The 72,089-nt window shown below is 50.0% G+C and overlaps 1 protein-coding gene across 1 annotated transcript; it reads left to right on the forward strand.

The window, feature by feature from the left end:
• The first annotated feature begins 27,864 nt into the window (after nucleotides 1-27,864).
• On the forward strand, nucleotides 27,865-51,422 carry LOC131402977 (forkhead box protein O6-like). The gene is given in 5 exon segments (XM_058537421.1): nucleotides 27,865-27,914; nucleotides 28,033-28,537; nucleotides 31,642-31,791; nucleotides 49,876-50,109; nucleotides 50,111-51,422. Coding segments are annotated over 5 exon segments (1,983 nt in total). The 3' UTR covers nucleotides 51,155-51,422.
• The last annotated feature ends 20,667 nt before the right edge of the window (nucleotides 51,423-72,089 follow it).

Raw genomic sequence — 72,089 nt, forward strand, 5'->3', positions numbered from 1 at the left:
ATCAACTTAATATAGATTGCTATATATGTAGGTTATTATATATGACCCTCATGGTAATCACAAACTAGAAACCTATAATAAATACACAAAAAACTAAGAGAAAGGAACCCAAACATAATACTAAAGAAAGTCATCAAATCACAAGGGAAGAGAGAAAGAGAAGAAGAAAGGAACAGAGAAGAACTACTAAAACACCAAAAAATGGCAGTAAGTACATACTTATCAATAGCTACTTTAAATGTCACTGGACTAAACGCTCCAATTAAAAGGCATAGGGTGGCTGATTGGATAAAAAAAAACAAGACCCATATATATGCTGCATCCAAGAGACACACTTCAGACCTAAAGACACTCACAAACTGAAAGTGAAAGGATGGAAAAAGATTCTCCATGCAAACGGCAATAAAAAGAAAGCTGGGGTAGCAATACTCATATCAGACAAAATAGACTTTAAAACAAAAACTGTAACAGGAGACAAAGAAGGGCACTACATAATGATCAAGGGAACAATCCAACAAGAGGATATACACTCATAAATATCTATACACCCGACATACGAGCACCTAATATACAAAGCAATTATTAACAGACATAAAAGAGAAATACACAGTAACACAATAATAGTAGGAGACTTTAACACTCCACTTACACCAATGGATAGATCATCCAAACAGAAGATCCATAAGGAAACACTGGCCTTAAACGACACACTAGACCAGATGGACTTAGTAGATATATACAGAATGCTCCATCCAAAAACCGAAGAATACACATTCTTTTCAAATGCACGTGGAACATTCTCCAGGATTGATCACATATTAGGCCACAAAACAAGTCTCCATAAATTTAAGAAGACTGAAATAATACCAAGCATCTTTTCTGACCACAACATTATGAAACTAGAAATCAACTATAGGAAGAAAATCAGAAAAGCTACAAATACGTGGCGATTAAACAAAATGCTACTGAACAATGATTGGGTCAATGAAGAAATCAAAGAAGAAATCAAAAAACACCTGGAAACAAATGAAAATGAAAATATGACATGCCAGAATTTAGGGGATACAGCAAAAGCAGTTCTAAGAGGGAGGTTTGTAGCAATACAGGCCTATCTCAACAAAAAGAAAAATCTCAAATAAACAATCTAACAGTGCACCTAAAGGAACTGGAAAAAGTGGAAAAGAAGAACAAACAAAGCCCCAAATAAGCAGAAGGAGGGAAATAATAAAAATCAGAGCAGAAATAAATGAAATAGAGACTAAAAAACAATAGAAAAAAATCAATGAAACCAAGAGCTGGTTCTTTGAAAAGATAAACAAAATTAACAAACCTTTAGCTAGACTCACCAAGAAAAAAAGAGAGAAGGCTCAAATAAGTAAAATCAGAAATGAAAGAGGAGACATTACAATGGACACCTTAGAAATACAAAAGGTTATAAGAGAATACTATGAAAAGCTATATGCCAACAAACTGGATAATCTAGAAGAAATGGATAAATTCTTGGAGTCATACAACCTTCCAAAACTGAATCAAGAAGAAATAGAGAATTTGAATAGACCAATCACCAGTAAGGAGATCAAAACACTAATCAAAAACCTCCCAAAAAATAAAAGTCCAGGACCAGATGGCTTCCCTGGTGAATTCTACCAAACATTCAACGAAGACTTACTACCTATGCTTCTCAGACTCTTTCAAAAAATTGGGGAGGAGAGGAAGCTTCCTAACTCATTCTACACAGCGAAAATTACCCTGATACCAAAACCAGACAAGGACAGCACAATAAAAGAAAATTACAGGCCAATATCACTGATGAACACTGATGCAAAAATCCTCAACAAAATACTAGCAAATTTCATACAACAATGCATTAAAAAGATCATACACCATGACCAAGTGGGATTTATTCCAGGGACACAGGGATGGTTCAGCATCTGCAAATTAATCAATGTGATACACCACATTAACAAAATGAGGAATAAAAACCACATGATCATCTCAACAGATGCAGAGAAAGCATTTGACAAGATCCAACATCCATTTATGATAAAAACTCTGAATAAAATGAGTATAGAAGGAAAGCACCTCAACATAATAAATGCCATATATGAAAAACCCACAGCCAACATCATACTCAATGGGGAAAAACTGAAAGCCAACCCTCTGAGAACAGGAACAAGACAAAGGTGCCCAATCTCACCTCTCTTATTCAACACAGTACTGGAGGTTTTGCCCAGAGCAATTAGGCAAGAAAAATGAATCCAAATAGGCAATGAAGAAGTGAAACTCTCGCTGTTTGCAGACAACATGATTTTATATATAGAAAACCCGAAAGAATCCATTGGAAAACTATAGAAATAATCAATAACTACAGCAAAGTTGCAGGGTACAAAATCAACTTACAAAAAAGAGTTGCATTTCTATACTCTAATAACAAACTAACAGAAAGAGAACTCAAGAAGACAATCTCATCTACAATTGCAATGAAAAGAATAAAATATCTAGGAATAAATTTAACCAAGGTGGTGAAAGACCTACACAATGAAACTATAAGACATTATTGAAAGAAATTGATGATGACATAAAGAAATGGAAAGATATTCCATGCACATGGATTGGAAGAATAAACATAGTCCAAATGCCCACACTACCTAAAGCAACCTACAGATTCAATGCAATCCCAATCAGAATCCCAATGACATTCTTCACGGAATAGAACAAAGAATCCTAAAACTCATATGGGGCAACAAAAGACCCCAAAGAGCTAAAGCAATCCTGAGAAAAAGAACAAAGCTGGAGGCATCACAATCCCTGACTTCAAAATATACTACAAAGCTATAGTAATCAAACACCATGGTAGTGATACATAAACAGACACACAGATCAATGGAATAGAACTGAAAGCCCAGAAATAAAACCACACATCTATGGACAGCTAGTCTTTGACAAAGGAGCTAAGAACATACAATGGAGAAAGGAAAGTCTCTTCAATAAATGGTGTTGGGAAAACTGGACAGCCACATGCAGAAGAATGAAAGTAGACCATTATCTTTTGCCATACACAAAACTTAACTCAAAATGGATCAAAGACTTGAAGATAAGACCCGAAATCATAAAACTCCTAGAAGAAAATATAGGCAGTACACTCTTTGACATGGGTCTTAGAAGGATCTTTTCGAATACTGTGTCTACTCAGACAATGGAAACAAAAAAATAAACAAGTGGGACTTCATCAGACTAAAGAGCTTCTGCAAGGCAAAGGAAAATAGGAACAAAACAAAAAGACAACCCACGAACTTGGAGAAAATAATTACAAATCATATATCTGACAAGGGGTTATTCTCCAAAATATATAAAGAACTCACACAACTGAATAACAAAAGCAAACAACCCGATCAAAAAATGGGCAGGGGATATGAACAGACAGTTTTGCAAAGAAGATATACAGACAGCGAATAGGCACATAAGAAGATGTTTAACATCACTAATCATCAGGAAAATGCACATCAAAACTATACTAAGATATCACTTCACACCCGTTAGAATGGCTATAATCACCAAGACAAAAAATAACAAACGTTGGAAAGGATGTGGAGAAAACGGACCCTCATACACTGCTGGCAGGAATGCAAACTGGTACAGCCACTATGGAAAACAGTATGGAGATTTCTCAAAAAATTAAAAATAGAAATACCATATGACCCAGCTATCCCACTACTGGATATTTATCCAAAGAACTTAACATCAACAATTCAAAGAGACTTTATGCACACCTATGTTCATTGCAGCGTTCTTCACTATAGCCAAGAAGTGGAAGCAACCCAAGTGCCCATCAACTGATGATTGGATAAAGAAGATGTGGTATACATACATACAATGGAATACTACTCAGCCATAAAAAAAGACAAAACCATCCGATTCGCAACAATATGGATGGACCTTGAGGGTATTATGTGAAGCGAAATAAGCCAGACAGAGAAAGACAAGCACCATATGATTTCACTCACATGTGGAAGATAAACTAACACACGACACACAGACAAAGACAACAGTTTAGTGGTTACCAGAAGGTAAGGGGGTTGGGGGGTGGCACAAGGGATGAAGGGGAGCATTTGTATGGGGACTGACAAATAATAATGTACAACTGAAATTTCACAGTGTTATAAACTATTATGACCTCAATAAAATAAAAAAAATAAAGTAAAAACTGCACTACTTTCCCAAATGTCCAAGCATGGATGAACAAAATACGGTATATACAAGCAACGGAATAATATTCAGTTTTAAAAAGGAAGGAAATTCTGACACATGCCACAACAAGGCGAACTTTGAGGACGTTATGCTAAGTGAAATAAGCCAGTGACAAAAGGACAAATATTGTAGGATTCCACTTACATGAGGTCTCTAGAGTAGTCAAATTTATAGAGGCAGAAAGTAGAATGGTGGGTGCCAGAGGCTGGAGGGAGGAATGGGGAGTTAGTGTTTAATGGATGCAGAGTTTCAGTTTGGGAAGACAAAAAGGTCTGGAGACAGATGGTGGTGATGGTTGCACAGCAATGAGAATGTGCTTAATGCCTCTGAGCTGTACACTTACAAATGGTAAAAGAAAAGAAACACTTCGAATTGTTTTGTGTTATAACACATGATCACAGTTTTTCTTTTAAATTATGTTTGCAGCAGTTGTGCCTGTTCTAAAAGTTCTCAAAGTAGTCGATTTCAAAGTTTCATTTTACCTTTTAGAACAACAACAACAACAAGGTAATTTCTAGAATCAAGGGGTGGCTAACCTCTGCCCTTGGCCATGAACCCAGCCCTCTTCACTACCCATGGGGTCTGCCCGAAAGCTCTGCCGTGTGTCACCCCACTCTCCAGCCGCCTCCCTCCCTCCCCTGTCAGCCCTTCACCCTCCATAGGGCAGTCTTCCTCATGCTCAGTGACTCACTTGCACTGTTGATGGATCCACGGAAGCCTTACCTTAGCATTTCTTTTCTCCACCATCACGATGGCCTTCTTCAGTCCCACTTCATGTGCTACTCAAACCAGATGATCAGACCTGTCTACACCTCGCCTGTCTCTTCCCTGCTCTGCCTTTGCCTACAGGATCCCCAACTCTGGAAGGTGCCGCCTCTGTCTCCCATCACCCAAACCCCACTCTTTTAGAGCCTAGATCAGTCGCCACTTCCTCCAAGAAGCTTTCCCTGTTCCTCTTTCTCCATTGCAGGGATGGACAAGCTACAGCCCGTGGCCAAATCCAGCCTGCCGCCTGTTTTGATAAAATAGTTTTATTGGGACACAGCCTGCCTGTTTATTTATCCGCTGTCTGTGGCCACATGTCCTACAAAGTCTGCAAGATAATAGATAGTTCTGCAATTGAAAGTAAAATTCAAACACCCTCTTGACTGCACGCAAGTGCATTAAGTGTTCAGCACGTTTAAGGATAATCTCTAAGCCTGCACGAACACCATTAGCTTGTACACGTGGTTGAGTAAACAAAACAGGCACAAAGGCACAATCTGCCAAAAAAAACAAAGTTTACATGCGGCAGAGTCTACAGTGGCCCCCAAACGCTAGCAGGATCTCCAGTCCCTCTGCCCGCGCTCCAGGACCAGCACCTGCCAGGTGTCTCGACACAGATACCCTGTACTTGTACCTTGTCAGCATCAGCTGCTCAAGAGGGACTCCTGATCAGCCCTGGGTGCTGGAGGCCCAGCCCAGGATGGCCCACCTCCAGTCAAGGTCTCTTAGGAGAATCTGTGACATCAAATTCCAGTCACAGCACAAGACAGTGAGCCAGGCTCTGTCTTCAGAGTTCATGCTGTACTAGACCTGCTGTCATCAGAAGTGCAGGCTACTGTGATATCACAGAATTATAGCTCAAGGAAGCAGAACACGTACATTTATATCACAGTCACTAGAGAGGAAACCTCAGTGAGGCTAGACTTATCAAGGACTGGATAAACTGCATCTTTTGAGATTATCCATCTCACTTTGTTCTGATTCCAAACCTGCTGTTGAATAATTCAACTCCCCAGATATCCTGATATTAAAGGGGGTGACGTAGTCTTTCATGCATTTGGTTAGCAAGTGCATTGATAAACCCAGAGCTGAGGGCCAGGTCCCAGGGCCCCTGGTCGACCCAGGTACTGCCACTCCCTGGGTGCTGGTACGACCTCCATATGAGAGGGCATCTTCACCACATCTCCCACCACAATGCACTAACTGGCCAACACTATGCACTAAATGGTCAACAGCATGTTAAATTAGTTCGTTCTAAATAAGAACAAATGGGTTCTGATTACCACTGAAATAAGGCACAATCACTCTCCTGAGCCCACAGAACCCATTTGTTATATACTTGTTGATCGATTAAAATGATAAAAAGTTATGAAATAAACAGCTAAAGGTGCCTGGCAGTTTTCATTTTGTTTGTTTGCTTAATGCTGGTTAATTGCTAACACCTGCTGGCATCAGTGTTTGCTATCTCTTAAACGCTTCCATTTCTATGGAATTCACATTTCTAGGTACTGGAGTCTCTATGTGTATGTACTATCAGAAGACAAACATTCCAGAAGGTAAATGTGCATTGACTTATATCATACTGATTTTCAAAGAAATATCTCCGCACTATCTTTTCAGTTTCCATAACAAACAACAAGATTTCACAGCTTAGATCTATCAGCCAATGATTATAAATTCCAAAAAACTCCAGATTAGCCTTTGAACTTGACAACAAAGGAAAAAAAGCTATTACCATTTGTTTCATACTTTTCTGTTTATAATTTACTAAAGATAGTACAATAGAACTAGGTTTCAGAAGCAGCATCTGGGTAAGAACTGCAGTTAGCACACTAACAAAAAGTGAAAGTTAGAATAAAAACATCAAAGATGTTAATGTTAAAACTAAGTCTAGTGCTTAGAAAAACAGTTGTATAAACTAAAGTAAAAAATGATAATGTTTTTGGGAAAAAATAAAGCTCTAATCCATAACATAATTTAACAAAAAACTTAAAGTATGGGTGGATCTGATGGCAAAAGCAAGAACTTCTTTACGTGCAAACAAAATCCTAGTAATTAGTGAACAATACAAAAAGAAAAATCAGGAGTATAATCACTTACTGAGTAGGAAGTAGAGAGATTTGGGTTTTATAAATCTACAATATAAAAATATGTTTTGTAAGACCAACTCTTAACTGAAATAAGGAGAAAATCATATAGAACACTACAAGGGGGTATGGCATAGGAGAATCTGAAATGTACTAAAAGCATTTTACTTTATATTTTTATTACTTGGCATAAGGCACAATAAACCTTTTGTCTTCCAAGTGCACACCTTCAGTCTTTGCCTCGTTTGAGGGTGGGCTGCATTCTGTACGCTCCCACAATCACTTCTAGCACACATCTCCTTGACTCTCTATACGGAGATTTCTTCATCATCAACTGCATCAAAGTGATCCAGGGCACTTTCATAAATATATGGGTGACTATTTCTGAGATATGAAACATATATGTATTGATCCTCAGACATTATTCTCATATAAAATAACATTTGTTTTAATATCCCTATATATGAGATCTTTCCTCAAGCAGAATGTTCAGTTTCAGAGAGCAATCTAGAATGGAGATTCATACAGGTTCATGATGAAAACCAGCATGCAGGACCATTTCAAAGATAGATCAGAATGCTGCAGCCAGCTGAGTTTCAGAAATACCAAAAAAGCTTGAAAAAGATACTTTAAAAAAAATTTTGCCTATAAAATTAAATACCTGTGTTTTATGGACTCAAAGTGGTTAAAAAAATTTGTTTATGTGTGTGTGAGTCCAAAGAGAATTCTAAAATGTGTCAGTACATCTCTGTCAATATATACTATGCTACATAAGGCAAGCTGGATGGGCCAAATTCACCCCAACAAAGAACGGAAGGACAGGTCACAGCCTGATGCCCCAGCCCACAGGTTACTGGCCCATCAAGTCTTCACCCTGCTCACGCGGCCTCTTGGGAAAGCTCAATGCTTGGTGTCTAATTCCTACTGCTGGCATTCCTCCAGGAAAGGGCTCTGATGTGGGTCAACAGCAAGACAAAGGACCACAGGAAGAGAACGTCTGAATAGAAGGAGCAAGAAGGTATTTAGAAATGGACAACTGCTAAGCCTTTGGGTTCAGGCCAAGCCCCAGCTAGTAATAGAGAGTGTGCCTCCTTAAAGTATTCCAGCAGATAGTACAAGGAGATGAACCAAGTGCCAGCACGGGCCGTCCTGAGCCGCAATACCAGCAGCCTTGCAGCACCACCCAGGCAGCCAGCATCTGCATCTCTAGGGGCACGCATGTCCACCTCTCCTTAACAATCCACCAGACAGGATTTTAAAATAATGTTTGCACAACATCACCTATACAATATTCTTGCCAAAAAGGTTTGACCTAAATCTAATATTGAGGAAACTCAGAAAAATCCAAGTTGTGGCAACTCTAAGAGTGAATGCCCTGGGCTCTTCAGAAATGTCAGTGTCGTGAGAGAGAAGGAAAACACAAACACTGTTCTAGGTGAAAGTAGACTAGGTAGACATGGCAGCTAAAGACATCACATGGCCCTCCTCTGAATCCTGGCTTGGAAACAACCCGGCTACAGAGGATATTCTGATACAGGTGGGAAGTTTTGAATATTATTGCATCAAAGTTAATGGGTGTGATATAACATTATGGTTATGCAGGTAAACTTCCTTATTGGGAGATATGTGATAAAGTACTCATGAAAGAACCAGCATGATCTAAAACTTGAACATGATTTGGAAAACACGTGCTATGACAGATAGATAGACAGATGGATAGTTGATTGATAGACAGATGAGACATAGACAGATGACTGATAGATAGAAAGATGGTAGAGAGCTAGATTTGAGTAGATAAAGACAGACAGACAGACATAGATAACACATGAATGTGGCAAATGTGAGTCTAGGTGAAGCGTCTATTAGTATTCATTGCACTATTCTTTCTACATTTTCTATAAGTTTGAAATTTTTCAAAATAACTTGGGGAAAATGCTTGTAGTGCTCTAGCATCTGAAACGAAACAGCTATAGAACGTTTGGCTATACAATAATACAACATCAATTTAAAGTTGAAATAAAAATTTTAAAAGTGCTTTCTACAAAATCTCTGTATACATATAGCTAGATATATGAAAATAAATCAAATTGTTTCACACAAGTCTATAATATTTTAGCTGCATTCCATAAAGAGATCATCACAAACATGAATTATATATCACACTCCTGGCCAATGTAAGCACCTAATGAGTATCCCACACATTTTGGCACTTTGCTGAAAGCAGTTTCACACTTTATTATGCAATGTCCTGTACTGTTTCTAATATTTTCTAAATTACGTTCCAAGAAGACTCAAGGGCAGAAACTCTGGATTGTTATTTCTTTTGTATCTGCTACAATGTAGATCACTAAAGAAGGTTAACAAAATATTTGTTAAGGTGAAAACTGCAGCTTCCTAAATGCTTCCATAGATAATGATCAATTTACAAAAATTAAAGAAAATTCACATTTTCCATGGCCAGTGGGTTTGAGACTCACACTGAATTCAGTTTCAGTTGTTAAAAACATGGACGTGAGAAGGGAGCTGAGCACCCCTTGGTCTGTGTGTAGGTCTCAGTGCCTCCCAGGGCAGAGGTGGAGTGTGCCTTTCCACCCAGACAGCCCCACCTCTGCTCACAAGAGCCCCCTGTCCTTCCCCTTCCTCCAGGGGACCCTTCCTTTGGGATTCTACATGTGCTGCCAAAACCACATCTGCTACTTTGAGGTAAAGCTGTGTTGTAAATGCTCCCTCCCTCACTAGTCAATTCTATACCATCAATGGTGCTAGCTGATTGAATATTAAAACTGTGAAAGTCTTCAGCTTTATGTACATATGTATTCAGTGCATATTTTTCTATTATGCCATAAAAGTATATAGCACGCCCATTAAGATGGTTACTATTATTAAAAAAAAAAAAAAAGAAAAGGAAGTGTTGGCGAGGATGTGGAGAAATTGGAACCGCTGTGACTGTTGGTGGGAATGTAAAATAGTTACAGCCACTATGGAAGATAGTATGGTGGTTACTCACAAAATTAAACAAAGAATTACCATATGATCCAATAATTCTACTTCTGCATATATACCCAAAAGAACTGAAAGCAGGATCTAGAAGAGATATGTGTACACCCATGTTCAAAGCAGCAATATTAACAACAGCTAAAATGTGGAAGCAACCCAAGTGTCCACTGAGAGATAAACGGATTACCAAAATGTGATATATACATACGATGGGATATTATTCAGCCTTAAAAAGGAAGGAGATTCTCACACCTGCTGCAACATGAATGAACCTTGAGGACACTGTGCTGAGTGAAATTAGCCAGTCACAAAAGGACAAATACTGTATGATTCCACTTATAGGAAGTCTCTGGAGAATGGTGGGTGCCAGAGGCTGGGGAAGGTGGAATGAGGAGTTAGTGTTTAATGAGGACAGAGTTTCAGTTTGGGGAAGATGAAAAAGTCCTGGAGATGGATGGTGGTGATGGTTTCATAACAATGTGGATGTACTTAATACCACTGAACTGTATGCTAAAAAATGGTTAAGAGAATAAATTTTATGTTATGTATTTTTATCACAGTTAAAAAAAAACTTATGTATACAAGAACACAGTAAGTGACTTGTGGTTTCTAGGTACTTTCTTGTATTCAGAAATGTAGAATCATTGTTCTTTGCTACTCATCACCTAAAACATGCCTAAAGAACAAAAGAAAGTTACATTAGCAAGGAAATAATTTGGAAAATTTACTCCTTTTTTAAAAAGCAGACAAGGAAAGGGGGAAGAGAGAGGAGAAAAATCTATCACAAAGAGGCCACAATCATACAAAAAGCATAAAAAAGCAGATGTATCAGAAAAGCAAATAATAATGAAAAACATTCAAGCTGAATAGTTAATAGATGTAAGCCAATGAACCAGAGACAAAAACTTCTTCATTTCATCAACAGCAGGAAAAAATAACATAATTCATGCATTAAAACTTTGATTCTTCATAAAGTCATCTCAATATGTATCTTTTAATTACAAAGGACAGACTCTTGGAAAATATCTGATTCTGCCAGAGAACACCAAATCCCCACGTCCAAGTGTGGAAAATCAGGGACAAAGCTACATTTTAGAACCACTGAAAAGTACCTGAAATGGTTGCTGCTGGGGTGAAAAAGAGGCAGAAACCAGGAGGAAGCTGGGTTGCTATAACAAAAGGAGTACCAGTCTGCCCATCCTTTCCTGTCACAACCTTTACCTGAAAGGAGATACTGAAGGGAAGGGAGGGAAAAAGCAGAATCATTTGTAAGCTTTTTCAAAGTTGATCAGTATTTGTATTTCACACTCTGATGGTGAGACCTCACTGAGAGGGGACATGACTGAGTGGCCCCCGTGTGATTTCAGATGAACACAGTTGAACACATGGTTATTTGTCACCGTTAGTGACTCACAAGCGGGCTGGAATGAATAAAACTAGGACCTCAGCACTGAAAAGCTTTGTTTTAAGTCTGGTTTGACTCTTCACTTCAACAAGGCATATTTAATTGCTGGCAGGTAACAAGTTTAGGCACGACAGGCGTCTGCATTGGACAGTTACAGGCATGAGCCCAGCAGAGAGGGGATGCTGGCACTGCAGGCGACTTGGGAGGACATAAGCGGGGGAGGAGGGAATGAGAATCACACACACACACACTGAAAATGTATAATCTCTTAAAAACACATTTTGATCTGATAAAGCAGAACAGAAGGACAAGTTAACCTGCATATCCATGATAATGCACTTAGAGCTAAGCAAATGAGAGTCTTTCAAGAAGAATTATCTGCTTTTGGTCCAGGATATTTGAATGGAACATACCCTTATATTAAATTAACTCAAAGTGAAACAGCATTTCACATCTTAAAAGCTCACAAGGGGAAATACAAGAAAACAAAAACTGGTTCATCTGGATAAATACATTTAGAAGGCTAATTAGAAACAAACCTATATCATCATAAATAATAAAAACTAAACCTTAATATTTATCAGTACTCTGGAAAAAAGGTATACTTTTAGAAAAATAAGCAAAATGGTAAATTTTATGTTCTGTATATTTTACCACAATTAATGTTTTTTTTAAAAATCAAGTACATTAACTCTGTAATCAAATGAGCTTGAATAAAATGTACAAACATTTCTCATTCTTTCAGGAACCTTCAATGTAATTTCTAGTCAAAATGCCTAAAATGGCTGACATTGGCTAAATGTCTTGGCCTTAGGGAATCCAGTTCTGTTAGGAGGTACTGAAGCCTTTAACTTTGACCCAGAAGGAGGGAACCATACTGTGACAGTGGGAATTTCGGCATTCAGCGGGCTGAAGAGTAATCAGCAATGCTTGGGGAAGAAGGAGACTTTGAACTCTGAGGTCCTCTGAGTGATGTCCATGCTGAGGGCATGTGCAGAGGCCTCTGCCTGAAGTTTATTTGGGGGCCAAGTCATCAAAAGTTGACAGAGATAGGACATCAGCATCATGGCAGAGTGAGCTTCCCCCATTGAAGCTCTCCCCACTAAGACACAACAAAAAAGACATTCATATTCCAACAGAAGCTATTCACACAACACGGGACATCTGAGGCACCCAGGCAGCCGTACACTCGAAGATTGAGGTGCTGGAATCCCCAGAGTAAGTGGAAGAAGGTAAGAGGAGCTCCCTTCCTTTCCCAAGGACTGCGACCCAGAGACTGAGACCCCGTGGCTCTCAGAGGAGAGGGAGGGACGGCTCGCCATGTGAAAAATGGCACTCTCCAAGACCCCTCACAGCCTGAGGGGATCCCCCTATGGAGGGAGAGGAACTGTTGTGAGGGTAGTTTCAACAACCTACCCCCTCAGGAGAGCAGAGAGCGACAGCCAGGCAAGAAACCTCGGAGATCCGGGAGGCGAAAGTAAGAGCCCCTCTCCCACCTGGCCCACCCAACTGGCACTTCAGCACAGTGGCGGTTCAGCTCAGCCCTGTCCCCAGAGGCAGTGGCCCCCAGGTGCCTGGGCCCCACCAGCAGGGGCAGCGTGACCGCGTCCCACCCCCACAGACAGCAGCCCCCAGGTGCCCGGGCCTGACCAGCAGTGGGGTGAGCCTGCGCCCCCACACCAGAGGAAGCGGCAGCTCAGGCCCCACCATGCCACAGCCCCAGCTGCTCCAGCTGGACCAGGCCACGGCCCCAGCTTCCCCAGCTCCACCGTGCCACGGCCCCAGCTCCTTTGGCTTGACCGCCCTCCCTCCCCCTGGCTCCAGCTGCTGCAGCTTGGCCTGTGCTCAGGCTCCAGTTGACTTGGCGCTCGTAACTTCAGCCCACCGCACTCCAGTTCCAGCTTCTTTGGCCCAGCACACTCTGGTTCCAGCTTCTTTTGCCTAGCGCACTCCAGTTCCAGCTTCTTCGGCCCAGTGGTGCTCCAGTTCCTGCTTCTTTGGCCCAGCAGCACTTCAGCTGTAGCTGCTTCAACTCACCCGCACCCAAACCCCAGCTGCTTCAGCCCAGCTGCACTCTAGTCACAGCTGTTCCCACGCTTCCCCCCTAGCAGCCTCCACTCAGCCACGCCTCAGATCAGCCAGAGGCCGAAAAGAATGCCTGCGGATTGAGGCTGGCCACAATACACAGCCCTTGACCCCCACCCAGCAGCAGCAAGAGGAAACTGAGACCATATATTTTCACTGTGAGGAAAAGTAAGCCAACACTGACAGGCACCATGCAAGAATATATTAAATCTCCAGACCAAAAGGAAAATGACAAGCACCCAGAAGTCAACCCGGAAAGCACAGAAATGTATAACCTTAATGAGAATTCAAAATAGCCATCATAAAAAAGCTTAATGAAATACAAGAAAACACAGACAATTCAATGAAATCAGGAGTTTCTTCACAAAAGAGATTGAAACTATAAAAAAAAAATCAGAAATCTTAGAGATGAAAAACACAATAGAGGAGATAAAGACAAATCTGGAAGCCTTAAGCATCAGAGCTGACAATATGGAGGAAAGAATTAGCAATATTGAGGACAGCAATGCAGAAATGCTCCAGAGGGAGGAAGGAAGAGAACTAAGACTAAAAAGAAGTGAAGAACCTCTCCGAGAAATATCCGACTCAATTAGGAAATCCAACATAAGGATTATAGGTATTCCAGAAGGAGAAGAGAGGGAAAAAGAAGCAGAGAACTTATTCAAAGAAATAATATCCGAGAACTTCCCAAACCTGGGGAAGGAGCTGGAAATACTAGTGAATGAAATAAATAGATCTCCTAAATATATCAACACGAAAAGACCCTCTCCAAGGCATATAGTAGTAAAGCTGACAAAAGTCAACGACAAAGAAAAAATATTAAAGGCAGCTAGACAAAAAAAAAAATAACATACAAAGGATTTCCTATCAGGATCTCAGCTGATTTCTCAACAGAAACTTTACAGGCTAGGAGAGAGTGGAATGATATATTCAAAATTCTGAAGGACAAAAACTTTCAGCCAAGAATACTCTATCCAGCAAAAATATCCTTCAGATGTGATGGAGAAATAGTAACTATCCCAGATAAACAAAAGCTAAGGGAGTTCATTGCCACAAGACCCCCACTACAAGATGTGCTCAAGAAGGCCCTCGTCCCTGAGGAAAAAAAGAGAAAGGGGATTCAAAGTTTTGAACAAGGAGGAAAATAGGTCGACAAAACCAGAAAAATTGCAGTCCTCTATCAAAATAGATTAGCAAACACTTAATTATAAAACCAAAGATCAAGGGAAGGGAAGCACCAAGCATAAATATAACCTCATCATGTTAAACACGAACTCACAACACAAGAAGGAATAAGATGTGACAACAACAACGTAGAAGGGGAAGAAGAAAGGGATCGAATCAACTTAGTCTAAGGGAATAAGAGGCCATCAAAAAATGGACTCTCACATCCACGAGATTTTTTACACAAACCTCATGGTAACCACTAACCAAATAATCAGAACAGAATCACACACGATAAAGAAAGAGAAAACTAAGAGAACCCCCATACAGAACTACCAAACTAAATTGGTAGTCCGAAACACATGGGACGAGAAACAAAAGAAATGCAAAAGAACTGGAAAAAGAGCAATAAAATAACAACAACAAGCCCTCATATATCAATAATTACCCTAAATGTAAATGGACTGAACTCTCCAATCAAAAGACACAGAGTGGTGGGATGGATTAAAAAACAAGACCCAACAATACGCTGCCTCCAGGAAACACATCTCAGCTCTAAAGACAAACACAGGCTCAGAGTGAAAGGATGGAAGACAATACTCCAAGCTAATGGCAAACAAAAGAAAGCAGGTGTTGCCATACTTATATCAGACAAAGCTGACTTCAAGATAAAACAGGTAATGAGAGACAAAGAGGGGCAATGTATAATGATAAAAGGGACACTCCACCAAAAAGACTTATCACTTTTAAATATATATGCACCCAATACAGGAGCACCAAGGTACATAAAGCAACTATTAACAAACCTAAAAGGAGATATTAACAACAATACAATAATAGTGGGGGATCTTACCACCCCACTCTCATCAATGGACAGATCATCCAGACAGAAAATAAATAAGGAAATAATGGACCTAAATGAAAAACTAGATGAGATGGACTTAATAGACATATACAGAGCACTCCATCCAAACACAGAATATTACACATTCTTCTCAAGTGCACATGGAACATTCTCAAGAATACATCATATGTTGGGAAACAAGGCATGCTGATATAAATTTAAGAAGATTGAAATCATAACAAGCATTTTTTCAGACCATAATGCCATGAAGTTAAAAATCAACTACAAGGAGAAAACCGGGAAAGTGACAAAGCTGTGGAGACTCAACAACATGCTACTAAACAACCAATGGATCATTAATGAAATTAAAGGAGAAGTCAAAGCATATCTGCAGACTAATGAAAATGAAAATACACTGTACCAACTCATATGGGATGCAGCAAAAGCGGTCCTGAGAGGGAAACTCATAGCAGTACAGGCCCACCTTAACAAACAAGAAAAAGTCCAAATAAGCAACCTCAAAGTATGCCTAACAGAATTAGAAAAAGAAGAACAAACTAAGCCTAAAGTCAGAGGAAGGAGGGAAATAATAAAAATCAGAGCAGAAATAAATGAAATTGAAATTAAAAAAACAGTAGAAAGGATCAATGAAACAAAGAGCTGGTTCTTTGAGAAGATAAACAAAATTGACAAACCCTTAGCCAGACTCACCAAGAAAAAAGAGAGAAGGCTCAAATAAATAAAATTAGAAATGAAAAAGGAAAAATTACAACAGATACCACAGAAATACAAAAGATTATAAGAGAATACTATGAAAAACTATATGCCAACAAATTGGACAATCTAGAAGAAATGGATAAATTCCTGGACTCATACAACCTCCCAAAACTGAATCAAGAAGAAATAGAGAACCTGAATAGACCAATCACAAGTAAAGAGATTGAAACAATAATCAAAAACCTCCCAAAAAATAAAAGTCCAGGACCAGATGGCTTCTCTGGAGAATTTTACCAAACATTCAAAGAAGACTTAATACCCATCCTTCTCAAACTATTCCAAAAAATAGAGGAAGATGCAACACTTCCCAACACATTCTACAAGGCCAACATCACCCTGATACCAAAGCCAGGCAAAGACAATACTAAGACGGAAAACTAAAGACCAGCATCCTTGATGAACATAGATGCAAAAATCCTCAACAAAATATTGGCAGACCAAATACAGCAATACATGAGAAAGATCATACACCACGATTAAGTGAGATTTATACCAGGGACACAGGGATGGTTCAACATCCGCAAATCAATCAATGTGATACACCACATTAACAAAATGAGGAATAAAAACCATATGATCATCTCAATAGATGCAGAGAAGGCTTTTGACAAGATCCAACAAAGATGGACGAGATCCATTTTGTTGAGAGTTTTTATCATAACTCTCAACAAAATGAGTATAGAAGGAAAGTACCTTATCATAATAAAGGCTATATATGACAAACCCACAGCCAACATCATACTCAATGGGGAAAAACTGAAAGCCATCCCTCTGAAAACAGGGACAAGACAAGGGTGCCCACTCTCACCACTTGGAAAAAGAGCCACAGCCAAGTGGCAGGGTACAAAATCATCTTACAGAAATCAGCTGCATTTCTATATACCAACAACGAACTAACAGAAAGAGAAGTCAAGAAGACAATCCTGTTTACAATTGCAACAAAAAAGAATAAAATTTTAATCTAGGAGTAAATTTAACCGAGGAGGTGAAAGACCTATACAGTGAAAACTATAAGACATTATTGAGTGAAATCAATGATGATATAAAGAAATGGAAAAATATTCTATGCACTTGGATTGGAAGAATAAACATAGTTAAAATATCCATACTACCTAAAGCAATCTACAGATTCAATGCAATCCCAATCAGAATCCCAAGGACATTCTTCACAGAAATAGAACAAAGAATACTAACATTCATATGGGGCAACAAAAGACCCCGTATAGCTAAAGCAATCCTGAAACAGAAGAACGAGGCTGGAGGCATCACAATCCCTGACTTCAAAACATACTACAAAGCAATAGTAATTAAAACAGCATGGTACTGGTACAAAAACAGATACACAGATCAATGGAACAGAATTGAAAGTCCAGAAATAAAACCTCATATCTATGAGCAGCTAATCTTTGACAAAGGAGCTAAGGACATACAGTGGAAAAAGGAAAGTCTCTTCAAGAAATGGTGCTGGGAAAACTGGACAGCCACTTGCAAAAGAATGAAAGTAGACCATCTTCTTTCGCCATATGCAAAAATTAACTCAAAATGGATCAAAGATCTGAAGGTGAGACCTGAAACTAGAAAACTCTTGGAGGAAAATATAGGTAGTACACTACTTGCCATCAGCCATAAAGGGATCTTTTTGAATTCCATGTCTACTCAGACAAAGGAAACAAACCAAAAAATAAACAAGTGGGACTTCATCAGATTAAAGAGCTTCTACAAGGCAAATGAAACCAGGATCAAAATGAATAGGGAACCCACCAGCTTGGAAAAAATATTTGCAAACCATATATCTGACAAGGGATTAATCTCCATAATATATAAAGAACTCACGCAACTCAATAACAAAAAAAAACACAACCCAATCAAAAAATGGGCAGAGGAAATGAACAGACACTTCTCCAAAGAAGATATACAGATGGCCAATAGGCACATGAAAAGATGCTCAACATCACTAATCATCAGGGAAATGCAAATCAAAACCACATTAACATATCACCTTACACCTGTTAGAATGGTTATAATCACCAAGACAAAAAGCAACAAATGCTGGAGAGGCTGTGGAGAAATGGGAACCCTAATGCACTGCCGGTGGGAATGCAAACTTGTGCAGCCTTGTGGAAAACACTATGGAGATTCCTCAAAAAATTAAAAATAGAAATACATTATGATCCAGCTATCCCACTACTGGGTATCTACCCAACGAACCTGAAATCAACAATCCAAAGAGGCTTATGCACCCCTACGTTCATCGCAGCATTATTCACTATAGCCAAGACATGGAAGTAACCCTTGACTGATGATTGGATAAAGAAGATGTGGTATATATATACAATGGAATACTACTCAGCCATAAAAAAAGACAAAATCGTCCCATTTGCAACAACATGGACGGACCTGGAGGGTATTATGTTAAGTGAAATAAGCCAGAAAGAGAAAAACAAACAGTGCATGATTTCACTCGTATGTGGAAGATAAACCAACACATGGACAGAGAAAACTGTTTGGTGGTTACCAGGGGCTAGGGGGTCGGGGGGTGGGCACAAGGGGTGGAGGGATGCACTTATATCGTGACTGATAAACAATAATGTACAATAAAAATTTCACAATAAAAAATTTTTTAAAAATGAAGGAAAAAAAAGTTGAAGGAGATAAACTGTTAGTAAAGTTCGCTCCTTCTTGGAAGGTAAGAAGCCTTTCAAAAACAAGTCTTCTCATACAAGTTTTAAACACTGAAATTGAATGTTATGGAGTAGTTGACCCCTTTATTGAAAAGGTTAAAAGGGATAGAGATGGAACACTCTCTTGATACTTACAGTTTTTGATACATTGACTACACATATATCACTCAACGGTGTCAAGGGGAAATCCTACTATACTGAGAAGCAAAATTAGAAAAACATACTGAAGATATAAGAATACGGCATTAACAATTCAATATAGGATTATATACTGACTTCTAGAGTACCTCTGAAAATCTCCTGACAACTTGATTTAATGATTTTTTTAAGTTTTAAAAAATATATAAACATAATTTGCTCAAAGGTTTAAAAAAGTGTGTTTTCACTTGTACCAACTCTCCAAGTAAATGACCTACAGGCAAATTTACTTAATTTCACTTAAGTAATTTGGTTGAAATCAATACTTAGTCCCCAAATATTTTAGGGCTCTAATAAAGTTTGATAATCAAGCTGATATTAGTAGGGTAGACTTAAAATACACAAAAGCACTTGGAATGAGAACTATATGACATAGAGGAAAATATTCACTTAAAAGTCTGAATGTTAGTAAATGTCAGTAGAATCCAACATTCTCTTGTGAAATGATGGTCAAACATGAACTCCTGAGACGCTAGTCAGATTCTATTAAGAACTTGTTTCTATTATTCACAAGTAAACACTAATAAAAGAATTAACTTACTATTAGTCTACTATCAAAGCTTTCAGAATGTTGGTCTTCAATTTTTCTTGTTTCTCACATAATTAACTTTTTTTTTTTTTTTTTTGTGAGGAAGATCAGCCCTGAGCTAACATCTGCCAATCCTCCTCTTTTTTTGTTGTTGTTGAGGAAGACTGGCCCTGGGCTAACATCCATGCCCATCTTCCTCTGCTCTATATGGGACGCCGCCACAGCATGGCCTGACAAGTGGTGCGTCAGCGTGCGCCCGGGATCCGAACTGGCGAACCCCGGGCTGCCGCAGTGGAGCGTGCGCACCCCACCGCTTGTGCCACCGGGCCGGACCCTCACATAATTAACTTTATAAGTAGACCTTCAGCTTCTCCCACAAGGCCTGAAGGACACAGCACTCCTGCTGTCATTTAGTTCAAAATACTCCATGAGGATATTCTCTTCCACCCATGAATTCCTTAGAAGTAAGTCTCTTAGTTTCCAAACATAATTTTTTTAAATAATTGATTTCTAATTTTATTCACTGTATGCACAGAATGGTCCATATGGAGTTGATGTTTAAAATCATATTGAAGTTTCCTTTGGAGTCGATTTACAAAAAATTTCCATGTATCCTTGAAAAGAATTATTTCACTTTGTTGAATGAAAGTTTTTACACACACACATATACATATGTACATAGATTTAAATATGTACACATATGTATAGTCAAACAGGATAATTTATGTTGTTAATTCATGTTGTTCACATGTTCTACATCCTTATAATTATTTTATTTCCTTGATTTATTATTTTCTGAGAGAAATGTTAGAATCCGCTCATATAATGGCGGATTTCAGAATGTCCCCCTTGAAATTCTGTCAGTTGTGCCTTACATATTTCGAGTCTAAGTTAGACCTATAACATCCACAGAGACTCTAACACGGAGAGGGGCATGGTCAGGATTCTCAGCTTCGGATAGTGTCCAGCCCCCCCGGCAAGGCACCGCAGAGAGGGCTGCGGGTGCTGCCACTCCGAGCAGCACAGCCTGGAACAGTGATGGGGAGAAGTGGAGAGACAGTTAGACGGAGGGGCGAGCGGCTGGCATGCAGGTGCTAGCGGACTCAGCCATGCACAGGGTCCCCAAACCATCCTCCATAAATGGGGAGGGCCTCAGCACATCTCTAAGACAGCTATCAAGTAACTATAACAGTGTCTTGGTGTGAGAGTAAAATGTCTAGAACATGTGCTTTAGGATGATGCAGCTCTGAATTTCACTCGTGATGATATAAGCCATGATATCCATTTCCATGACAAGTAATTAAACATGAGAATTTTCACCTCCATCATTAGTAACTTCAGACTGCTCCTCCTCCTCCTCTTCCTCAAGGTCCAAATCACTCTGCCTGAGATGAGCTTGCGATAGGGCATAATGTTTCTTCTTAAAAGCTAGGAAATCCATCATGTTCCTTTGAAGGTGCTGCGAAAAAAACAGTTCAATCAAATACTCCTTAAAGGCCGCCTTCAGCGCCTCCATCTCTCTGTAGTGGTGGTCCAGGCACTGCTTCCTCATCTCAGCCAGCTCCTGGGAGGCCAGAGGATCTCCTCCTACTTCTTGGGATCCTCTCACATCCCAGCACTCCCCAGAGATGTGAAAGGAAGGCTGGAGAGGCCAGCGGGCACCATGGTCCTGGAAGGGCTGGTGGGGCGCAGGGATGTCCTCCCAAATGCTGAAGTTCCCCCAACCCTGACCCTGACCCCACGGAGCAGAGGTCTGGTCAGTGGTGGTCCCTCCAGCACCTGCTTCTGCTGGATCAGTGGCCCCTGGATGTTGCTACTGATCTAGGGTGGCAAGCTCGCTGTGGTAATGTGATGGGGCTGGCCACAGGCTGCAGGCTGCCCCTGCCTGTGTCCACAGGGCTCTGGGGTCTCAAGTGCTGGACAGCCCCCCCTGGATTGGGTGTGGGGCTGTGAGAGTCTCCATTTTCTGACAGTGATGGGAGTCCCTGCATGCTGCAGGTGAACCTGGGTCCCCTGAGCCACCTGGCCAAGGCCCTAGCCCTCCTGAAACACAGAGCGCCCACCGCTGGATGGGTTCCAGCTGATCTGCCTCACCAGGTAGGACCGCTGCTGCAAAGGCCCAAGCCAGCATGAGGGGAGCCAATTTGCATGCTCTGCAGGCCCGGTCCTGCCCCAGGGCTGGGCTGGGTGGGGCTCTGGGTCTGCAGCTGTTGGGACAGTGGTGAGGCAACCTGGATGTATGACGGAGATCCATGCTCAAACTGCCTCTGCTGGGCACTGAACTGAAAACCCAGAGAAGTGGGGCTGGGGAGCAGCACAGGGGCAAGCGGGATCCTTGGGCTTCCTCCCTCCTCCAATCCAACATTCTGACAAGTGATGCTCACATTCTGCACAGCCACGGGACTCCTATTCACCTGCTGCTGAACTTGGTAACTGGGTGACTGGGGTGGGTTGGGCTCACCGATGGCGTGAAGGACATGGCAGGGGCCTGGAGTGGATTTCCATGGGCCTGCTGCTCCTCTCCTTCGCTGCCTGTGAAGGCCCCAGACCTCTGCAGCTGGTGCTGGACATGCTGAGGGCCGCTGCCATGGTGCATTATCACTTCTTTATGAAATAATTCCTAAACAAATACAGAAAAGATGAGATTCAGTGAGGCAAATTTTATTTCTAGTAGTCTTTCTGAGTACTGTACAAAGGCATTTAGAAACTCCGACTACTGCATCAAAAAGCGTACCCTTATTACTTGCTTTAGGAATAGGGGAGCCGGCTGCTGTGGTTGATAACAATTAGGCACAAACTGATTACTTTAGGTGGAAAAAAGCCCTTACAGTGGAGTAATTTCAGATTAAAAGAGCTGCTCGGCAGGAGATGTTCAGTAACACTTTCTTGTATCAAATTTTCCATGAGCTAAAGCATCTGCTTAATTCAATTCTACTGGCTAGTGGCTTCCGAGCTGACGGTAATGAGGACAGCAACAAGGAGCCAGAGGAGACCAGGGGCAGCGGCTCACGTTTACCGGGGCCGGTCCTCTGTGCTCCAGGCATGGTGCTAGAGGCTTTCCATTCCTCACCTCACTGACTGCTCAGGAGAATGCCACGAGGCCAATTCCACCATCATCCCGTTCTACACGGAGGGAACTGAGGCCACGAGAGGGGAACACGCCGTCTGAGCTAAGAGGCAGTAGCCTTCTTCAGCCCCAGGCTCTCCAGCTCCAAGGCCACGTGCCGGCCACTGAGCCAAGCACTGGGATAGGTCCTACACAGACTCAGCCTTGCCCTGAATCTGGATTTGGATATTGTTGACCAAACTCAGCGCTGGAGCACCAGGTCTTTGGATTTGAGCCTGTGTGAAGACTGAACACTCTGTTTAGCACCTACCCTACGGGAACTAAGTGCTAGAGGGACTCAGTGATTACTGCTTAGTGACTAGCTCTCTGGTGGAAAATAGTGAATGGAAGTAGACAGACAGTTTCTGAAGTAGTCATTCCAGAGACAGGCCAGACATGCGGTGCAGAGTGGGCTTGAAGTTCCTGGTGGGCCGACCTCCAGGTCCAGCACTATCATAACTTGGGACTAAAGCCCAGGACACAGGAGACTCCCTACTGCCAAATATTTTTGAATAAAGTATATGTATTATAGAAAAATATATTTTATAAGACAGCTCAGATATCATTTTTTTCCATCATAATACATCATATAATTTCAGGGGAAACATTTAAAAGTTGCAATAACCCCACCAACTATGGCAGCCGCCTTTCCAAAGGCTTGATGCTCAGAGATGTTTATGACAGCACGTCATATAAAAAATGGATGTAAACGAAACACCAAATAGAAGAGAACAGCAGGTCAGTCATGGGATGACATAGTATGTAGTCACTGAAATTACTATAAAGAGTGTTGAAGAAATAAAATGTTTACGTTAGATTTCAAATGGAAAAATTCAAGATAAAAAAATTTTGTAATTTTTAAAGATTTAATAGAAAGACTCAAATGTGAACCAGCTGGGGTTGAGAACCACTGTGATAGATCAAGAGTCCCTTTGTGTTCACCCCTGTTACACCTTCTAAACCATTTCTACTGCAGGACTCGCCCCTCCTGCCCCAGCTGTTACCAGCACACATGAACACACGTGAGATCATGGAAAAACCCTCACAACAGTGATTAGACCTGTGGTTCTTAACCCTGTTGATGCTTCTGAGAATCCAGTGAAAGCTACAGACTTTTCTTACCAGATCTAAGATGAAAATCTGGTTCTACACAGAAAACGAGGACTAGAAGAAAACTTCCTTAACCTGATAAAGGGCATCCTACAGGTAACTTGAAGCTAACTCATACTAGATGGTAAAAGACTGAACACTTTTCCTCTAAAATCAGAAAGAAGGCAAAGATATCCACTCTCAGTACTTCTATTCAACAATGTAATGGAGATTCTAGCCAGTGCAATCAGTCAAGAAAAATAAATAAAAGGCATACAGATTGTAAAGGAAGAATTAAAATCCTTCGTTCCCAGGCAAAATAATCATCTATACAGAAAATCCCATGGAATCCACAAAAAGACTCCTAGAACTAATAAGTGAGTTTAGCAAGATATAAGCTCAATATACAAAAGTTATATTTCTACAAGCTGACAACAATCAGAAATTAAAAATTTTAAAATTATGATAGCATCAAAAAATATCAGCAATAAATCTATAACAGATGTGTAAGACCTATACACTAAAGTGACAAAACATTGCTAAGAGAAATTTTTAAAGATGTAAATAAGTGTTCATGGATCAGAAGACTCAATATTGTTAATATGTCAATTCTCTCAAAACTGATCTAAAAATTTAAAGCAATCTCAATCAAAATCCCAGTAGGCTCTTTATAGAAAGTGAGAAGCTCGTTCTAAAATTCATAAGGAAATGCAAAGGACCTAGAAGAGCCAAAATTTTGGAAAAGACACTGGAAAATGTAGATGGCTCGACTTTAACACTTATTATAAAGCCAGCAATCAAGACGGTGTGGAAATAGATCAATGGTACAGAATAGAGAGACTAGAAATAGATTCACACATATATGGTTAATCAATTTTTAACAAAGGTGCAAAGACAATGATGCTGAAACAACTGGGTATCCACATGCAAAAAGATGAACTTTGATTCATTCGTTGTACAATAGACATGCACAAAAATTTTCAATGGATCAGCGATGTAAATATAAAACTTAAAACTAAAAACTCCCTAGAAGAATGCATAGAAGAAAATCTTTGTGATCCTTATGACTTTGGGTAGGCAAAGACAGCTTGGATACAACAATAGATTCATAAGAGAAAATTGATAAATTGGACTTCATCAAAATTAAGACTTATGCTCTTGAAAAGACATTATTAAGATAATGAAAATATAAGCCACAGACTAGGAGAGAATATTGTCAAATCCCATTATCTGATATAGAACTTCCAACAAGAAGAATTCTCAAATTCAATTTGAAGAAAAAATTTTAAGTGGACAAAATAGTTGAGCAGGCACTTCATTGAAGAAAAATGTATGGATGAGAAATAAGCACATGAAAAGATGCTCAACATTATTAGTCATCAGGAAAATGCAAGACAAAACCACAACCGGATATTACTACACACCTTAGAATGCTAAAATTGCAAAGACTGATCATACAAAGTGTTGGTGAGAATGTGGAGAAACTGGAACCGTCAAACACTGCTGGTGGGAATGTAAAATGCTGCACCCACTTTGAGAAACAGCTTGGTAGTTTCTTTAGAAGTTAAAGACACACTGAGCACATGATCCTGCCATTTCACTCCTAGGTATTCACCAAGGAAAAAAGAGAGCATATGTCCATACAAAGAGTTCTTTACAAAAGTTCATAGTGATAAACTTACAAAAATTTTGCATATGTATGGATATTAAAATTATTTAAGAAATTAGTAAATAGAGCCCAGCATATACTAACAGAGATAATAGACTGTCCTCAAAGGGGAGGTAGGCCAAAAATGTAAGAGAGTGGACTATCAGGAAACTCACTAACTTTATCATCAATTTTAAAGCCAAAAAGTACTAGATGACAAAATAATAGTTTATAAAATTAGCAGCCATTCCTAATAAAAATTCAAAATACAACGCCTATCAAAGGAAACTACTTAAATGTGATGTTTTAAAAAACTAGGGCCCAAAACTCAACAGCAAATATGTTAACGTTGACGTACAGAAGCTAATTCCAATAAATTAGAAACACAAGAGAGTCAAATATCACCACTTCACCACTTCAACGGAGGTTTTAACAATTAAAAAAACAAAGAAAAATGAGCTAAATAATGAGGGGAATGAAATTATCTTTGTTTGCAAATCATATGACTGTATGCCTAGAAAACCTAAGAGACCAAAAATTATAAGAATAACAGAATTTGGTAAAGTGCCTGGAATCAAAATAAACATACAAAAATCAATAGCTTTGTTTCTATGTCAGCAATAGACAATTGAAACAGAAATGGAAAAAATATCCCATTTCATTAACAGCCACAAAAACTATAAAATACCAGTGAATATACACTTAACAAGAAAAGTGGAGCACAATCTGAAAAAAACCATACAATCTTATTTTAGGATATAAAATGACACGAATAAATGAAATAAGATACTATGTTCTTGAATAAGAAGATTTAATATCATAAAATGCCACACTTCCAAAAAAGTAAATATACATGTAATGCAATTCTGAGGAGAATTCCAATGAGTTTGGCTTTTGTTTTGCTTTAGAAATAGAAAACATGACTTTAAAGCTTATATGAAAAAGCTCATGTCTGAAAAGAGGCAACAGTATTTTGAAAAGAAGAATAAAGAATACCGAGGGGGTTCTTGACTTACAAAATATTCATACTTATTCTAGAGCTTCTGTACTCAAAAATCAGTGTTGTCCTGGCACAGAAATAGACCAAAAAAAAAAAAAAAAGAGGAAAGGAAAAGAATACAGAGTCCTGACCAAAATATATAGACAGTGGTGTTTACTTTGAATGAAAAAAGAATGCTTTAGCTAAAAAATGGTAGTGGCACCTAGGGAAAAAAAAAAAAAAGCTAGTTCCCTACCCCACACCATGTCAGACAGAATAAAGAGTTAAATGCTATCTTCCTCAAAAGAAAGAAAGAAAGAGAATAAGGGGAGGGAGAGAGGAAGTTTATTAGAGTCAAATTTAGGAGAATATTTCTACAATCCTGAGATGGTGAAAACTTTCTTAATAAACATGGCAGGAAACCCAGATGCCATAAAGTAAAAAATAACTACATAAAGATGTTCTAACAAAAAGACAAAAAATAATCAGGGGGGAAATACATGCAACATTTTATTTATGGCTGCAAAGGGTAAATATCCTTAATATACAAACAGCTCCTAGAAATTAGTGAAAAAACAATTCACCAAGGAGATGGAGAAGAATATAAGAGGCATTTACTGAAGAGGCTGTCCCAACTGGCGACAGCCAACCAAGGAAAAGCAACATAAAGCAATGGGGCAAGATGTCTTTTCACCCATTCAGCTGGCATTAACTTCAGATAGGAAGTCAAGGATCCTCCCCTGCATTTATAGAATGTAAATTGCTATAATAGTCTGTGAAACACTCTGTCAACATCTATTAAAATTAAGATTTTAAATATGTATATCCTTTGACCCATTATCTCGATTTAGTTCCCACTATTGGGAATCTAGCCCATAGAAATCAAGTACCAGAACCTATGTATCAGAACGCTTATCTCAGTACGACTCGTGGTGGGAAAACCCATCAATGGGGGACGATTGACTCAGTATGGTACATCCTAATTATGGACCATTATGCAGCAACCAAAAGAAATTATCTCTGGACTTGAATAGATGTTGGAGACATATTGCTAAGTGAAGAAAAAGGGGGAAGGGAGGTAAATAGGACTAAGGAGAAAAAAGGACAGAAAGGAATTCTTATTTTTCTACATTGTTCGAATTCTTCTTATAAGGTTGTATTTTGTTGTATTTAAAAACTAACTTTAAAATATACCTCATTCCAAGGTACAAAAAAAAAATTACTTTGGCAAATCAGTTTTCCAAAGGATCTTGAGATTCAAAATGTCAAACGCTCAAACTTTCAGCGTTCTTACGCCAGCTGACTGCAGCAGGTCAGTTTTCTGTGCGGAAGGATATTTACTCAGCCCTTGGCCAGATGGCTTAACGGTCTTCGGGGCGAAGGTGGTGTCCTAGTTCGCCATCCGGTGTCTGAACGCCCCCTGCGGGGAGGTCTCTCCCAACGGTGCGCGTGCAGGGCTCAGCCCACGGAGAGACTGCTTCCCTGGACGGACCCGCCCTTCTCGGGGTGCAAAGCAGGCTCACCCCGACCCGACGGCCCACCAGAGACGGGCGCGGCGGCGTCAGCACCGTTGACAGCGGCCTCCCGGAACGGGGCAGGGGACTGCACTGTGGGAGGCGGCCTCACCTAAGCGGGGGTCACCGGGCCCAGGTGACAGGGGAGGCGGGCCAGCAGTGGAGGCCGAGGGGAGGGCCGCACCGCCCATCACGCCCCGGCGTGGACAGCGGCCGTCCCTACCGAGGCTGCCGGGCAGGCGGCGCAGGACTCTGGCAGGAGGAGCGCAGCGGCAGGCCACGGGACTGCTGGATCCGCCGGACTAGACAAAAGCGGTCTGGCTGGCCCCAGTGCGCAGGCGCACCAGCAGGCAGGAACACAGCTCAGGCACGGGCACCTGCGGACCCGCAGGCGGAATGCGGGCCGATCGAAGCAGGCGGGGTGAGAGCGGAGGACCCAGAGGGAGTGGGTGGGGCAGAGGTGGCGCCTGCGCACTCCTCTAGCTTCCGTCTCTGGCCGCCACCGGCCTTCATGCCTTCATTGATGCATCTCTGCTTGCCACAGACTATGCACGTGCCAGTCTGCCCACCCACCCATACACGGGATGCTTACTACCTGTTACACTGACCAAGCACTTCTAGTTCCTGCAGTGGTAGAACCTGGAATCTCGTGAGGAAGGGTCAAATCAAAAGGGTCAAAATTGGGGTGAGTTTATTATGAGCCATATCTGAGGACTAGCCCAGGGACTTCCTTCTCCAAGTAAGGAGGGGCGCGAAAGGAGTGGGGTGTACAGAGGGGTTATACACCATCAAAGAGCATGTATCACATATGATTGGAATGTCCCTTTTACAACAGTCAAGAGATTGCCTAGCCTGCACAGCAATTCACACAGTGATTGATGACCACAGCAAGTAGCAGGTCTGTCGTCTCGAGCTTGGTGGTCACAGCAGGTCACCAATCAATCCGTAGCCTAGGGAGAGATGCTTATCCTTAAGGAAATGCCAATGGGAAGTTACATCTTTCCTTATCTTAAAGGGCCTTGTGCTTGTCTTTGGGACATAGTAAATACTTAAAGCAGATATACAATGCATGCTCAGTGGCTGCGGCAGGCCCTTTTGGAAAAACAAGGTCAGGCCAAATTAGTTTTACACCAAATGGCTTCCTCATATAACCCAATATATCCTATTGCTTGCCATTTATTTATCATTTATTAATAAATAAATGCCCAATGAGAAGAAAATAAGGTAGGGCTGCTGAGAAAATGTGGTGGGAGTTGAGTGCCTATTTTAAACTGGGGAGAAGGAGTCAGAAGATGCCCAATAGGCTGTAAGCGGGGATCTGAAGATCCACAAGGATAGTTCTTCCTCCTGCCTGTGACCAGGGAAATGTTCTAGTGTGTCTCTGGTTTCACTCTTGCTCCGTTTCATCAAGTCTCTGAAACCAGCTCAAGACAAGGTTGACATAAGGGAAGCCATATTGTAGAAAAGAACTCTCTTGTAACTTTGAATGACCTCTGACAAACTAACCCAGCTGGATATGCACCCTCCAGGAGATCTAACTGCTCTGTCGATTTTATGACACCTGCTCGTGCATGTACCTCCCAGCTGCGATAAGATGGTAACTTGATAAGGTGATAACTTTGTTTTTGTTGAGTTCCTTAGGAATGTGATGACCCCTGAACAGAAAATCTATGCTGATAGCCATCATCAGTGAAAACTGAAAGATCTGGTGTGGTACTCCCAGTCTATAAGACCAGAAGGTCAACATTCCTAATCCCCTCCCCAATAACCCAATGGCCTATATAACTGCTGTAAGATTTTTGTGCCCCCTTAAGATGGTTCTTTTGGACATGAGTCGGCCATCTTCCCTCTTGCTAGGAAGCTGTAATAAAAAGTCCTTTTTCTCCTACCACTTTGCCTCTTGGCTATTGGCATGTCTTTTGGCGAGCAGAAGGCCACACGTTGGGTGGTAACATCTCTACTGCAGACAGGGCGACCTTTCAAAATTGTAAGTCAAGTTGTCTTTCAGGCTTCAACCTTTCCCATCTACTTAGGATAAAATCCAGATGGTTGTCATAATCTTGCCCCTGTTTCTTCATGGTACTTATCCCCTTCTGAATTATTTTATCGTCAGGCTGGCTGCTGGAATGTGACCTCCTTTTCCAGGGTGCATTGTAATAAAATGATTTTCCTGCAGTATAGGAGATATTATAATAAAATGATGCTCCCACAGTATAGGATGCATTGTAATAAAATGATTACACTACTTTGTTACAATTATAGCTTTACAGGTGCTGAACATCTCACATGACATAGTCCCAAGTTTCAACAATAAGTAAAATCTACCAGATTTTGGCTAGATGGTGGAATGCATGGATGGCCTGCACTGAGGCCACCCCACTTTCCTGACTAGGGGCATGGAGTTTGGGTGGGCGTTGTTAACCTGACAGCAGGGACTCTTATTTGTAATCTGGGCTGCTGGTTTGGGCTATCAGAGCTGGCTGGCACCTGTGCTGGTCGGGAACACCAGGGGTCTGCAGCTGGGCCACGGTTGTCATCACAACTTGCTGCTGCATGAGTTTCTCCTGGACCACCCGTGGCTGCACAGGGCCACGGGGCCCCTGTGGGGATCATCTGGACTAGCTGCCTGGCTGTTGTTGCCTGGGTGAGGGGCACAGTCTGTAGAGAAGCCTGAACTGAAACAGTTAGAAAAAACACATTACCTAGAAAACACAGATCAAGTGACATGACAAATGAATCATTCTTGGGGGTGGGCAGAGGGGTTTTAGAAAGTTAATTAGCCGGAATGCTTTTGTGAAATGTGAAAACTACCTGACATATCAAAATATGACCCCTGGTTTCTAACGAAACAAAAGAAAACTAAACCATTGTTGCTTTAAACCATTGTTGGATGCCTCTGCGGAAAAGGCGAGGGTTGATGACTGGGGACTGGTGGTAGTGGCCGTGTTCAGCTTTTAATACTATTTGGTTTTTTGAAATCTATATGCCAGTGTGATTTTGAACAAAATAAAATGTTTTTAAAGCACTGCTTTTATATGGTCACATTTTGTAGCAGTAAATAAAATAGTAAGAGCCTGACGTTTCCTCTGTTAGGAAGGTAAGTCATCACTGTCCCTAGGAGGACTTATACCTCTAGGACTCAAGGTCACTACAAGTGGGTTCTGTTTTCTTTATGCATTTCCCTAAAACTATGATGTGGCAGCTTCAGCTTCTAGGACGTACCTAAGGTTATCGGCTGAAGGAATGATCCTAGAAATGAGCTCCTTCAGTACATTTGGCACTGAGTTTGAACACGTTTGTCCAGTTTTTTCCCTGCTAGTCTAAGGATATCAAAGGTTTTCCTCAAAGTTAATTGTTTTCTGTATTATGAAAATCAAAAGAGATCCTCTAGGGCCAGCCCCAGTGGCCTAGTGGTTAAGTTTGGTGTGCTCCGCTTCGGTGGCCTGGGTTTGGTTCCTGGGTGTGCACCTACACCACTCATCTGTCAGCGGTCATGCTGTGGTGGCGGCTCACATACCAAAAAAGAGGAACCTGTCCTACGCCGACCTCATCACCAAAGCCATCGAGAGCGCCCCGGACAAGCGGCTCACGCTCTCGCAGATCTACGACTGGATGGTCCGTTACATGCCCTACTTCAAGGATAAAGGCGACAGCAACAGCTCGGCCGGCTGGAAGGTGGGGGCGTCCGGCTGTGGAGGGGGCTGGGGTCGCGGGCTGGGGCTTCCAGGCTGCTAGGTGCGTCCAGGCTCCCGTCAGGCGGTCGGAGGGAGGCCCTGGGGCACCCCCAGGGACATGGAGTGTGTGCCTAGGGCGTGGGGCCGGCCAGCAGACAGGCGCGGGCGTGCTGGAAGCAGCTGTGTGTGTGCCCTGGATGCGGGGTGGGAGGTCTGGTGGGGTGACAAGGGACTGCCGCTTTGAGGCATCTCGGAGGAGCATCCCACCCCGTCCTTGGGAGCATAGCAGAGGAGCCAATTCCCAGGCCTCGGACATGGGGGAGCCCCTCTTACCCCTGCGAGTTTGCTTTATGATACTCTTGCCCTCTCCACCAGATCACCCTCCTTAAAGAGCTGGAATAATGACTTGGGGCCAGTGACTGCTTTCCCCCCAAATCTTTCCCACTGCCCTCCCTGGAGCTGGCCCCCGGGTGAAGAGTGCGACCCTGGGCCCACAGTTCTTCCTGTGGTGCCAGGAGTTCACCCTAGGGCACCAGCCAGCCTGGGGTGGGGAACTGGTCAGGTGACCTGGGATCTGAGTTCTCCATGGGGCAGCTGCTGCCCCCTTGCCTGGATCAGCATGGTGAGCTGGTGATGACCTCTGTTGGTGTAGGGGCACGGTATTGAGGGCTGGGGATCTGTCCCTGCCCACCCCAGGCTGTCAGTCTTACACTTCTCTGGCTTTCTGAGCCCAGATGCATTTGGTGGTGGGGGGAGGGGCAGGGGCACCCCAGGGATGCCTAAGTGCCAGCCAGTGGAAAGGGGGGCGCCATCTTGCGAGGGGACAGGGGCTTGACTGGATTGTGGCCTCCAGACCCTCCTCTGGCCATCTTGTTGGGGAATGGGGATAGTCGATGCCTTTAGGGGAGAGGAGGTTGGTGGGGGGTGCTGTGCCTGGGGCCTGTGAGCTGTCAGGCTCCCTATGGGAGAGGGGTCCCTGCAAGGGAGTCGTGCCTACGTGGAGGGAGGGGGCTGTGCGTGGTGGTGGCTGCAGACAGGGTCAGAGGAAGGAGGTGTGCCAGTGGAAGAGGGGAGGCTTGTGGATGTGGACAGCTCTAGATGCCCAGAGGCTGCTTTTTAGGGGCTGCAGTGCTCTGACCCGGGAGCCATGGCTCTCAGGCGTTGTGCTGGCAGCTTCTCTGTCTCTCTGTGGCCCCTGTGGGGTGGGGCCACAGCTTGGAGGAGCAGACATGAGTTTCCTTCCCCAGGCTTTCTCCTGTCCCCTTGGGCTCAGCCCGGGCCAGAACATTTATTCCTCCCAGCTGGGTCCTGCCCTTGGGCTTTGCTCCCTCCTCCCTCCCTGCTCCCCATGCACTGTCCCACCTTTCACTTCTCCTTGTGGATATATTCCCTGTCCTCAAGGGCACAGTTTAGATGCCTCTTCCAGGAAGCCTTCCCTTAACCCTCTTTAGCTAGCTTAGGACTCCCTCTTCTCTGGCCATCTCCCTATCTGTCATAGGTCTCATTTCCCTTCTCCACCCTGCGTTTGGAAGACAGTGGCAGTGTCAGAGCAATCTCTGTGCCCACAGCACCCAGCATAGAGCTTGACAACGAGGAGCCACCGGTGCATGTCTGGTGAAAGAGTGAAGAAATGGGTGGATCATGCAGAGGATGCTGAGACCAGGGAGGGTACTGTGGGCCAGGGTAAGCCAGGAGGGCTTCCTAGAGGAGGTGGAGCTCCAGCTGGGCTTAATAGATTAGGTATGATGGGGGAAGATGGCAAGAGGGGACGTGAGGCTGGAAGCTGGGCGAGAACTGCACTTCATTGAGGGTCTCAGGGCCAAGCCCTGTGCCAGACACCTTCAGGCATCTGTGCCAGGTGTCTCCTTTAATGCTCTCAGCAGTCCCTAAGGTGAGTTTTACCGTCACCATTACAGAACTGGGCACTGAGGCGCAGAGTGGAGGAGTGAACTGCCCAAGGTCACATAGTCAGTTGGTGGGAAAGCTGGACTCCAGTCCAGGTGTGTCTCCCTCCAAGGCCCCACAGAGCCTCTGGAATAGTATCCTGCTGGCACTGGCCGTGGGAGTGGGGCGCTGACGGCTTTTGCACAGGGGCAGGTCTAAATCCTAGAACGTGATTGGGAATGGAGATAATTTGGAGATAATTTAGTCCCATGTGTTCATTTCTCAGACTGTGAGACTGAGGCCCCGGAAGGGGATGGGACTCTTCTCAGGTCGTCAGTCAGCTGTGAGCGGCAGGCCCTGGATGACGGCCCAGGTCTCCTGCTTGCCCATTGGATGCATTTTCCACTGCACCATGCTGCTGGGGACACACTGGTTCTCCCTGTTCCCCGGGCTCAGGAAGGAAGGAGCTCTGGAAGGCTTGTCCTGGACTGGGGCATTGGAGAGGGTGCTTCAGCCTGGGGTTCCTGACTTAGGCCCTGGCAGAGACCACCCAGGCATTGGAGGAGGGCTGTTCAGATGGGCCTCTCCCATCTCATGCTCTCAGTGGCTGTCCCCCTTGTACCCCACCCCCCATCCAGCTCCCCATGGAGCTTCCTCCTCGTCATTCGTGCCCCCCCTGCCGCTTGTTCCTCCATTCCCAGTCAGTCCCTCCAGGGGCCTGGTGGAGGGGCCATCTCCAACTCCCAGCCAACCTCTGGTTAGCAGGGCCTGTGGTACGCTCAGGTGCCAGGGCTGGGGCAAGGGGCCCATTGTTCCTTCCTCCCTCCCCTCTCCCACATAAGTGTTGCACTTGAATCCCCAGGGGTGTTAGACGGAGTCGGGGAACAGGGGAAGGCACTGCACCTGCCTTCAGGATGCATCAGAGCTCAGCCAGTTCCACACCCAGGCCCTGTGTTTTACAGGCAGGAAGGGCCGGGGGTGGGGGAGTGCAGGGAAGGCAGGTTAGATCCGCTGGGAGCCAGGCAAGCCCTCACAGAGAAGGTGGCACTTGATCTGAGCTGCCTTCACGGGGCGGGGGGGGGGGGTGCAGAATTTGAGAGAGTCTTCCAGGAGCTGTTGACTGCATATGGAAAAGCAAGGAGGTGGAATCATACATGTTGGGTTTGGGAGATGGTTGGGCGTGCCAGGCTGGAATGAGGGCTCCTAGGGATGGCAGGGAGGTGGCATGGGAAAGGCAGAGTGGGCCAGATCAGGACGGGCCGCTGTGCTTGGCCTTTGCCCTGTGGTCCCAGCTGTGGCGTGCTGCGGAGAGGAAGTGGAGGAGGCAAGGTCAGCAGCAGGCACAGGGCACTCAGCAGGCTGAAGCCTGAGGAGGGGCTGGGCTTGGTGCTGGGAACTCCACCCAAGAGGCTGGCAGTGTTCCCCTCAGGGCGGAGGGTCTCCAGGCCTGGGACGGCGCTTGGACAGGAGGTCCCCCTCCCTCTGCAGTGTGCTAGTAGTGTTTATCTCCACCATCCAGGTAGAGCCTCCCACTTCCTCTCAGATGCTCCAGCCCCACCTTCCCTAGTGCTGGACTCCTCCCGGAAGCCTTCCAGGCTGCTCAGGGTCCTGGCACTCCTTCCACTTAGCGCCTCTGGAGTTGTTCTGCCTGCTTTTGTGTTTCCTGGCTGCCAGCTCCCCTGGGAGCTCCCAGGTCAGGCCTGGGCGCCTCCCATTTCTGTCCCCAGGCCTGGGGGTGGGGAGGAGCGCAGTGGATGGGGAGTTTCCCTCTCCTTCAGGGCTGGAGCAGCCTAGCTGTTGGGGGGTGGGATCTGGAGGGGTGGTGCTACCCCCATCTGGCCCAGGCTGGCCAGCAGGTCCTAGGTGGGAGGGAGGCTGGAGGGAGGGACTGATCTGAGAGGCCAGGAGGAGGGTCGTGCTACAGCCGGGCTGAGCAGTGCTTGTGAGCGCAGAGGGCTCCCCTTCTTTCCTCCCCCCAGCCTGCTCCAGCAGGGCTGCCTCCTCCTTCTTTGTCCTCCGGGGATCCCCAGCCCCAAGGGCTGGTGGGGGTTCGGGAGGAGGCGGTGTGAGCCTGGGTTGGGGGGTGTCCTCACCCCCCGCACTGCACGAGCGGAGGGCTGGCAGCTGCCCACCTCCTGGGCACGAGCCCGTGCCAGCCGCTCCTGGCACAGTTGCTGGCACGCCCGGCAGACTCCCACGGCCACCTGCTCACACCCACCCACGAGCGCTGGCGCGCTGCGGGCCCTTCAGGCTTCCTGGGCCTCCCGGCGCCCCTCCCCCGCCGCCGTGCTCCGGAGCCCCCACCCCGGTTCTCTGCGCCCCGCCGGCCCCTTCGCTCCCGCCAGCCCCACCGCCCTGGCCCCCATCCTCGCGCAACTTGGGGAGCTCAGGAGGCGGGGCGCCGGGAGGCCCCTGGGGTAGCTGTGCCGCTGTAGGGGGGAAGGGGGGACCAGGAGGCAGGCAGGCAGGCAGGCAGACCGACAGACAGGGTGAGGGCCCCGCCTGCCACCTGGCGCCGCTCCAGCGGGACGATGGCGGGCAGCGTCGTGCCAGGCGGTAATTGCAGACAGACTAATTTAAAGAGATGAGACGGTTATTTTTAACTCGTGTTAAGGTAATGAACGGCGCGGGGGGTTTGCGGGTTTGAAAGTTCAGCACCCCCCCAGCCCCCACTTTCTGCGGGTTGGGGCCCCCCTCTCTGTGTGCCCTGAGGACTCCAGCTGCAGGATTCGCTGGAGTGGGGGTGCTCTACCAGAGAGGAGGGAGGGCTGGGAAGGAGATGCCCACTAGCCCAGGGCATATCCCATCAAATCCTGGCCACCATCCTTCTGGGTGGGTATTAGCATCTCTGTGTCCCAGGTGGAGAAGTGACTTGTCCTGGGGTCACATCCCTACGAAGTGGCAGGCCTGGAAATTGAACCCCCTTCTGACCCCAAAACTCAAGCTTTTTCTATACCATTGGGGCTGGAGGGGGGCTCTTGTGTTTGGATTTTGAAAGGGCACAGGATTATTCCTTGCAGCCCACCTTCTCCGTCCTTTGAGTGGCAGCCGGTGGTGGCCACCACATGGGGTCCTGGGGCTGTGGAAGCCCCTCTTTCTGTGTCCTCTGAGGGGAGGGGGTGGTCATGGACTGTGTGTATGGATGTGAGCCTCTGGGATATAGGTGCAGCAGCCATAGCAGGGGGAGCCCCCTCCTCACCTCACTTTCCCCCCTATTTCATGACTGACTCACCAGCACCCTTTGCCTATTTGCAGCCTGTGGGCCTGCCTCCTAACTTGGGGGTGGTACCTGGGAAGCAGGTACACACTGGTGCCCACTCCTCCCACCTCCAAATCAGACTTTGGGTCTCTAGGGGAAGTGGGGAGTCACAGAGCCCAACACCCCCTTCCATGCCTCCTTCCTCAGCTCAGTCCCTTCTCACACACTCCCAGTGACTGAGAGCTCATGATCTCTGACCTCTGAGACTGCCCATTCTATTGCTAGACAGGTCTTAAAGTTAAGACGTCCTTCCTTCTCCCGGCAGAGGCCCATCTCCCTGGAGCATCGCTCAGGGTGTCCTAGTTCAGCCTTTTGGGGTCAGTTGGAGCTGTGGAGTTGGGAGTAGGTGAGGGGTGGACAGAGCACCTGTAGGAACCTGATCCAGGTGTGTGAGCTGGAGCAAAGCTCTTTGCATTCTGGTCCTTGGTATTCTCCCCAGTGTCCAAAGGGCCTTAACTCGGTTTCTGGTCCTTTCGGCGCTGTGACTGACAAATCCTCTGGTTCGGGAACCACGAGGGGTTAGTTGGCATGGCCGGCACAAAGTACCGATAGGACTTCTCACGGGTGGAAGCGTGTGAGTGTGGGTGTGGATGGACTTGAACTTGGGGCTCCTGCTTGGAGATGCCTACCCTGCCCATGGCGTTACCCAGGTGGCAAACGTACTCTGGGCGCAATGACAGGAGTGCTCATGGCAGTCCCAATTGGCCCCCAGAGCGGGCAGATGGGGTGTGCAGGGTGTTGGGTGGGCATTAGCTGAGGCTCTGGGGCCCGAGTAGGGCGCTCAGGGGGATAGCTGGATCTGGAGCGCCCCCCTTCCTCCTGGCACCCTGGTTACCATGGAAAGCAACTCTTGTTTGGGAGGGTTTGGCTGTTTGCTGCCATTCCCCACCCCCACCCCATATGTGGAGGTGGGAGGGGGGCCAGGTGGTGTGTGGGGGAGGGGCCTCCCACACCCTCCCCCCAGGGCCTCCCTCTTTGCAGAGAAACCTTTCTGGTCTCTAGGAGGGGTGCTTCTTGTGGGAAGGGGAACACGAATGAAGAGAATTAACGTCTGGGTGCTAGGCAGTTAGTTGGACACTTCACATAAATGCTCTCATTTCATCCTCCCTGGGTCCTGCCAGCTATGTGTTAATAGCCCCATTTTGCAGTTGAGGAAATGGAGGCCAAGAAAGATGAAGTCACTTGGCCAAGGCAGCATGGCTGGGATGAGGCCGAGCCTGGATTTAGACACAGACTTGTCTGTTTCTACCATGTTTCCCCATGTCCCGATGCTGGTGCAGTCTCAGCCCCACACACCAGCCAGCCCTCCTGCTCCAAGGCTTGCTCATGCTCCAGAACGCTCTAGGGCTCCTCAGTTCCCCTGGGAGCCAAGCAAGCCCAAACTGCTCTGTTTGGACCCCTGGGCCCTCTGCTGGCCTTGTCTAGACCCTACCCTCGCTCCCGCTTTCCCTGCAGCCTCTGATCTCAGGCCACCCTCACGTTGTCGCCTTTACACCTGGCCCTGGAGTTCTTAACCCACACCCACTGTCATTGTCACATGCTCACCAAGGCAGCTACTGACTCATGGACTGATCCCTTGGGACACCCCTCAGAAAGTAGGCGGGGTCTTGGGTGGTTGGAACAAAGACCTGCCTCCCAGGTGATTCTGGAACTCACTGTGTCTCCCTGAGAATTCCTCCCTTAAATCCTTAGTTGTTGGCAAACCTGGCTGATGATCAGAGTCACCCAGAGGCTTTAGATAATACAGGTTTCCAGTCCCCATCTCAGACCCTCTCCATCAGACTCTCAGCGGGTGGGCTTTGGAATCTATATTTTAACAGGTCTGTCTAGTCACGGGTCCGATTCTGAAGCAGTGCCTTAGATGGTAGCGTCTCAGGCTCCACTTGTCCCTCCCTTCCGCTGCCCCCAGTGTGGACCAGCTTCTTCTCCAAGCAGGCTGCCCAGGTTGAGCCCACTCCTCTCCTGCTCGCTCTTTTTGGATCCTCCAGAGACTTGAACCCCATGCAGACAGCTTGAAGGGACTGACCCCCATCCCCAACACATTCACTCATCCCTCACGTCTTAGGAATCGCGCCATATAGAATGTGGATGGAGAGAATGCAGCTGGCAGCCAGGGCTGATACGCTGTGCCACTCAGAGCCTCTGGCCACAGGAGGGAGGGGAATTGATGGTGTAAATTCTCAGGAAGCCTCTCTGCACCTAGAAAGGTGAGGAAACTGAACGTCACAGCCCCTGCTCTCTGAGGGCTCCCCATCTGGTGAGGAGACGTGAGCACGTGTACAGTGCAGTGCTGTTCCTACAGGATCCAGTCCAGGGGCTTCAGCGTGACACTCAAGGCCTTGGCCACCTGGCACCAGTCAGCCTCTCCAGCCACATCACTCACCGTCTTCTGACCCTTGCTGTAGCCACACTGCACTCTTCCAGCTCAGGATTCAATCGCCTTATGCCATTACGTCCATGCTTTCCTTGAATTCTCATAGCAACCCTGTGAGGCTGGTACTGTTACTGTCCCCGTTTTGCAGATGAGGAAACTAAGGCTGAGAGAAATAAAGTGGCTTTCACAGTATCCCACTGTAAGTGACAGAAATGAAACTCCCCAGGGCTAACTCCTGCCTAGCCCATTGCTCTGGCCAAGACATTCCAAGCTGGCCTCCGCTTCCACCCCTGTCTCCAGCCCCATCATTGCCTCTCTGCTCTCCCTTGGAGTTTGGCCCTGAGGCTTCCAGCCTGGGGCGTGGCTCTGGGGTCCTTGGCTCCCTTTCTCAGAGAGCTCCCTGAAAACAGGGCCTGACCAGCCTGATATTGTCCCACACTGCACCCCCCTCCCCAACCCCATCTGTAGGCCCCAAGGCTGATGGCAGCTTCCTCCCTCCAGGCCTACACCCACTGGGCACCAACTGCAGTGCTGCTCAGGGGAACGGGACTGGCTCCCTGACTTTGAGGTGCCCACAAGTCAAGCTGGGGAGATAAGATGAGGACTCCAGATTTTGATTCAGGATAAAGACTGCTCAGGGTCACGGTGGAAGGCCAGATAATGATCTATAGGTGTTTGGAGGTAGAGGAAGGGAACCAGATAAAGGAAGTCAACCCTCAGGACTCTTTAGGAGCCCCACAGAGTCTGGCTGTGTTGGCCAGAGCCCACCAGGACTTGAGGCTGGAGAAGCAAGCAGAGGCCTGACAGTTAGTGGCCTTGAATGCCAAGCTGGGGAGCTGGCACTCCAAGCTGTAGGGGATGGGGAATTACTCTGGCAGAAAAATCCCTTGACGGTGGTGTGGAGGGTGGACGAGGGGAGAGGCGGGCGCTGGCACCCAGTGTGGGCCTGGTAGTGGGGTCCAGGGGAGAAGATGAGCCCGAGAGAGGGTGGAGGCCCAAAGAGTCCTAGATGCCAGGCCTGAGGTGCCATTCAGCACCCTTTGGTGCTTCAAGGATCCCGGAGGTGAGGCAGAGTGGTGTTAGGGGTCTTGGACACAGGCAGGGAGGAGCTGATCATAGCTCTGTCACTCACCCTGTGTGTGGCCTTGGGCAACTGTCCCCAAGATATCAGGAAATAACATGACGGTTATTCATTGCTCTGGGAAAGGAAAGGAACCAGCACTGCTGTGTCAGGTGGGGGTCCCTGGGCCCTGATCCCTAAAAGACACTGACTTGTGCGTGTTGCGGGAAAGGGGGTCCTTCCTCTAATGCCTCCCTTTCTGTCCCTAAGGTGTCAGATATTCAGGATGTCCAAGCTTTGTCCTGCCCTTAGGTTGACCCGCTGCTTTCTAGCCTCCAGAGCCTTCCCCATGGCCTTGGGAGGCAAGCAGCCAGGTTTTAGGCTCTGTATTTTTAGAGATAAAGGCAGTGATTTGCTCAAGGTCACCCTTGAACCCAGGGCTGCCTGCCCCTGGGTGCCTGCTGCCCTTTGCCCATTGGGAGGCTGTGTGACCTTGGGCATGGCCCTTCCCTCTCTGGCTGAGTCCTATCTAGAGATCTGAATTCCCCTCCCCCAAGACTCTGGGAAGCTGTGATGCCTTCTCCACCCCTCCTGTCCCCTCCCCCTGTCCTCGTCTGGCCTTGCCTCCTCTGTAACCTGAGCTGGGGCTGTGGGGGAAGGGGCTTGCCCTCTGCCAGAGGCACCTGCCAGCTGAGCAGATGTGAGGGGATGGAGGCCCCCTCCTCCCCCAGGGCATCTCCGGCTCTTAGCCTGGCCAGGCTGGGGCTGGGAAGGCAGTGCTCAGTACACCTAGCCCTGGCCCCTGGCCTCTGGACCCAGAACTTGCCCTGAGCACTTGTCCCTTTTCAGCGGACATTCGTGCTCCAACATGTCCTGCAAGGACCTCTCAGTATCCAGGAGAAGACAGATGGCAGATGAGGGCTGGTGCCCAGTTTGGGTGGGCTGCCCTGGGCTCCTGGAGCCCCTTGGCATGGGGACAGAGGGCCAAGGGCGGCCCCTGGGGCAAGGCCAGTGTCTGCGCGGGTGGCCATGCCCCTGGGAGAGCAGATGGCTCTCTTGGCACCACGCCCATTCTGCCTTTTTTCCCCTCAGGAGCCGGCCTGCAGGGCTGGGGCACAGCTGCTGGGCCCTCCCCAGAGCCAGGCCCAGGGCAGGGCTGGGTGAGGTCACCGCAGCTGCTCCAGGCCTAGGGCAGGGGTGTGGGGAGGTGCGGCCTGAGGGAGGGAGGGGGCTCCGACTGAGAAGAGACAGGGAGAAGCCGGAATGGCTTTGCATTTAGGGATCCACTTTAATCCAAGATGAAGGAGGAAAGAGTGTGGAGGTGTGGCTGAGCCATTGCGGACAGCCCCCACCCCCACCCCAGGCCCACCCTGGAGCTTCTGCCAGGCCTGGGCTCCTCCCTAGAGGCATCTCAGGGTGGGAGGAAGAGCAAGGGCCCTGGGTGTGAATTCCTGCACCACCACTTACACGACGTGACCTTGGGCAGGTCAGTTTGTCTCTTGGAGCCTCAGTTGCTCGTCTGTAAAATAGGGATAATAAACCAGCTCAGAGGGTTGTCACAAAGACTCAATAGGGTTTTAATTGCTGAGTGCCAGCACAGTGCATGGCACCTGGTGAACGCTCAGTAAATGGTAGTTTCTTTGCTTCCTCACTTGGCTGGATTCTCTGGAGGAGCCAGGAAGTGCTGAGGAAAAGGAGGGAGGTGGCAGAGGCAGCAGGAACGGGAGGGGAGACCAGGATGGAGGAGGCAAGGCCTGGAGCTCTGGCCTGAGGTTTTGCTGAACAGAAACTGCACAGAATTGCCAGGCCTGAGTGGTTTGTGGCTGCTGAGAGCTCCATCCTATGGTTGACTGAATGTGAGCCAAGGGTTGCCCCAGAAAGTTCACGTGGGGAGGCAGACTCATAGACAGTTATACTCCAGTGTGCAGTTAGATTTCTGTAGTAGCACTGACGTGGGAGCAGCTATCTTTGGGGCTTGCAGAGGGCGCTAGGAAGATGCCACAGAGCTAGCCTTGTTGGAGCAGCAGGAACTGGTGGAGCAGAGAGGGAGGGAAGGGCAAAGGGAACAGAGTGCAAAGGCATGGAGGTGTGAGACATCCAGGGTGGCTGGAGCCCCAGATGGGCTTAAGGGAATGGAGGTGATGAGGCTGGAGAGCGTCAGAGGGCTCTTGAGTATCAGTCTGGAGTTGGACCCAAGCCTGTGGGTGATGAGCAGCCACAGGCTTTTGAGGGAAGAGCTCGGACTTCTGCTGCTGCTTTGTTTGCTGCCCAGGCTGGGTGTGTGGGCTCTGCTGTCTCTGGGGTAGGGGTGGGGGATGCCAGGGCCTATCCCTTGAACTCATGCCTTGCTTGGGACATTTGGTTCCCCCTACCCCCTGGCTGCCCACTTCTGTTCCACTGCTGACCCCAAGCTCACCCACCTGTTGACACCTGCGGCCCTGATGCCACCACCTGCCCTTCTACCCCTCCTCCACTACAGACACTAGTACCAAGGATTTGCACGTGGCCTCAGGCCCTTGAGGTCATCCAGGTCACCCTTTCTGCCAGGTGAAGCACCACAGCTTCACCTCAGGCAGCAGAGCAAGTGACCCCCGGAGAGTCTGTGGCTCTGTCTGAGACAGGTGTGTGTTCCTGGGCCAGACTGGGGCCCCAGAGTGGGGTTGGGGTAAGGGGTGGGACAGGGGCTGCTCTTGGGGCTCTGAGACAGGGAGGGGTTGAGGTTCATGACATGTGGGATCTCATCTATGGATGTTGGGATTGTTACCTTCTTTTCCAGGGGAGGCCCAAGGTTCCATGGGTGAAGCTGGAATTTCAGCCACTGCCCTGGACCTTTGTTCCTGCAGGAAGGGAGGGAAGGAAGGAGGGAGAGACGAAATGGGAGTCATGGTGGGGATCCAGCGCTCACATAGCCCCACAGGTGGTGTCTGCTCAGGGAGGCATTAAAGGGAGGAGCTAGATCATCATCCCCATGGGGTAGGCAGGTCAACTTCCTGAGGGAGGGGCTGGGCTGAACCTTGGACAGTGATAGAACCTGGAGAGGTGTCCATACCTGGCTTCGGGCTTGAATGGATGGACACAAGACCCGGGACTGAACTGGGAGGGTCCTGGAACCGCCTGGTGCCAGGGAGGCCAGGAGGTAGCACAGGGCTTGTGGTGGGTGAGGGGCACAAGACTTGGGTCTCCTGTCTCTTATGAAAGCCAGGAAGCTTGGGCTTGAGAACCAAGGCAGGGATGGACACTGAGGTGGGCAGGGGGGCAGTGTCCCCCGTCACACTGAGACCCAGACCTGGCTCCATCACTTCCCAGCTTCACGGCCTCAGGAGTCATTTAATCCACCTGAGCCTCAGTTTCCCCCCTTTGTAAAGTAGCACTACCTATTTGCAGGGCAGTTATCAGGATTAAAAGAAGAAATGTATCAAAGAACCTAGCCTGGGTCTGTCATATTGTAAGTGGTGCCCTTCTCCTGCCTCAGTATTTGAAGCACGTGGCGGTGGTGTGCTAGAGCTGGCTTCCACTGGCTCATGAGAGCCGATCGTGCACACTTCTTCCCAGTTCTGCGCTCAGTGACGTCATGCTGGCAGCTTAAAATTGGCTACGATGGCAGTATCCATGCCACAGAAATCAGCAACAGCTACAAATCAAATCCTGGAGAGCTGGAGGAAATCCATCCTGTGGGCCCTCTTTAGCCCTAGAGGGGACAAAACGGGAGGTGGGGCAATGGTGGAGCACTGGCTGGGCCACGCAACCTAGAACTCAAAGGCTGTGGGCCCTTTTGGGCCTGGGGAGATTGGACATAGTCATAGCAGGAGACAGCAAATGGTGGAACCCCTTTCCTCTCCACACTCCCCTCTCCCCACCTAGAGATCTGGTGGGCTCTGGCTGGAAAAGTAAGATTGGATGAGGCTGAGCTATCAGAGAATGAAGCTGTACTGGGAGGAGAAATGAGGTTGTACTGGAAGATAAACAAGGTTGTACTGTCAGGGAATGAGGTGGTACTTGGAGGCAAGGTGAGGCTGCATTGTTAGATAAATGAGGTTGTACTGTCGGGATGAAGTGTACTTGTAGGAGAGATGACGTCCTGCTGGATCAGTCAGGTTGCACTGTCAGAGAACACAGCCACACCACAGGAGGAAGGAGAGCCTCCGACTTGGAGAATAAATGAGGGTGTCCTGCTGGATAAATGAGGGGGCCCGTCAGGTGAATGGAGTGCTGTTAGCAAATGAGGTTGTACTTGCTGGATAAATGGGACTGGTGTGCTGGATAAATGGGGTTGTGCTGTCAGATGAATGCATTACTGCTCGTGGGCGAAGGGTGTCCTGGGAATAGATGGGGTTGTCTTGCTGGATAGATGAGGTGCGCCATCAAATGGATCAGACCCTGTCCAGGAGGGAAGCACGGTCAGCAAGGATGAGGTTATTCTGTTCCCACTGGGGCTCATGGAGTGTCTTCTCGCCCAGGTGGTACAGTCTGTAAGAAACCTTGGCCCCAGCAAGCCCTAGGTTACTCAGGTCTATCTGGGGAGCAGGAGGGAGCAAGGTGGGGGGCTGGGGTGGGCAGCTGCATTGTTCACCCTCTGAGGCCTTCTTCCCCTCTCACAGAATCCCTCACTGCTCTCTGCGGTTCCATCTGTGGATCACACTGTTCCTGACTTCCTCCACCCCATGCTTACCTCTCCTTCTGACTATGTTCCCTTCTCTCAGCCCAGTTTGGAGAAGCTCATATCATGTGCCAGCTACTCTGCCCAGTCTCATTAATTCTCCCTGCAACACAGTATTCCCCCTTTACTCTCTCATTCATTCATTCATTCCTTTGACATTTAGTAAACGCCTAGTATGTATCAAACACATGGAGTACAGTAAAAAATGGACAAAAATCCCTCATGAAATAGTGAAACCAGACAATAAATAATAAATACAGAATATAAATACATTATATATTTATATATAACATATATTAATTTATTAATTCATATATATATAAATTAAATATTCATTTAGACAGTGATAATTGCTTTAGAAAAATGTAGAGCAAGGTAAGGGGGCCCAGAAATGGCAGGGAAGAGGAGCAGTTGTTAAGAGTGGTCGGGATGGGCCTCGTTGCAGAAGGTGACATCTGAAGAAAGACTTGAAGGAGATGAGAGATCGACGTGGGTGTCTGGGCGCCCAGTGTTTCTCTGAGACAGAGGCCCCAAGGTGCGACCATGTCTCGCAGCTTCAGAGCAGGAGGGAGGGATCCAGCATTTAGGGGAGGAGTCTGAGAGGTCATGGAGGGGCTGTGGGCTATGGCAAGGCCTCTGTTCTTTACTCTGAGTGAGATGGGGGCGTCAGAGGGTTCTGGGCAGGACTGGACGTGATCCGGGTTATTTGAAGGACCACTCTGGCTGGCGCGTGGTGGAGGGCTGCAGGGGAGCAAGGGTGGAAGCAGGTAGCTGTGTGAGGAGATGGAAGTTCAAAGCATCTTGCCCCAGGGTCGCACTGCTTGTGAGTGTTGGAGCCAAAACTGGGATCCGCAGCCAACACCAGAGCGCATGCGCTTTGCCCTGCGCCAGCCTCCTCTCCCTGGTGGGTGAGGCCCCAGGGGACTGGCCTCCCTGGCCCAGGTTCTGAGGGAGAGTGGGATGGGTGTGGAATGTAACCCACTCTCCGTTCCCTCTGCCCGCTGAGGGTCTCCTGAGGCCCTGAATCAGGAAGGTCTATCTCCCCTGGGAACCTGCCCCAGGCCTGCATGGAGGTATGGGAGATGGGAGGCCCCAGAAGTCGGGCCCAGCTCTGGGCACCAGGGGAGCGCGGGCATGCTGGGGCCGGGCTGTGGTGGCGGGTTGCTAGGCGACTCCGAGAGGGAGCCCTGGTTACTGCTGCCTGGCAGAAGCATCTCCCTCCTCTGCCTCCCTCACCTCCTCTGTGGCCTCTGGCCTCCCAGGAGGCCTTGTGGGTGAATTGTGATCTGCGCTTGCCATTGGATGTTGGCCGGGAGGTCTGATCGGTACCAGGTGGCTGGGCTCTGAGGAGCCAGCCTGGGCTGCAGGGCCTGGGCTTCCCTCGTGGGGCACAGCCCTGGTGTACACCTGGTGCAGAGCCTGGCTCAGCAGTGAGGGCCTAGGTCCTTGTGCAGCTCTGGGCCACCTCCCTGGGTGACCCTGGACAAGGTATCGCCCTCCTCTAGGCCTCCTCTCTGCCCCATCCATCTGGCCAGCAGAATCTCTCCCCAGGGGCCTGGTTTTCTGTGCGAGTGCAAGGGAGGGTGCTGAGCCGGCAGGGCCTCAGGTGCCCCCACCCCCACTCCCTGATGGCTGGAGTGTGCAACACTCAAGTTTTGCATTAGATTCCATTAACTGAAAGAGTTCCACTACTTTGAAAAAAAGTTTGAAAACCTCTGGGCTGGATGATTCTAAGAACTTTCAGTGTCAAATCCAAAAGGTCCCCAGAGTACAGATGGCCCATCTCATCAGTTTACTGGTAGGGAAACTGAGGCTGGAGAGAAGGAGGGACTTGCCCCAGGTCAGGCTTGGTGGAATGGATCAATCCCCAGGCTGAGGGTCAGGGGGCTTGGGCCCGAATCCCTGCTCTACCACCAGGTCCTGGGTGACCTTGGGCAAATCCTTTCTTCTCTCTGGTTTGGACCAGCCATTGTTTCAGGCTGGGGCTCAAGCTCCCAGGGGTACCTGGCTGGGCAGGAAACAGAGTGGGGAAGGATGCAAACCTTCCTAGGCTCAGAACATGTGCTCTTGGTAAAAATCTAAAACATTATTTTTATATTCAGAAAATTTGGACGTATTATGAAGTACAATTCAAAATTCACTTGAACTCTACAAACGAATCACAAGACATATAGGAAATTTTGACCTTGTGATATGTCCCCAGTCTTTCCATGCTGCCAGCTTCTAGGGATAGTTTACATGGAAAGTTTGAGAAGCACTGGAGTACTGGCTTCCTAAGATTCTTTGGAAATTCTCTGACTCGTTTCTCTCTCCCGTGGTGGAATGTGATGTCCTTTAGACTCAGGGTGAGATTAACCTGAAATCAATACCTGGCTCTGCCACTTAAACTGTGTGACCTTGGCAACTTAAGTTAACCTCTCTGAGCCTCACTATCCTCATCCTTAGATAGGGATCACAATCCCTGACTTGTATGGAGTTTGACAGACTGATCACGTGAGATAAAGTAGTTTAACGCTTATACGTCTGAACAGGCAGGTTCTGAGTAGGTGCTGGTACTTGGCAATGTCCTTCCTCCTTCCCCCCCAGCACTCAGAACCAGGCTGGCACATAGGGACATTGATAAAGACGTGTTGCCTTACTGACCTCCAGGTGGAGAAGCTGGGAGGTGGAGCTTCTGGGAAGCCAGAGAGTTCCATAGGGGAGAAGAACTGAGGCCTCCTAGTCCCCTGAACACAGGTGTGAGGGAGGGGCTGGGGAGCCAGGTGCAGGGGCGGGAGCAGGAAGGGGGTATCTAATTGAGGGAGCACCACTCCCTGGGGGTCCAGCTCCCCTCCTCTCAGGGCCCCAGGAGAAGCCAGGCAGGGCAACGCTTGGAGGGGCCTTGGAGCCCCAGCTGTCACCTCCTTAGACCAGAAAGTGCCAGAGATAGGGAGCCTGGGCCCTGAAGAGTCAGGGCAGTACCTGGAGCTGGGGGTGAGGGGTGGGAGCATACCCTGGGCAGCAGAAAGGACCCCTCCTCCTGGAGACTGGTGGGAAGGAGGCGGGAGGGAGAGCCCTCATGGATCAGTGGTTATGGTTACAGGTGGATTAATGAGTTAAGAGCAGGTCCATGAGCTGGGCAGATCTGGATGGAGTGGTACCTAGCACTGCTGCCTGTGGGACTGTGGGCAAGTTACATCATGCCTCTGGGCCTCCGCTCCCTGGTACATGAGATGGGGTAATGCCAGCTTCCCCGGGTTGTTAGTGCCCAGCACAGTTATGCTCAGGGTATGATATTAAGGAGGTAGAGACAGAGCAGGTCTGTTGGGTGACCTAAGAGGTGAGGTCTTCTGGCCAGAGTGAGGGATTTAACCAACGTCTATGAGCACCTGGTGGGTTCACCAAACACTTACCCACACACATTATCTCAGGTAATGATCTAACAGCCTTCGAAAGTGGTTATTGAATGTTGCCCATTTTTTTCAGAGTTCACTGAGGCTCATAAGAGATTGAGTCAGCAGCCCATGGTCACATAGCTAGGTGGCTGAAAAGAGCCAGGCATCCTGCCCAGCCCTTCTGATACCCAAGCCCATGCTGTTTCTGCAGCAGTTACTAAGCTGGGAGGTCAAGGCCACCAGGTGGGAGGTCCCAGTGGTGGGGCGTGGCAGGCCCAGCAGAAGTCCTACTCCTCCAGGTTCCTGAGGGGAGCCAGGTCAGTGGAGCTGTGGACTCCCCTGCCTTCTTGGCAAAAGCAGGCAGTGACATGGGGATCACTAGAGACTGGCAGAGTAGAAATTTAGAAGAGGATATGCAGGGGTGGCAAAAAGGAAGCTCAGGGAAGTAGGAAGGAACAGCAGAAAGGGCCATGGAGCCTTGGGGAAGCCACTTCACCTCCTGAGCCTTGGTCTTCTTGTCTGTAAATGGGGATTACGCCACCTGCTTTGTGGGGATTTTGTGAAGGCTCCACGGAAGGGGCTTTGAGGGCAGAGCTACTCTGCTTCAGGTGGGTCAGGAGGGAAGGGTGGGCTGCAGCCCAAAGGGCAGGCTGGAGAGCTAGGCTGGCCTGAAGGTGGGCACCAAGCAGAGGTGGGGTCTGAGGTCTCCACGGCCAGTGGATGTGTTTTGAGGGGCTTGCTGGGATCCACGTCCTCTGTGGAGGTCCCAGGAGCTCAGAGGAGTTGGGGGAAATCTCTGCATAGTCTCGGGCCTATAGCCACCTTGGGGACCCCCAGCTTATTCTGCTTTCCCTGGCCAGGCCCTCCCAGCAAAGGGTTAACAGTCTTCTCTACCTGCAGTTGCATTTTAAAGACACGAAATTAAAGCAGGTAATTTATTCTCCCCACACATGAAAGAGCAATTAGTTCTAAACAGGGCTTAATCAGTCACCGAGAGATTGATTTCTGGAGCCCTGGGTTTTCGGGCTCCTGGCACCATGCCAGGCTGGGGAGGGAGGGGGGCAGACAAATGAGCCGCAGCGGCATGAGCCCTTACATAATCTGTCCGGGGGCCCTGGCAGGCTGGCCAGCTCCAGGCGGCGCTGGGCTGAGCTGGGGAGACAGGGTCCTGCTCCCCTGCTGCAGGCCCCTTAAGAGTCGCCCTCAGGTTCGCCCATGCTTCCCGGGAAAGGCCAGGCCCAAGGCTCGGGTCCCACCCTCTGGGCAGTGCCTGTGGGGAGCGGGGGAGAGGATGGGTGTTCGGGTTAGTCCGACCTGGGGACTTACACCTGTTCCCCCAACTCCATTGCCCCCTTCTCCCTTCTGGCTCTCTCCTTTCTCATCCTCTCACCTCCTTCTCTGTTTTCTCCCCCATCCCCGTTCCCCACGGCCTCCTCACTTCCCACTCCCCCACCCATGTCCTTGTCTCCGGCCACAGAACTCCATCCGGCACAACCTGTCGCTGCACACCCATTTCATCCGCGTGCAGAACGAGGGCACCGGCAAGAGCTCGTGGTGGATGCTGAACCCCGAGGGCAGAAAGACGGGCAAGACCCCGCGGCGCAGGGCCACGTCCATGGACAACGGGGCCAAGTTCCTGTGCATCAAAGGCAAGGCAAGCAAGAAGCAGCAGCTGCAGGCACCTGAGCGAAGCCCCGACGACAGCCCCCCTGAGCGCACCAGCCCCGGGGCCCTTGCCTGCCGCGGCCAAGTGGGCCACCAGCCCGGCCTCACACGCCAGCGACGACTATGAGGCGCGGGCCGACTTCCGCGGTGGCGGGAGACCCCTGCTAGGGGAGGCGGCCGAATTGGAGGACGACGAGGCCCTGGAGGCCCTGGCGCCATCGTCGCCGCTCATGTACCCGAGCCCGGCGAGCGCGCTGTCGCCCGCGCTGGGTGCGCGCTGCCCGGGGGAGCTGCCCCGCCTGGCCGAGCTGGGAGGCCCGCTGGGTCTGCACGGCGGCGGCGGCGGCGGCGCGGGGCTGCCCGAGGCCCTGCTGGACGGCGCGCAGGACGCGTACGGGCCGCGGGCCCGCGCCGGGACGCCCGCCTACTTCGGGGGCTGCAAGAGCGGTGCTTACGGCGGGGGCGGGGGCGGGGGCTTCGGGCCGCCGGCGTTGGGCGCGCTGCGCCGCCTGCCCATGCAGACCATCCAGGAGAACAAGCAGGCCAGCTTCGCGCCGGCGGCCGCGCCCTTCCGCCCCGGGGCGCTGTCCGCGCTGCTGCCGCCGCCGCCGCCCGCGCCCAGGCCCGGCCCGGTGCTGGGAGCGCCCGGGGAGCTGGCGCTGGCGGGCGCGCCCGCCGCCTACCCGGGCAAGGGGGCGGCCCCATACGCGCCGCCTGTGCCCTCGCGCAGTGCCTTAGCCCACCCCATCAGCCTTATGACGCTGCCCGGCGAGGCGGGCGCCCCGGGCCTGGCGCCGCCGGGCCATGCGGCCGCCTTCGGGGCCCCGCCCGGCGGCCTCCTGCTGGACGCGCTGCCCGGGCCGTACGCGGCCGCCGCTGCCCGGCCGCTGGGTGCCGCGCCCGACCGCTTCCCGGCCGACCTGGACCTCGACATGTTCAGCGGGAGCCTCGAGTGCGACGTCGAGTCCATCATCCTCAACGACTTCATGGACAGCGACGAAATGGACTTCAACTTCGACTCGGCCCTGCCTCCGCCGCCGCCCGGCCTGGCCGGGGCCCCGCCCCCCAACCAGAGCTGGGTGCCGGGCTGAGGGCCGCTTCCCGCGCCCCGGGTGCCTGCCCCGCCCCAAGGGGCCTCTGTCTTCCCATCCTGATCCCCGGGACCCCACCCCCGATTCCAGCTCCGCGGGAGGATCCAGGAGGCAGCCCCAGCCCAGCTAGAGACATCCCTCAGAAGTTGACCGCTGAAGGAAGTGGTGGGGAGGGGCTGGGGCACCCCTCCACTGCTGCCCAAACTCCTGAGACCCACTCCTTCCCCCGGGGGCAGGAAGTCTGGGAGTGGAGGCCGAATTCCGGGCTGGGTGGAACGGCGAGGAGCGAGGTGGGCCGCGCTGGTCGGGGAAGCCAACCGGGAGATGGGGCAGGGGGCGTCTCCGAATCTTCAGTTTCATTTGTGGGGCCCTCGCCATGACGAATCGCCCACCCCAAACTGCGGTCTGGTTCTCAATTGACACTTTCCTACTGGTCTTAGCCTCACCCACCCCAAGCCAGCAATCCCCTCCGGAAAATACACTCACACCTACCTGCTGTTCACCCTGAGCTGTCCTCTTTCAGCCCTAAACCACCTCCCACCGCCAGGGTTCAGCCCCTCCCACCCATCCTTGCCGGCCCCAGCTTCTCCCCTCCTCCGTCGGAGTCAATCCCTCTTTCCGACCTCCCCATCACCCGCTAGTGCTGGTCTCAGTCTCTCCAGCGGGCCTCAGCTCCCATCCACCCCACAACCGACACCCCTTTCTCTGTGCCAGTGCTGGCTCCTCTCTCCCATATTTATAAGTGTCCGGTCGGGGCGGGCTGTGGGCGCGGCGTCCCTGGCGCATGTCGTAGGCAGTGTACCGTGGCCGTGCCGTCAGCGTGTGCGTGTGCGTGTGCGTGTGTGCCGTGTCGAGGCCGTGTAGAGTGCATTGTACAGCATATTTTCATGGATAAAATTGTTTTAAATATTTCCCGCGCCTTGGGCTAGCAGGGGGCGTAGCAGCAGAGGAGGAGAATTGGCAGGGATCATGGGGACGGAGTGTCCCTGTGCCTGAGCCCCTACTGTGGCTTTGCCTCTGAGTATGTGTCAGCATTCACTACGTCTGTCTGCTCAACACACATTGGTTAAGGGCCTAGTGAGTTCCGGACGCTGGAGATGTGCCTGTGTGGAGCTCTGCACCTGTTTCCGTGAACATGTGCATGCAGGAAGTTTCTGGTTTGGCGAAATTCTGTCCTGAATAAGCCTCAGAGATTGGAAGAGAAGGCACAGATATTTACTGAGAACCTGTTAGTGTCAGGTCATGTATTAGGCACGATTTTTGTTCCCGATATACAGATGAGAAAAAGGTCCGAGAGGGACAATGGCTTGGGAAGGCAAGGTGGGGTGGAAAGGAGGCCTTTGAAGGCACACAGACATCTATTTGAATCCGTTCCCGGCGGTTTACTGGCTGTGTGACCATGGGCAAGTTTTTAAGCTCTGTAGCCTTGCTTTCCTGGCCTAGACCACAGGATAGTAGCACTGATTGCATGGATTTCTTCTAAGGAGTAAAGGAGAAAAGGTATGTAATGTGCTCAGCAGTGGTCCTGCACTCATTCATTCATTCATCCACAGAAGATTTAGTGACCAACTGTTATGTGCCAGGTCTTATACCAAGCACTGGGGCTGCCACAGAGAACATCACAGGCACAGTCTCTCCCCTCAAGGAACTTCGAGGCTCGAGGGGGACGTGGATGAGTAAAGAGGCGATTGCAGGTCAGAGCTGGAATGAAGGGAGGAGCCAGAGGGCTGCTGTGGGAACGAATGACACGCTGCACCCATCCCAGGCTTGAGGAGTCAGGGAAGGTGCCTGGAGGGGGTGCTGTCTCAGCTGAGCCTTGAAGGATGAGTTGGCCTTGGGAAGGGGAGGGATTCAGACAGAGGGAACGGCATGGTCAGAGGCCCGGAATCAAGAGATCATATGGGTTCCAGAACCAAAGGCAGTTTAGTGTGATGGAAACTCAGAGATAGAAAGGTTACTGATGACAGGGAGGCAAATGGGCTGGAGGGAGCAACAGTGGGAGGGAGTCAGTGGCCAGGCCAGAGGTGCTGGTGGTGACTGAAACCAGGAGGGATATGGGAGGGCAGTGGGGCTGGAGCGGAAAGGAAGAGGTCACATATATTTTGGATGTGGGGTCATTGGGACTTTGTTGTGGATTGGACATGGGGGATGAGGGAGAAGGAAGAGTTGAGTGATACCTGGTTTCGAGTTGGTGACCTGGGCAGACAGAGCCCTTCCCTGAGATGGGGAACATCCCAGCAGGAGGAGCCCCGGGGAAGCTGGTGCGTTCAGCCTCAGACAGGCTCAATTTGAGTTGGGTACTACGGGAACCAGTGGGATGTGGGAGGGGTGTTCAGGAGCATGTATATTGTGTGAATGGCATTGGCCCTGGCATTGGCCGACATGGTAGCCTGGAGATGTCCCCCTGGGTAGTGAGGTCAGAAGCCCAGGAAGGTGTCTGGGCTGGAGAGGCTCAGAGAACCAAGGGCACAGAGGCTGTCATGGAGGTGTTGGGAGTGGCCTGGGGGTGGTGCAGAATGGGAAGAACAGGGGATCCAGGTCTGATTGCATGGATACCTTAGCACACCTTGGCACAGGAAGAGGAACCCACTGGTTGAGAGGGAGCCGCCGGACTGAGGAGAAGGAAAACCAGGACACTGTGAGCTCCTAGAATCTGTGCAAAGAGCATGGTCCTAGAAAGGAATGCCCAGTGCTCTTACCCGCAGAGCCTCACTTTCTTGTTCTGGGAGATGGGACAGTAGCACCTGTCTCAGATTTGTTTTGAAGAGCAAATAAGATTGGAATTATTCTCTGAGGTCACACAGCTGGCAGGGAGCAGAGCCGGGTTCCTGCCCGCACTGTGGACCTCCAATGCCCAGGCTCTCCTGCAGCCTCCAATGCCTCTGGGGAGGTGGCTGTGACCACAAGAGCAAACGAGCTCTGAGCCAGCAGGACATGTACAGGACTTAAAGGTGGAGGGCGAGACCTCACTGTGGGGTGTGGTAGCTGTCCCTGCCGGGTGGGGAGCACAGAGAGGCTGACAGATCCTCCCCTGGGACAGATGCCCCAGCCCCACCCCACAATCAGACTCCGGATGGTCCAGCTGGGTCTGGGCTCCATATGGGCTGCAAAGCTGCCCCCACCCTAGGCTGACCGAGGGTGGGCTGCTGGTGTGCATGTGCAGGTCTGTGTGTGTCCATGTAGCCCCATGTGCCTCTGCCTGTGTGGGCCTGTGTGTGTGTGTGTGAGTGTGCTGGGAGGGGGGCAGGCTGAGTGATGGTTGGAGCCTCCCTGTCTGAGTACGCACATGCCTGAGCGTGTGTGTGTGTGTGTGTGTGTGTCTATTGAGAATGACAGTGTATCCATCTCTGAGTAGGCTCACATGTGTGCCCGGGGCTGTGGAGTCCATGCTTGTGTGAGTTGTGTGTGCTGCATGCCTTCCTCTCTGGGTGTGTCTGCCTTTCTTGGCGCACACGTCTCTCCGGGTGCACCAGAGCTGGTGTTCCCCTGCCAGGAGTGTCTTCTGGGCTGCTCTGCGGAGGAAGAGGAGGGGAGCAGAGGGACACTCCCAACCCTGGGATGTGGCCAGGCTTATGAGCAGGGAGCAGTGAAACCACCTCAGAGTAACGACTGAGCTCTGCCCGGCTCAGGCCAGTGGTAATTCTAGAGAGAGCTTCTGTCCTGCTGAGCCCCATCGGGAGAAAGGGGGCAACACCCCTGCAGCTGGGGGTCTGCGACTGGCCCTTCCCCACCAGCCTTGAGCCCAGCAGACGAGCCCCCCTCCACGCCCACTCCCTGGGAGGCGTCTGACACATGATTTATTCATAAAAAGCTATTATTTGTGCCAAAGAAGAACAGAGCTGCTGGCTTTTTAAGTGCTGATAATGCTCTCAGCCTCCTTGCCTCTCCTCCCCTCCCCTCTTCTCTCTCACCTCCTTGGGACTTCCCATTCTTTCTTCCTTTCCTTTCTTCCCACTTCCCCTCCTGTTCCCTCTCTCTATTCCTTTCTTGTTCTCCTCATACCTCCTCTTCGCCCATTTCTTCATGCTCCTCCCTTCTCACCCCACGCACCTCTCCACATCTGCTCTACAATTAGGGGAAGGAGGCAGGGTCGCAGGAGGCTCAGAACCAATTGTCCCAGATTGGGGAAGGCCTACACAGGCCTGGAGCCCGGTGTACCCCACCCCTCCCCTCGGCCTTCACCTCTTCAGGACTAGGGGAAGGTTGGGAGGAGGGGGAGCAGGCTGAGAGTGACGGGGGATGGGCTGGTTTCTGGAGGCTGTCATACCAGCTCCCCCTATGCTAAAGGCTGTGACTTTTGCCCCCCATTAATAGCACCAGCCCCCCAAATAAACATTCAGTCTAAAAAACGTGCACTTGCTAAGCAAATGCAGGTTCAAGGGAAACTCCTTGGCCCCCTTTATCCCTTAAGTGTGCCCCGATAGAGAAACTCTGGAGCTACTGTTATTCAGGTGATGCCGGAAGAGGCTGGCATCAAGGGAGGCTCTTGGGGCCCCATCGCAGAGCTCCCTCTCTTTCCAGACAGGAGGTAGGAGAATGAGTATCACAGATGTGAGCATGGACATGGACACATGCAAGGTTCTTAGAAGCAGACATCACAGATCCACATGTGTGTGCCCTCAAGCTCGCGCGTGCACACACACACACACACAGGCATGCACACAGCCACACACCTACGCACACAGATGGAGAGTCGTTCCTCCCTGAGCACCTGCAGCGGGGGCTGAAACTCTCCCCATTTGGATACAGGTTCGTTCATTCATTCATTCACTCATTCACTCCATAAACTTTACATGCCACCCCTCTGTGCCAGCCCTGGTGCTGGGTGCTGGGGTGGCAGAAATGAGCGTGATTGGGCCATAGGGAGGGACTGGAGCAGGGGGCTACTGCATGCCCTCCCCTGCAGCCTTGGGCTAGGGGTTTGGCGCCCAGCAGGCAAGGGGTTAAGTCATTTGGCATCCAGAGCTGGGGCCATTAGGCCTCCTAATTATGAAATTATCGAGGGCCTCAGGTGACTGCTAATTTCACACACACTGTTCCTCTCACGGCTAATGAACGCCCGCAGAACCCACGCCTTGTCTTTCCTGCTGAACGGTGACCTGCAGATAATGAGCTCAGGAAGGCAGACGGGCGGCCGGCTGGGTGGGTGGAGTGCCAGGCTGAGGAGGGGGCCGCTTGCCCTCCCGGCTCCCTTGCTGGCTGCCAGCCCCCAGCGAGGACTTCAGGGCCAGAGCCCAGCCCACAGTCTCTGCAGGACAGGCTAGGCCAGGGGCCCTTGGGAGCGGGGAGGGCATCAGGTCATATGACCCTGGAATGAGCTTGGGGGTGGGAGGAGAAATGAAATGCAAATGCTGGAGGAAGACCATTTCTGCTTGATTCTGGGGCCACGTAGGAGACATTTTTTAAGGGTGAGGGTGTAACGACAGCTTAAGGGGTGGGCATTGGCAGTGGGGGCACAGTCATACCCTGCGGCTGGCATTGGTGATGACTCTGGGGGATGATGGTACTGATGATAGTGGCAGTGTCAATTGGCAAGGTTGCAATGCTGCTGCTGGTTGTGATTTTTAAAGTTTTAATTCTTTTGAAATTAAAAAAGTAACATGAAAAATTACCCTGCAAAATAGGAAGGAAATAAAAGTAATGCATACTGGTTGCAGTCTTAGGTGGGGGCAGACCAGGAGCCCAGGTCTAGAGGTCATGTACCCCCAAATGGGGACGCAATGGACACTTCAGGCTGACCACCAGGTGGGCTTGAAGGCTCTAAGACCTGCCCATGGGGAGGACCCAGCCTCTGCCCCACGATTCACCAACCTGGTCAGTGCCACTTAAGTGGCAGTGTGGCGAATGAGGAGAGCAAGGGGGTGAGAGTCATGGTCTGGTGCCTGGGCCCTCTGTTCTAGCTTTTTCTGTCCTATGGCCTAGAGCAAGCTCCCTTCCCTCTCTGGGCCTCAGTTTCTCTGAGTAAAGGGGAGGGTTAGACTAAAGCTGTGTTCACAGAGGGGACAGGGCTGGGATCCTTAGAGGTTGTCCGTATTCAGCCTGGAGTCCCCATCAGGGACCCTCCCCCGAGGCAAGCACCCTAGGCCAGGGACAGGCGAGGAATCGCCTTTGCTCCAGGTTTGTGCATTTGTGCACGAGGTGCCAAGGTGAGCATTACTCCATCCTCAAGAGTAGAGGGGCGGCCTGGCTTCCCACAGCCTGGTTGTAGGCTGTGTCCTCTGTCAGCAAGTTCCTGCTCTGCCACCAACTGGCATCTACTTCTGCACCTCAGTTTCCCACCTGTCAAAGGGAGGTAATAAAAGTGTGAACTCACTTCAGATGCAACAAAGATCTCCGAGGTTGTAGCTGTTACTGTGTGACCCGGGCCTGACCAGTTCTCTCCCCAGGTGCCCACAGGTCTCTCCCAGGCAGCTAGCTCCATGTTGAGGGCGGGGAAAAGTGTCTGTGCTGTGGGTGTTCCCCGGGGGGAGGGAGGGGTTGGGAGGGTGGGAAGGGCCCGCCCCTGCACATAGGCACACACCCCTGCATCTTGCACATCCCTGCCAGCCCTTTGAATGTGCCATCCCATTGATCCACGCAACAATGTGAGGTAGATACTTTTATTATCTCCATTTTACAGATGAGAAAATTGATGATTAGAGAGGTTAAGTGATTATCCCAAAGTCACACAGCTAGAAAATGGCAGATCCAGACCTCAAAACCAAAGTCTATGGGCCCTTGACTATTATGCTACACCTTTCCTCCACGTGTCATACACAAATGCCCAGGGACATGCATGCCACATACACATACATCCCCAACCAGAGAGTTTCTCATCTCCACGTCCCACCTGCATGCACACAAACACACGTCTGCCCTCCCCTGCGCTTAGGCATACAAACCCCGGCACCCAGAGATGCACTCGGACGGGAACATGTACCTTATTAGTAGACTTGCGAAAATTCACATGTACGTGCCCGCCTGCAAGCAGATGTCCACACACAAACATGCAAGGCACACGAGAGCATGCATAAACACACGCGAGTTCACATTTGCACACAAACACACTCACCCAGGAAAGTGCGCGCACACAAATGCACACCCCCGGGTGCACAGATGGTAGTGTCACCCGTGCACATGCACTGACATGCAAACACATAGGTACACAAGAAATATCTTCAAAGGAGCATTTAGACACACATGTGCACATATGTGTGCCTGTGTAGATGCATGTCCTCCACATATGAAGCAAAGCACACGGGTACTCTCACAGGCACACACAGGCACGGGGTCACACGGGCCCAGGCACCCTGGTGCAGTTAGGTGAGCAACCTCTTGTACCGTAGGTGTGATGGATGGCCCCACGTCCTAAGTGACTATCAAAGTGTCGTGGTGTGCGAGGCACAAACACCAATTAGCTGGGCCTTTGAAAGCATCAGCTTGTTAGAGGGGAAGCAGAAGAGGCTGGAACTGGCAGAAAACACAGAGCTATTTAACTCTCGTGGGGTGGGGGTGTGTGTGCTGTGGAAAGTCCTTGGGACAGAGCTCCCTCCTCCACTCTGCACTTGTTAGTGGAGAAGGACCCTCACGAGGGGCCTTGGCAGGCGGCTTTGATGCTCCTTGAAAGCGGGGGTGGGGGGGCAGCCTCCTGCCAGCTCTGGGCTGGCACTGAGTGAGCGGGGGCTGCGCCAACTGGCGATCAATTTCATGCACATCGTAAACCTAAGTGCTTTCTGGAGAGTGGGGCAGATTGCACATAAACTCCCCCTTTTGTCCCTAGCACACGGGTGGGCGGGTGAGGCAGAGGCTCTCCCGGGTAGGCAGACCTCTGCCAGGCTGCAGGAGACCTGGATAACCTGGTCCCCAGTAGGAGGTATCCTTGGGGACATAGGGAGTTCTCTCAGGAGGGCTGGCACTTGTGGGGGCAGCCGGAGATGTGGACAGCCCTGAGGTCTGCCAGACTCTGCTCCCTAATGGCTGAATGGCTTCAGGCAATCAGCTTCTCTGACCCTTGGTTTCTTCATCTGTAAAATGGGTTGATGTAAGAATTAAGTGAGTTCCTGTCTGTGGCATGATGTGTCCCAGAGCTGAAGAACCTATGCGCATGAATGAGGTCACGTTTGCGTTTATTGGTATGCCTAAATGATTCAGGCTCTGAGTCCCCCCATGCTCACTGCAGGGCCTCAGGCCACCCCCCACAGTCTCCACTGTTTCTGGCAGGCTCCGGAGGTGGGGTCTCACAGGGGCCCACAGACCTGTCTTTCATTACTGCAGCCCACCCATCATTCTTCCAGCCTGGTCCTGACCCAACTCCCGTTTATGCACGCCTGCCACCTTTGAACATGTTTGACAGATCCTCCCCACCATTCCTCCCATCATGACATATCAATACCAGGCCAAAGAGTGGCCTCTGGGTGTTCTCCAAATCCCCTGTTGTTTGGATGCCACAGTGGTTCTGGGCTCTGCATCAAGGCCAGGGCAGCAGGGTGAAGACGGGGGATGAAAGGGGTAAAGGGTAGAAGGGACTGTGTTCCTGCTCAGCTCTGGGCCTTGTCATCTGGGCCCCAAGGAGCTGTGCTTGTGCTTATCATCTCTCAAACACTCTCATGAAATCAGTTTCTTCAGCTTCTGCCTTTGCCCTGACCCTGGAAGCTGAAATCTAAGCAGGGGCTCAGCTGGGGAGGGCTCCACACTGCCCTCATTCCAGGAACCCATACAGTGGAGGGGTTAAGAGCAGTTCTGAAGCCAAACTGCCCAGATTCAAATCCTGGCTTTGCTATTTACCAGACACATGATGTTGGGTAACTTATCTCTGCCTCAATTTCCTCATCTGTAAAATGGGGATGATGGTACCTACCTCATAGGGCTGTTGTTGTGAGAAATAAATAAGTGAATGTTAGTAAAGTGCTTGGAGGGTTACCTAGCACATAGCAGCATGATGTGAATGTTTCCTGATAGTATTATGACGATATTAATGTTATGATATTATAACCATTGTTCCTGTTTCTCCTGTGCCCTTTTCAGACTCTCCTCCGCAATTCTTACTCTTATAACAACAAAATCAGTCTCCATATTTATTAGTGGGTTCAAAACAGAACTGGGAGTGGGAGTACGACAGGGTTACTACAGTTCACAACTCCAAGGGTTGACTTCCACATTATAATGTTTGTCAGTGCCCCTCCCCCCTGGAATTGTTCAGAACCCAACCTGAGCAGCTGAATGTAGCTATCTCCTTTTCTCTCTGATGATGGAGCCCTGCTGTCTTAGTCTGCTCGGGCTGCTATAACAAAGCACCATAGACTGGGTGGCTTAAACCACAAACATTTATTTCTCACAGATCTGGAGGCTGAGAAGTCCAAGAACAAGGTGCCGGCAGATTTGGTTCCTGGTAAGAACCCTTCCTGGCTTGCAGACGGCTGCCTTCTCGCTGCTTCCTCCCACGGAAGAGAGAGAGAGTGCTCTGGTGTCTTCCTCTTCTCCTAAGGGTGCTATTACTACCATGGGAGCTCCACTCTTATGACCTCATCTAAACCTAGGCCCCCAAATGCCTCCACCTCCAAACACCATCACATTGGGGATTGGGGCTCCAACATGTGAATCTGGGGGCGCACAAACATTCAGTTCATAACACCTGCCCAGCCAAGGCATCTCATGGTCAGGCCCTCACAGTGAGCCTGGCATACAGTAGGCACTCAGGAACTAGGGGTGGACCTTTTGATAATTAATCCTCATCACCACCCTGGGAGGAGTAGATGGTTATCCTCAGACTAGAGATGGGGAAATTATACTCAGAGAGGGCTGTATTAGTCAGGAGAGGAGAGGCTATGCTGTGGTAACAAACAACCCCTAAATCTCAGTGGAGAAACACAACAAAAACTTATTGTTTGCTTATGCAAAGTCTCCTGCAGGTCCGGGCACCTCTCAGGGCTGCTGTCCTTCATGGGGTGACTCAACTTTCCATGCCACTTTGATCTTGAGGATCCACCGCCTCAAAAGAGGCTTTCTTGGTTGCTGCAGCAGCTGGAAGGTCATGCACCAGCTCTTATATGCTTTGGCCGGGAAGTGACCATTTCACCTCTGTCCACAGGTCCTTGGCCAGGAGCAGTCACACGGCCCACTTACCAAGAAGGAGCCTGGGAAATGTAGGGTTTCGTGTATGCAGGAGGAGGGCCGGGGTGATTCTATGTGTCTAGGCATGGACAAGACAAGAAGGGCCCGGGAGCTTAGAGTGAGAGGGAGTTCTGCCAAGTGGGGCAGAGAGGAGAGGCTTCCTTGGAGGGGACTGGAGCTTGGCTTTGAAGAGGAGGCCAAGACAGATTTAGCATGGATTAGGCAAAGAAGAGGAAGAGGGCATTCCACGTGGGGACAAAGAAAGAGTAATCACCTGGCGGTAGACAAGCATAAGATGCCTCCAAGGAACGATGAGAACATCCTGGCTTGAGTGGTCTGTCTAGGGAGGATGGGGAAGGTCAGGGTGGACTTTCAAGGCCTTAGAGAAAGAGAAATATTTTGGAGGCAGAATTGATGAATCTGCAGTCCATCGTCACCTCTATGTGGATAAGGTGGGAGAAGGGGCTCTGGTTTGACTTGCAGGTTTCTGGCTTGGGAAACTGGGAGATGAAGGCACCAGTCATCAAGCTGGGGAAGCCAAGAGGACGAGCGTGGTGTGGGTCAGAGAGAAAGCTTGGTTTGGGCCACACTGGGTTGGAGATATCCAGGGAACATGCAAGGAGGGGCCAGGAGGCAGTGGATAGTCGCGTCCCAAGCTCAGGAGAAAGAGCTGGGCTGGAGTGGAAGATCAGAGGTGTAGGCACGCAGATGGTGACTGAAGCCTTGGGCACGGATTATATTACCCAGGGGTCATGTGAAGGGTGAGCGGAGAAGGGGACCCGGACAGAGCTCTGGAGAGCAGCCTTGTGAGAAGGGCAGAGGAAGAGTCCAAGAAGGTACCAGCCAGAGGGGTGGAGGCAAAGCCAGGAGGCATCACGGGAGCACGAGAGAGCCAAGAAGAGAAGAGAGGTCAGTTGTGCCTGACGCTGTCCCGGCATCCAGATGAGGAATGACCGTGGGATTTAGTGACAAGAAGGCTGCTGGTGACCTTGGGGAGGATTGTTTCTAGGGCATGAGGGGTATAGAAGCCAGCTTGGAGTGGGTCAAAGAGCAAATATAGACAACTCTCAGAAGCTTCTCTAGAGGGTGAGGAGAGACTCAGCCATGGTGGAAGAGGTTGGGCTGTCAAGGGAAAGTATTTCTTAAAATTATTTTATCATTATTATTGGTTTTTAAGAAAAGAGAGACTTGAATGTGTTGAGAGCTGACGGGAAGGAGCCAGTAGGGAGGGAGATGCTGGCGATTCAGGGTATCCCTGGGGGGTGGGGGGCAGTGGAGCGGAATCCAGGACTGGGGTGGTGGGTTGGGATTCGTCTAGAAGGTCAGCCATAGGTGGGCTGCTGGGGCAGGGTCAGCCATGAGGAAGCCATGGAGAGGGAGTTGGGGAATGACAGACAAGTAGCTGAGGCTCGAGGGTCCCAGATCGAAAACATGGTGGGGTGGGGGTGCGGGTATAAGACCCAGGAAAAGGGAGAGGTTAGGAGTAAAGGTATGAGTTGGAAAAAGAGGCAGAGCGGGGGGAGACACGGAGAGAGAGATAATCAGAGACATAAAGACACAGAAGGATACGAAAAGAGACAGAGAGGGGAGGACGAAAGGCAGGGCTGAGGCTCAGGAGGGGACCCCTCAGGAGAGACCCCTCCGTGCCGGCACAGGTGGGACTGCTGTGGAAAGAACGTGTGCTTTTCTCAGGGGACCCTGAGCCAGAGCTCAGATCCTCTCCCAAACCCTACTGGCGCCCAGCCCAGGAGTCCACCTGACTATAGCCATGCAGATGCCCGGGCCCCTTGCTCTCTGGGCTCCAGGGGTGGGGAGGGGCTCTGCCAAGCCCTTCCTCCATTACAGGAGCACCGACCACGCCCCTCGATGCCTCCAGTCCTGGGCAGAGGGCAACCTGGTCTTCACTGGGGCAGTCCAGGCCTCTGGGCACCCCACAGGCATTGGGCCCCAAGTATAGACAGGCCCTGAGGGAGATGAAGGTGGCAGCCAGCCCCCTGCCCCCCATCTCTCATGGCCCCAGCCCCAGGCCCTGGTCGCCCCGTGGGGCCTAGGCCACCCTGACATTCACCTAATTGTCTTCCTGCTTTGATGAGTGGCTCCGCAGAGGCGCCGCCACGGATCAAATTAAATGTGAGCTGAGCAGGCAGCCCTGCTGATGAGACGGGAAATACCACATTTACATAGCCCAGCCCTGGGGTGGGGAGACCCAGGCCCAGGAGACAAAGGTCCAGGGGACCAGAGAAAGACGGAGTCAGAGAGCCGGAGACAAGAGATATGGGGGTGGGGAGAAGGAAAGAGATGGCATAGAAGGTGGGGGAAGGTGGGCAGGGCACCATCCAGAGGGTCCCAGTCACTGCTGCTGAGTGACAGGCGGTGGGGGAGGAGGGAGAGCAATACAGGTGGAGGTTCTTGCCACCCCCAGCAGGTGACCTCCACCACGCCATGCCCAGCCAGCTGGCCCTGGAGGTAGGAAGGTGGCCTGGAGCCCAAGGTGCAGCTGAGTACCCCTCCTGCCCCACTCCCAGCTGGGTCTCGGAGCAGCTCCCCTCATCCCACCCCAGAGCCCACAGCTGGGCCGCAGCTGCTTCCCTCAGCACAGCCCTGGTGGGTGCAGCCACGAGCTTCCCCTCAGTTCACGTGGGGACATTCTGGCTGCCCCAGAAAGGGTGTGTGTGGTGCGTGTACAAATGTGACAGCGAGAGTGCGATCACGCGTAGCACCAGCATGGGGTCTTCTGGGTGCGGGTGCAACGGCTGTCACTAGCCCTGGGCACTTGGAGGACATTAATGAGCCAGGTCTTCCCTCTGCTCAGTTTGGCCCAGATGTTCCCACTCAGGGACTCCGAGTCTGGGTGCAGGATGTGGGGCGCTGTTGTTCAAGTCACGGTGACTGTGCCAGCAGCCCCTCCTGCTCCTGAAAGCACGTTCCAGGAGCAAAGCACTGTCACAGCCTCAAAACAACTCTGTGACGAAGCCACTCATATTCTCCCCACTTTACAGAGAAGAAAACTGAGGTTCCAAGAGGGGAAGTGGCAGTGGCTTGACTACCTAGAAAGGGCACTGCCCAGACACGAACCCAGGACCATCCTACTCAGCCCAGTCGGTCCTTCTCTGCTCCATCTTCTGTCTGTCTCTCTGAGCATCTGAGGCCCCTGAGGCTGGGTCTGGTGGTCCCACAACACTCAGCACTGAGCCCTTGTGCTTAGTAGGAGTTGAGAAGGACTTATTCATCCCTTCCTTCAGCTTGCTATCCAGGTTCCCTCCAGAAACACCCCCTACTCTCCCTCTTCAGCCTCACACCTGGGCTGGACGCCTGGGATAGTACTTTCACCATTAACAGGGTTTACTGAGCACATGCCATGTGCCAGGCCTGAGGCACGCCCTTTACGTGTGTGTCACTGACCCCTCACTTCAACCCGAGGCAGGCTGCACCATCGTTAGCCTCATTTGCGAGATGTGGAAACTGAGGCTCACACAGATCAGGGAGAGGCATTCTGTTACGAGTTAGGCTCTATTTGGGTACCGTCTCCTTTTCCCTGAGAGTCCCCTCCCTCTGTCACCAACACAGACCTAGCCGTCCAGGGAGACAGAAGGGTGTGGAAGGAGAGGCTTCCCGTACTCGAGGGCGTGTGAGCTCGGGGCCAGGGCCCCCAGGACGCTCTACCCTGTGCCAATGTCTGTCAGGTGGTGTCTCCACCTCACCTCCTCGACTCCTCACAAGAGCTCTACGACCTGGGAATGAATATCCTCCCATTTTAGAATGAGCAAACCAAGGCTCAAAAAGGGGAAGTGACAGCAAGTCAGCATCAAGGCTAGTTGTGAGGCCCAAGCGTCCAAATTCCCAGCTCTTTCCAGCACCCAAGGCTAAGCAAAGTTTGCCCCTTGCTTTCCCCATGGGAACTCCCACTTGGGGCTCCCCCCCTGCCCAGGGGAGCTAGACCCACGAAAGCGCCAGTTGGCTCCACTGAAAAGCCCTTCCCCCTCACCCACGGGGTCCAGGGCGGCTTTTACTGGGAAAATAATTAGAAATCTAATTCTTATTTCTCCCACTCCGCTAATTGTCTGTGGACAATTTGATTGTAACAGTCGTCACTGAAGCAGAAAAACCACCTTATTTCTGCCAGACATCCTCCCTGCAATTAACACTAGCAACTGCCTGGCTCTCCTCTCACCTGCAGAGACCCAGGGCTGCCCTCACCTCTCTGCCTCCCCAGCTTTGGCGAGAGCACATCTGGGGGCCAGGCCTGGCCACAGGGGGATGGGGCAGGGACTGCGCAGGGGCGGGTGCCTAGGGCAAGGGAGAGAGAGAGGAGATTGGGGGGTGGGATATGAATATTTGAGCATTTGGGGAAGAGGAAGGAGAAATGCAGACCCAGGCCCAAGGAGAGACAGGGGCCAGCGGGCCAGACCCAGGGCAGAAAGAGACGGGGGAGAAGGGAAGGCAAAGGAGGGAAGAAAATGCCCAACAGGAGTCAGGCTGAGGAGGCAGGAGCCAGGACCCCCAGCCCAGACCCTCTCTCTGCCAAGGCAGGGGACGCAGCTCTGAGACAAAACCAGACAGTGTTTTTAGGAGCCGGCTGCTGAGGGTCCCCAGAGGGCCCAGCCTCCTGTGGGATGTGGCTGCTTAAGAAGGGAAGGAGGGGAGGAGGGGCTGGGACAGGAGGGGTGTGCAGAGATGGGAAGGGTGAAGGATCCAGGGACCAAAACAAGAATGCGGTTGGAGATAGGACCGAGCATAAGACAGTCATACAACTGACCTGTTGATCGAAGCTGTAAGGGCTCTGCTCTCCTACCTACCACCCACCACCTGCCCTTTGCTCACTGAGAGCACAGCCCTCTGGGGACAGGCAGCCTCTATTTCTAGCCCAGTCTCCCCACACATCTTGTCTCCAGAGTCCCCATCCCTGTCCCCCACCCTGACCCACTCTCTCCTTTCCTGTGCAGAAGCCCTGACCTCACATGGGTTGGGGTTGAGCCCTCTGTCTTGGGGTGCAGGCTGAAGAGCTCACAGTGGTTCTCCTTGCCAGAGGGGGCAGGAGGGAGGGCCTGCTGGCTGTGTTGGCACCAACCTGCTCTCAGAGGCCCATTCCAGGGCATCTGCCCCAGGGTGGATGCTCCATTTAGGGGCAGGGGGTGGGCAGCCCAGCCTCACCTCACGGGGAACCCTGAGCAGCCTCCTCTGCCCCAGCCCCCTCTCTCTTAGTCAGGCCAGGAGGGAGAGTGCAGGGGGACTGAGGGGCAGGTGGCCATGTGGTTGGGGCCTGGGGCCTGCACAGGGGTGGGAGAGTGAGAGAAAGAGAGAGAAAGGGGAGCTTCAGCCCAGAGCCTCCTCTGCCTCTTCTTCCCTCTGTCAGTTCCCAGCCATCCCCACTCCCCCCTCCCAGGCTTGTCAGGGGAGGATATGGGGGGGCGCCGGGGGCTCCTGTCAGTCTCAAGCTGGAGAGCTCCCCGAGCTTCATTAACATGCAAATTAGCAAGTTCTGACTGGCTGCGGCAGATGGGCAGCCACCCCTCCCAGCCCCACAAGTGTGTGTGTGTGTGTGTGTGTGTGTGTGTGTGTGTGTGTGTGTGTGTGTGTTGCTGGCAGGCAGCAGGGTTTGAAGAGGGGAGACTGGCTCTCATTGCCCTGGACTCCGCAGACAGCAATATACGTGTCTCATGCACACGTACACACACATACCTACACAAAGACACTCGCCCACACGCATAGTACATATATACACAGACACACACATGCACATATATGTATATACATACGCACACCAGACATACAAACACTCCTGGTCACAGCCAGCCAGCCACATATCTACTGCTTAGGGACATCCATGGACACACAATCACACACACAACTTCACCCACAGTGGTCACACCCTAAACTGTCTCAAACAGGCAAGCTCCCTCCCTTTTCAAACCCACACTATTTCACATTCTCACACACACAGCCCCACCCAGAAACACACTCACAAACACACCGTCCCCCACACAGCCACACACATACACACAGAGTCCAGTCAATCACACAAAGTCACACCCAGGCACACAGTCCAGTGAAAGGCAGGCACCGAGGCTCCACAGTCTGCCCCAGAGTGCAGCCACCCCCTGGATCCCTCCAGCCCATCCTGTCACATGTTCCCTCCACCGGAACTGACCAAGAGCAGCAGGCCTCCTGGCCCACCCTCACAGCTGAGTTTCTTGCACCCTTAGCCCCTCTGCTTGGACCCCGACTCTGAACCTCCTTCACCAGCCCGCTTGCACTGACTTCTCGTCATCACCCGCCCCGCAGCCTGCCCCGGTCTCCCTCTGTGGGGTTGGGCCCCTCCTGTGGCCACACGGTCCCCAGGCTTCCCCAGAGAGGGGCCCTGGTCACGCTGCACTGAAATTGCTTGTTGATGTGTCTGCCTCCACCAGGCGGGAGCTCGAGGAGGACAGGGGCGGCGTCAGCCAGTCTGGTGCATTGCTCGGTCCCCAGTGCTCGGTTCACTCTTACCCTCTGGGCTGTTTCCGCAGCAGGGTGCAGCAGGAGCCAGCAGCGATAATAACATGAACAGCTAATACTTACGTGGCTGGGCCACATACACAACGACCCCACAAGGGAGTGCCTATTCTTATACCCCATTGTTACAGATGAGGGAGCTGAGGCACAGAGGAGTTCAGGAGCCTGACCCAGATCACCCAGCCTCTGAGCGACAGACATGACTGGGATCTGAATTCGGATGGCCCAGCTCAGCACAGCTTTGCACGTGCTCTTCCCCAGGACACCAGGCAAAGACTCAGAGGGTTGAGGGGCAGTCACAGGGGTGGGGAGACGGAGTTGGGGAGGGAAAGAGCAACAGGAGGATTTTCCCAGTCCTGAGGAATAGAAGGAGGCCCTTGACCTCTGAGGGGAGGGTCTCTGCTCACTCACACTTGTCATGGAGGCTCTGGGCCCTGGGATCCTGGGGCATCAGGGCTGGGGAGATCAACGAGACACCCCCCATTTTAGAAAGGGAGTGACTGAGGCCAGAGAGGTCCCAAACTTGACGCCCATTTCTTCAGTACCTGCCGAATGCTCTCCTTTGATCCTCAAGACAGCCCAGTGAGGTTGGCACTCTCATTGGCTCCATTTTACAGGGCAGAAAAGTGAGGCTCCATGTATCTCCACATGCCCAAGATCAGTGTGGTGGCCATCTGTGGTTTTGTATTCAGAGAACCAGTTTCCCCACTAAAGGGCCCACCTTCCTGGGCAGTGTTGATTGGCTAAGGGATGGACACATGATTCAAACTGGGCCAATCAGAGCCCTGACTTGAGAGTTTTGAACTTGGGGCCAAGATGAGGCTGTGGAGGTTTCAGCAGCCCAGATCCCATTCTGCAGTGGGAGAGGGAGCGAGTCTGACTATCACCTGCCTGTTACGGGGCAGCCCAGGGGCTTCAGCATGCCCTCGGCTTACTAGGCAGTCTCCAGCTGGTTCCACTAGCTCCACCTTGCCCAAGCCTCTCCCGCATCCCCCCATCACCCCTCTGCTTGTCCAGGGCCAACTGTCACCCAGGGGCTCACGAGTGTCCAGGGGGATGGAAGCCAGGCAGGAGGGGGCTGTGCCCATTGGACGCCCCAGGGGCTGCTGAGGCACAGCTCAGGGCACGGACAGCCTCACTCCTGCTGGACAGTCATGGGTGAAAGGCTGAGCGTTGTCGCTGAGGGGTCCTCACCCTCGCACTGCCTGAGGCCAGGGCCCTCGTTTCTCGTTCACTGTGCCCAGAACAGGGTCTGGCACACAGCAGGCACTCACTGTCCCTTTGTGAAATGAATGAACGGACGGATGAATATGACTCAGGCCCTGGCTGGGCACAGAGCTCACTCACCAGTGTGGGGCTCAGCAGGTGCTCCTCCCCACTCACCTGTCTTCTCTGGTCCCTCTCACCACCCCCTCACCAGTCTTTGGGGTCTTTTATCCCGTCCAGGGGTGGGGGTGGGTGGCTCTCTCCATGCAAGCTGCGTGCAGTTGTGGGGGCTTAACTTAGAAGAGGATCTTTTGAATGTAAAAGGCCAAGAGTACACGGCTTTTTTTCTCTTGTCCAGTGCAGGGGTGACCTAGTGTCACCTCATATGGTGGATCAGGCTACGGGCGGCACCCCCAAGCTGTGTAATGCAGCAGCTCAAGACTGAAGCCCAACTGCCAAGGCTGCGAGAGACCCTTGGAGAACAAGTCAAGACACGGTGAGAGTGGGTGGGAGAAAGAGTGGCCTGTTGCTTAATTATCCAAAATGTCATCAGGCCCCATGTCAGCTGTTGAGCTCTGACTTGAACCCAGGACTCTTAACAACCTCGGACTTCCAGGCCCCCATGCTCGCCTTTCTGAATTCCTCAGAGAGAATTCTTAGCGCTCGCCATTTGCATCTGATGTTAGAGTTGTCAGGGCTTCCTGAATGTGGCCTGATACATCCTGCCCTGTCCTCTGGGCCCCTTCCTTTTCCCAGACCCAGTGTGGGCCCCAGGTGGGGCTTGTCAGTGACCCTCCCTCCGGTCTGAAGGCTGCTGTTAGGCCTCTCCCTTCTGTTCAGGGATTTTTGATCCAGGAGAGGGCCCCAGGTCCCTGGAGAGAGAAGAAAAGGCCAGGCCTGCCCCCTGGGCCAGCGCCCCTGGGTATCTTTGAGAAATTCCCTGAGGTTGAACGGAGGTGTCTGTGTTCCTGGCTCTGGTTCCTCAGCTTGGCAGCTGCCCCCGGCATTTGGCACAGACAAGGCAGGAGCACAGCATCCAGCTGGGGGCTCCAGGGGCGAGCGTGGTCGGCAAGCCAGGGCAGCCCTTCCCAGCCCTGGAAGCAAAGAGTTAACCGGCTGGGGAAGGAGGGAGCAGCAGTCATTTGGCTAAGGAGCCTTGTTAATTGATTCCCTCATTCCCATTTGTTCCTGCTAAAGAGAGACAGATGAGAGGGAGCCCGCCAGGCCCGTCTTGGCACCCGGCAGCTTGGCTGGGCACAGCTGTGCTCCTGGCTCTGGTATCTCTGTGAGGGGAGGAGCCCGTCACAGTGGAGGTGAGGAGGTGGGGCAGGCCCAGTGTGCCTCTGCTCACCCTCCATACGGGCAGACCTCAGAGCGCTTTTGGGAGGACAGATCTTTTCTTTCACCTTGCGACACCTCTTTGATCTTTTGGCCGGCACTGTGGCCACCCATGGTCTGGGAGCTCAGTAACAGACACCAGAGGCCGCTCCCTAACCGCAGGCTCACCATGGGCCCCTGTCAGCATGAGGCCCAGGCAATGTTTCTGTCTGGGAGAGGTCAGCCCTGGCCTGTCGAGTTCTCTGGCTTTGTGAGGCACACTGAAGTCCATGTCACAAAACTGGCATCCTTGTCATGGCCACAGGCTCCATCTGAATTCCCTGGTCCTGCCACCTCAGAATCACCTTTTTATCTGTTCCTGCCTCGCCTTATCTCAGCCAAGCTCTCCGGTGCCTGTTAGGTTGGGCTGTTTTGGATGGTGCCCGACAAGGGCCTTGCCAGTGTCCCCCAAGGGGATGGAGTTTGAATGTCACAATGCAATCACGTACGGAGACCCCTGAGGTCAAATCCTGGCTCTTCCACTCACTAGCCGCATAATTTAGGCAAGACATTGTTTCTCTTTGAGTCTCAATTTTCTCATCTGTAAAATGGCAGTAATACTAGTGCCTGTGTGTGGCAGATTGCAAAAGTGACCACAATTTTCCACTCCTCCCTGGGCACGCCCCATGGCGATGTAACTTTGCAGCTTCTCCCATACCCTTGAATCTGGGTTGGCCTTGCGCCTTACTTTGGCCACCAGAATGTGACAGAAGTGCCAGTGCCAGTTCTGAGCCTGAGCCTCCAGAGGTCTTGCACGCTTTCATTGGCTCTCTTGGAGCCCCGCCCAGCTGCTGCATGGAAAAGCTTGGGCTATCCTGCTGGATGAAGAGGGACATGGCTCAGTCATCCCCATCACCCAGATGACAGCCAGGCAACTCCCAGAAGTGGAACCACTTAACTGACGAGCAGCTGACTACACACGCATGGGTGAGCCCGGCCAAGATCAGAACAGCCTAGCTGAATTTCCAAACCATAGAATCATGAGCTTAATAAGTGATAGTTGTTTTAAGCCATGAATGTTGGGGTGATTTATTACACAGCAAAAGCTAACTAATACACTCTCTCAAATCATTGCTGTATGGACAAAGATGAGACGATGTAAGTAAAGTACCCAACAGAATGCCTGGCACATAGCAGGTGATCAGAAAGTACAGCTTCTATTACTGTTGCCCAGGGTGGAGTCATTGACCATAAATTAAAGCCTCTTGTATTTGAGAATGTTCTCTCATAGGCACTCAAAAGTTACAGGGAACTCTCTCTGACCTACCTCCTCCACACACCTCCTCTGGGGTAATAATGGAAACAATAGATGACATAATTGAGCACCTACTCTGTGCCAGGCTCTGTAGCAGGTAATTTACATGCATTATCTCATTTCATCTTCTCTCCACTTTATGAGAGAGGCACTCTCATTTATCCATTATTGCATTTAACACATGCGCCATTTTAAATCCCAGCAAACTGAGGCTCAGAGATGTGAAATCTAATTTACACACAGGCTGCACAGCTAGTGAGTGGCTCCAGAGACTTGTTAGAAAGCAATTGACTACCTTCTGCTTTTGTCTGCTCTGCCAGTTCAGCTTCCATCTGCAGGCCCTTTCCCAGCAACCCCAGTCTCTGGGGATATGAGGGTCTTCCTCACACTTTTACCAGATATTACAGTTAGGCCCAGTTACATCCCCACCCAACCACTCCAGGAGCCCAGACACTGCTCCTCTAGCCTCTCACACACACAGACAAACTCTGTTGGGAGCCTTCTCCTTTTCTCTGT

Source organism: Diceros bicornis, unplaced genomic scaffold (assembly GCF_020826845.1).
Source record: "Diceros bicornis minor isolate mBicDic1 unplaced genomic scaffold, mDicBic1.mat.cur scaffold_416_ctg1, whole genome shotgun sequence".
In the NCBI taxonomy this organism is placed as follows: Eukaryota; Metazoa; Chordata; class Mammalia; order Perissodactyla; family Rhinocerotidae; genus Diceros; species Diceros bicornis.